A 72089-nucleotide genomic window follows, 5' to 3' on the forward strand; every position below is an offset into this window, starting at 1 on the left:
CATATAATAGTCCTTGAGCAACTGTAACCATATATGTTTCCTCAAATTGAGATCCTACTGATACAAAATGTGTTGAAGACTCCGGTGATTGTTAAACACCTCACAATGCACACCATAGAGATAATGCCTCAAAATCTTCAACGCAAAAACCATTGCTGCTAACTTCAAATTATGAGTGTGATAGTTTTTTTCGTGCACCTGCAATTGCCTCGAAGCATAGGCTATGACCTTCCCTTTCTGCATCAAAAGACACCCAAGTCTGATTCGTGAAGTATTATAATGTATGGTAAATCCCTCTCCCTCCACGGGTAAAGTCAAAATTGAGGCCATAGTCAACAAAGTCTTAAGCTTTTGAAAGCTCGCCTCGCACTCATCCTGCCATTGGAAAGCCACATTCTTTTAGGTCAATCTAGTCAAATGAGATGCAATAGATAAGAAACCCTCCACAAAACGCAGGTAATAACTAGCGAGGCCATTGAAACTCTGAATCTCAATGATCGAAGTAAGTCTAACCCAATCGCAAACCACCTAGATCTTCTTAGTATCTACCATGATACCATCCTTGGACACTACATGTCCTAAAAATGCCACAGAATTAAGCCAGAACTTACACTTCAAAAACTTAACGTAGAGTTGCTTCTCCTTCAAAATCCCAAGCACAATTCTCAAATGCTGCTCGTGCTTCTCTCTTCTATGAAAGTACATTAGAATATCACCAATGAAGACGATCACGAAAGAATCCAAATACGTCCTGAAAACACCATCCATCAAGTCCATAAGGCTGTTGGGGAATTGGTCAACCCAAAAAACATAACGAAAAACTCATAATGACCATAACAGATCCTGAAAGCTATCTAAGGGATATCCTCTACCCTAATCTTCAACTGGTGGTGACCGGACCTCAAATCGGTCTTAGAAAAGACCAAAACACCTAAAGCTGATCAAATAAGTCATTGATGCGAGGAATGAGATACTTGTTCTTAATGGTAACCTTGTTCAACTACCGATAGTTGATACACATACGCATGGTCTCATCCGTCTTCTTCACGAGTAAAATGGAGCACCCCAATGTGAAACACTGAGTCTAATAAACTCCTTACTCAACATATCTTGCAATTGTTCCTACAATTCTTTCAACCCCGATGGCGCCATCTAGCATGGCAGAATAGAAATGGGCTTGGCGCCCGGCTCTAAGTCATTGCAGAAATCGATATCATGATCTGATGGAACACCTGGTAAGTCTGTCAGAAAAAATCGAAAAACTCCTCACCATTGGCATTAACTCAAGTGGAGGAGTGTCTGAACTAATGTCTCGAACATAGGCTAGATAAGCCAACCACCCCTTCTTAACCATCCGTTGGGCTCAAATGAACGATATAACCCTCTTCGGCGCATGACTAATAGGAACCTTCCACTCCAACCTAGGAACTCTCTGCATGGCTAATGTAACTGTCTTGGTATGACAATCCAAGATCGCTTGATAAGGGGACAACCAATCCATGCCTAGAATAATGTCAAGATCTACCATGTCTAGAATCTTCAAATCAGCCCAAGTGGTGTATCCCGTCAAAGTAAACGCAAGATCGATACACTCAATCCACCACTACAGAATCCCCGACAAGTGTAAAAACAGTTAGGGAAATCAAAAGACTCACATAACATATCCAGACTCAAAGCAAAATAAGTAGACACATAAAAGTAGGTAGAGCCTAAATCAAATAATGTCACAGTTGACCAACGACAGACCGAAATAGTACATGTGATAACCGAATCAGAAGCCTCGACCTCTACCTACCAGGGAAAGCATAGAAATGACCTCGTCCGCCCTCGGACGGAGTACCTCCACGACAAGTACGGCTTGACTAAACTCCACCCCTAACCGTCTAAGAACTACCCCTAACAGACTGATGACCACCTCTGTCAGGCTGCGAACCCCCTAAACCAAAATATTCACATCCCCTAGCTGACTATGTTGGAAGCCTAAGCCCCTGCACTTGAGAGCCCTATTGGGATCCACCGTGTTTAAGTTTGAGAGACCACGAAATGCCCTGGGTCACCACACTCATAGCTAGTCCGTCCCGTCATGGGCTGATGAACTGATATCGAAGATCCAGAATGTCATCCACGGTCTGAGTGCCGGGAATAAGAACATCGAGATGTCTACCCGGAACGGTACTCACTGTGCCCGGACGAACCACAGCTGAAATATAAAGTGCAGACTGTATGGGGCGACTGTAATGGAAATGGTGGCTTCTACCATAATGTCACCCATTCCTAGAAGTGGAACCACTGAAACTGCCAAATCTGCGAGTCTTCTTGTCGTCACTCCTGTCCTGAGCCTGCCATCTTACTGACTCGAACTCCTTGGCATGATCCACCACTACCTGAAATGAAGCCCCAGAAGCTACTACCTGCAACGTCGCCAACCGAAGCGGAAGGGTCAATCCTTTTATAAATAGCCTCACTCTCTCTGCCTCAGTGGGGAGTCACAACCCAGCATAACGGGCCAAAGCATGAAATCTAGACTTGTACTCCGCAACCAATAACCCTCTCTGCTCCAAGGCAGAAAACTCAGCCTTCTCCTGTCTCTTAAGCTACATGGAACATACTTCTTCAGAAATACCTAATAAAATCGAGTCTATGTCAAAGGAGGCGACTCAACTAGTCGGCAATCATTAAAGGACCTCCACCACTGCTTGGTGTCCTCGATCATCAAAAAAGCAACATAATTCGCTCCGTGTGACTCCACTGAGCTCAGGCCTCTGATAACAGCTGACAATGAACTCATAAGCATCCTCCTCGGGGGTACCATAAAACTATGGAGGGTTTATCTTTGTGAATCTCTCAAACATCTTCTAATCCTCATTGCATGACCGTCCTAGTAACTAGTCGAGGAGGAAAATCAGGTTTTGAGAACTCATCAATGCAGGGAGCCACAACAACAGGCTGTGCCCCGGAGTACTAATTTGATCAGGAGTCTGACCTCTAACTTTGGTCTGGGACCCATCCGATATAGTGTGAAATGCGACGGCCTAGGTCAAACCCTCAAGAAGACTCAGAATGCGCACCATAGCATCTTGTAGCACTGGTGTAGCGATGATCTCAGGTGGTGCTAGGGCTGGTCCCAGCTCCTCCTCTTCAATAGGCTTGTCCTCATGCTCAACCTCTGGCTCAGGAGACACTGATCTACCACGAGCTTGACCCGCCACTGGTGTTCGACCTCTGGCAGGTGCTGCTCTACGAGGTCTACCCCTACCACGATCTCTACAACAGTCCCAGCCACGTGCCACAGCCTTAGTAGCAGGTGTCGGTGCCTCATCCCTAGCCTCATCGGCCCGTGTCCTTACCATCTGTGAGAGAATACAATATGAATTCAGATGTTAATTTGAACAAGTTAGCACGAAAGGAATGAAATGATGGAGTATTTAAAGTTGAAGTTAGAAATTGGTGTTTGAAAATTAAAATTATCTTAAACATGATTTTTACTTAAAAAGAAAAATTATGGGTTAAAATTATTACTCATTTGGTTTGAAATGATCCTCAATATTTCTCCAGTACATATTTCAAATATTGAAGTACTGCATTTGCAATTACTGATGATAAAAACGGTACACTATATGCAACTACTGAACTTCAGTGTTTACAAATACGAAAATGTCCGTATATATTTAAAACTGCTATAAAATAATATAAATTAAGAGTGAAACAGGAGAATTAGAAAGTAAGCTTGAGGAGAGATTTTATTGCCATAATTTTGATGGTGTTATTTGGGAGATAAAACCTTTCTATTTATAGGAAGAGAAGTTCTTGGTCACCAAGTAACTAGTTAGATTCTAACTAGATTAGTCCAATAGTAACTATAGTTATTACTTAGTGACATTGGTCTCCAACCAAACCTTGCTCTCCATGCATAAATAAATACATATTTTACAATACATGGACATTCACTTATAATATTATTTACAACACTGCCCCTTGAATGTCCATTAATAGATAATATGTTCTGTTAAAACCTTACTAGGAAAAACCTGTGGGAAAAAGTCCTAGTGAAGGAAAAAGAGTACACATATCTAATAATATGCCTTGATAGCTGACTCATTAAAAACCTTGCCAGGAAAACCCAATGGGACAAAACCTTAGCTAAGGGAAAAAGAGTACAGCACGTATTTCACTCCCCCTGATGAAAACATCACTTTATTTCTCGGAGACTGCGCATCCCAATCTTGTATACCATCTTCTTAAATGTTGAGGTCGATGATGCCATAGTTAATAAATCTGCTGACTTGTCACTTGAATTTCTTGAATATACTTTCACCGCTCTTTTGACAATCATGTGTGAAAATATTTTTCGGCGAGATATATTTCTCGCGTGTCACCTTCAATGTATCATTCTTTCAGTTGAATTATGTTCAAGCAACATTCTCTTCATATAATGTAGTGGAACTTCATTCTTCAAGGAGAATCCTTTGCATTTTTGAAGAGTTAGCAATAATCGATCGCTCCTTCGCATTTTTGAAGAGTTAGCAATAACTGACTGCCATATAGAACGAATGATATGACAACACCCATATATGCACACATATAATTTGTTTGAGCTCGGATTTTATAGAGATCATCTAAATGCCCTGCATTTCATAACCAACAAACCTTTGATAATATTAGATAGAATTAATAAATTTATATCACTATTTGGTTAATTATGATGCCTCCACGGGTAGAAGTAAGGTTATATCTTGCTTGCATATCAATAAAAGCATTATCTCATATATAATAATAGCGGGATAAATTAGTGCATCAATTGCACTAAGAGATGGTACTTTCTGACCATTTTCGTGAGATCCAAAATTGATCTTTCTTTATGTTAAGCGATTTTAATGCCATTGGGGTACTCAATGGAATCGCTTTAAGACCTTTTAAATCCTTTAAGAATTTTCATATAAACTTCACTGTCTAGCTAGACATGAAAATATTTCATTATACGCATTCAAGTCTTTTTTCATGCACAGCCATACTACATGATACCTCATTGCATCCACCACAGGAGAACACATCTCCATACAATAATGTCAGGACTTTCGCAAAAAATCTTTATACCACAAGGCACGAGACGTACTTTATATCTTGTGGATTTTATTTTTCTTCTCACTTTTCGCTCAAAAGTTTCTTTATACCCCACTGACATTATATCTTCCAATGTTTGGACTATAGATCTAAAATATTTCATATTTACCACGTGAAACCAAATATACTTGAATTGCGTATTTTCATTTGGCCAATCATCTATCTGTCCACATTTCTTGACAAATTTGAATTCAAGATCCTCGTCACTATTTAAATGTTGAGTGCTACATTTTATCAAAGATACCGTCAACAGTCATTTGAGATCGGTTCCAATGCGACATAACTTATTGAGATCTCTTTATTTTTTCATCATTTTCAGGTACCTGAACCTTCCCCAAAGTTTCATGAGGTGTTATGTCGTGGTGCTCTTTTAAAGCACTTGCCTCATTATTATGGCCATTTTGATCATTTGCTCCTCTCCTTCTTCAACGAGATTTACCTTTGGAACCGATTGGTCTATCACGCTTCAGGCGTGCCATAGACTCTATCCTTCGAGGACTTTAATTCTAGTAGGAGCATTTGCAGCTGGAATATGATTTTCACTTTGGTCAGCAAATGCGTCTGGCAGTTAACTTGAATTATATTTTAAACGAGGATCATACTAGTGATAATTCATTATATATAATTTATTTTTTTCCATCTGCTTATCATCTCTCCCCCTATGTTAGGAAATCTAACATTTACCCCCAACCTTATTTGGGGACCTATCTTTGTGCGTTATGGTAGAGCAATTGAATCATATACCGAACATTCACATTTTTAGATGGGAATTATTTGGTTCCTGACCTCGAACCAATTGTAATAGGGGAACCTTGTTGGCTTGATGCATAAAAGCTGCTACATATTAAATAACACATCTCATACCAAAACTTTGTTTGGGAGGTTTGTTCTCATAACCAATTTTTTAGCTATCATTAGAGGCATGCAATTTTCGCTAAACCAACTTGGATGTAAACTAGCATTATCAATATAATTTCATAATTTGGAACCATGCTCTTAATTTAACAATATGAGCAAACAACCTCGTAAAAATTAAATTGCAAGTTGATACCAAATGCACATGTGACCATAACATATATGCATCTATTAAAATCATATAATAGCAAACGGTCCACATGGCAGGTGAACGGGCCCATATCACCTTTTTATGTTCCAGAATTATTGAGGGATTCAATCCCAACTTTAGCTGGTATAATGTTCAATTTATCATGAGAACAAGTAGCACAAGAGAATTCTTGAAGAATATCTTTTATTTCTTCAATATATAATCACGTGAATTCTCAATTATTTTTGCATCACATTAAAACCGGAATGGCCAACCGGTCATGCCAACTGATATTTATTTCAATAAACTTCTAGTTTACTATCGCATGTGATTCCATCATCATGCTCATGTTTGTGTAGTACAAACATGAGGGAAGCAGGATAACCTTTCACATTTATACTTCTTACCCGCTATGACTGTAGTAATATGAAGATATTACATCTTTCCATCATTTGTAGTCTCAATATGAATGCCCATTTTGGCCAATACCTTTGAAACTGAATAAGTTTCTTTGAGACTTACTACAGTATAATATTTTCTTGATAATCAATTTAATTCCTCCAACGTAGTGATAAATAAGCTCTTCCAGAGCTCCCAATTAATTGTGTACTACCACATGTTTCAGAGCTAATACTCAAAATACCCCTCAACGTTTGACCAAAATCTCAACTACACACCTAACCTTTGCGTTGGTCCTATTACCCCCCTGGACAATTTTTTTCAATATTAAAATGCCCCTTTTTTGCTGATGTGGCAGTCCAATATGACAACCCCCAATTATTAACAGGTGCTTGTCCACACGCGCCTGGCCCACATGCCACATCTTTAATTTCCCCCCATTTTTTTTTTAATTTCCCTCCTTCCTCCATCCATCTACTCTTCTTCAAAAAAAAAAAATCTCTTAATTTTTCATACTCCATTTTCAGTATGAGGATCCAAAAACCCATACCCAATTCTCCTTCATCTTCATCAATATCATCATCATCATCATCTTCATTAGGAGTTGAAAAAAAAAAATCAAACCAACTTCCTCAAATTTGATCCAAAAAAACCCAAATGTGAAAGGAAGCTTCCGAACACCAAGTAGAACAAAGTTCATCCATTAATTTGATCAAACAATCCAGAATTTAAAGAAACCCACTTGGTGTTCTTCATAGCTTTCTCCAAATTCCTAGCAATGGAATTTAATTTTCTCCCCAAATCAACTCAAAGAATTAGTGCTTAAACAACTCCAACCAAGAAACAGGTAGCAACTCCAAACAAGCAACTTTCAATCAGATTTTCTTTAACAAGATTAGATTTTCAACCTTATTTTTTTTTTGATTTTCATTTTTTTCTTGATTTTTTTTTTTTTTTAATTTGATTTGGGAAAACAGTGATTATAAGAATAATCACTATCCTAACTCTAAATTTATAATGGGTATTATTTTGACAAAAAAAAATGGAGATGGGTGTTAAATAGGGTGAAGAAGAAGATGAAGCAGCCTAAAAATGGAGGGAATTTAAATTTATCTATGTGGCATCTATGTGGCGATCCGGTTGGCATTTTAAAACACGTCGGATATATTTTTTTAAAGGCTATAACGCGCCGCGCGAGCGGTGTAGTCACGCTCTTGTCCACATCGGCAAAAAAGGGCATTTTAATACTGAAAAAAATTGTCCAGGGGGGTAATAGGACCAACGCAAAGGTTAAGTGTGTAGTTGGAATTTTGGTCAAACGTTGGGGGGTATTTTGAGTATTAGCTCCATATTTCATAACACCATCCATATGGTGAACATATCCTTTAAAAGAGAGATTTATATCATTTTTTGTCAAATTATTATAAGCAAGACTCATTTCTCTTTAACCTTTTCTCCTCAATGATCATCATCGACAAGATGATCAATGATTACTTATACCACAATAATGATTTCTCTCAAACCTCCCCTAGAGGTGAGTTGTGGTATTAGCATAACCATACATAAGAGCGTCTTTATCCATATCTTTTATCACATCTTGCCACATTCACTTTCAAGAATGGGCCAGCATTCACGATGCTTATCATACGTCACATTCTCTTCAAGGAATGAACTATAATCATTTGTATGTGCTTCATAAATTTTCATTATAAGCTTATTGTTATGCCTGAGAATTTATCATATTTATATGACCCACCACAACATTGCTTTGAAGGTCAAGTGCGCCTCCATTTTGTATTTCTTTCTTTTCATGGAGGATTTATATAATTTATCAAATTAGGTCACACAACAATCGCGTTCTCACGACATTTCGTACGACATTGAGGCAAATATTACCTTCATCTTTAGAAGGATCATTTTGAGAACCCATAGTGTTCTTCCTTTTATGATTATCGCAATGATGCCGATTATTTTGTCCCTTGTCAGGTCCACGTTCATTTATACAAACACAATAATTATTTTGTCATCTTTCAGACTTATCATGTGCTGTACCACATTCTCTTCAGGGAATAGAGCATATCAAACCGGACGGGCTTCACAGCTTTTATTAAAAAATTCATTATTCGGCCTTATTCATCATTATATCACTAATATTGTGCATTGGGACTTAAACCCAATGTCTTACCCCATATGAAGGCGTTTTTAGGCCATAATGCGATGGACTTGAACCCAACATCTTATATTATCATCATAGTGCACGTAATTTTAACCCGAAGTCTTACCTTCTTGGTGTGAGAGAACTTGAATCCAACATCTTACTCTCAAGTAATGGCATAATAGGCCAAATTGCAATGAAAGTCACCTCAAGCGTTTGAGAATAATACCACTCCCGATAATCATAGGCTTTAAAATCATTCATAAAATGACGATCGAAATATTGCAAACTTTGCCTTTCATTTTGTGAGACTTGTACGGTTGTACCTAAATTTTAATCACAGAAGCTTTGCCTCTTTCTCAGGGGTAGGAGTGTATCCTACCCAAGTCATTTCGTCCCTTATATATCGTTGTGAGCTACAACTTCTACATAGTATAAGTAATTGTAAAAGCAATATAAAATCTATCTCACAAAAATATTTTACTCTTGAAAAAGCCCTATAAGGGAAAACTTTGTTCTGGATGACACAAAACAAGAGTGTCTAAAAGGTGAAACTTTCACTTCAATATTTCCATAGTATAATTAGAGGGAGGACTTGTAAATAATCCGTAAGGACAAGCAGATACTTTGAAGGTCGTACGAAAATTTGACCAAGTCTCAATACAGAGGAAATGAAGGCACTAGCCATATGTTTCTTCAAGGAAAAATTAAGAGCTTAAGAAATGTATAAGGCTATTAGTTTAAATCAAAATGGTGATAACTGTAAATTCATCTTTTGATATTATTTTAACGATAAAATATCATTTAACATCAAACAATCAAAATTGTCTGTTTATACTATCAAATATATTTAATATGATGATCCAAATTAGTAACCAATAATCATAAAATAATAAACTAGTAATTGAAAGTGTGTACCTAATCCAGAATTAACACCTAATACTTCAAATAGAGTACCACATAAAAATTTCATAGAGAACAAACTTTTAATAGTGAAGTTTCATAAGAGAACTTGCATACAGTCCCTTTTCATTAGGCAGCTGCTCTTTTGTTTTTCCAAGGTGCAATATTATTTCTGAAAAATTACCTTGTAATCTTGTATGCTTATCTATTTCGTTCTACCCGTGATCACTTTCTTTTTGCTTACCTTTCACCTCACCGAGAAGTTAAAAGATGTACTAACAATATATACTTGACCAGGAGATGCTTAGCAAATAAAGGGTGAAATGTCTTAAACACATACCATATAGATGTTAGCGGACATACCTTATACGAGTGATCTATCAAAAGTATTAACACCTCATATCTATTGCTTTATGAATTACACGTCATCTTACTTATCTCCATAAATTATTAAAAATTGAGTACCTGCTATAGTTAGGATAAAGGCTTCAAAGGAAACAGTTCATAGGAGCAGATTCCATAACTAATAGTTAGACCAACTTTGCTTCAACACACTAGATGGTCTGTTTATTAAATTAATGCAAAAGTTTATTTACCTGACGTGACGAAAGATCACCTATCCGTCTAGCTTAGATGGTCAAAGCCTTACGTGACGTGACGAAAGATCACCTATCCGTCTTGCTTAGATGGTCAGAGCCTCGTGTTGATAACGTATTATAAAATAATACAAATTGAGAGTGAAACAAGAGAATTAGAAAGGAAGCTTGAGGAGAGATTTTATTGCCATAATTTTGATGGTGTTATTTGGGAGATAAAACCTTCCTATTTATAGGAAGAGAAATTTTTGGTCACCAAGAATTAGATTCTAACTAGATTAGTCCAATAGGAACTATAGTTATTACTTAGTTACATTGGTCTCCAACCAAACCTTGCTCTCCAAGTATAAATAAATATATATTTTACAATACATGGACATTCACTTATAATATTATTTACAACAAAAACCATATTTACATTTTGCTTGGGTAAGATCCTTTAGGGGTCGTTTGGTAGATAGTCGAATTATTCCGGGATTATAATTTCGGGACTAATTTATCCCATCTATTGAGATTATTTTATACCATCTATTAGATGGTATAAAATAATCCCAGTATAAGTGGGATAAGAAGGTATAAGCTGGGATATCTCAGCACTAATTTTTGTATCATATTTGGTACAAGGTATAAATTTATCCCAGAATAAATTTATACCTTCTACTAAACATGATATAAAAATTAGTCTTTGAGATATTCCAGCTTATACCTTCTACCAAACGACTCCTTAGTGTATTATTTTAATTTTGGAAAGATGCTATTGTCTCAATCCCGCGAAAATATCCAAAAGCAACAAATACCATAAACCCCTCCTCGAAAGTTTGAACCTAATCAAATAGACCATATCTTATGAAAGGACAGACCAAAAAGTAATCTTGAAACTGATAATACATACCCTTTAAATCAAGATTTCAAACGAAGAAACAAAAGGGTCAAGCCCAAAAGAAGGCCTCTTGTCCTTGTGTCCCCTAAGCCTATTACACTGGGGTCCTTTGTGAGGGTGTAATAGATAAAGGGCAAAGGTGCAAAAATACTCTCGGGATTTAGTAGGCGTTTGGACATGCGATTTTAAATTGAGATAAAATTAGCTTTTGGACATGTATTTCATCTCATGATTTCAAAAATTTTAAATATAAAACTTGATCCATAAGTTTATATTTTAAAGACCCATAAATTAGTAGATATTTTTAATAATTACTCCCACCAATCATTTAACAACCTTTATTTATGTCTACCATATGGGGGGATTATATTAAAGAGTAGTTACATTACTATTTATGTTAAATTTTCTTTTTTATTGAACTGAAGTTTGATCAATTGATGTTGTATTTTTTAGAAAGGCCTTCTAGTAGCATATTAATTTTGTTACGAATTATGACTTGCTCATTTGGTAAGATTGTATAAGAATTGAGAATATTTTGATAGTTTTCACAACTTGTAAGGTTTTTATGTCTATAAGAAAATATAAGTCTACTAAAAAAGTAAGTCTACTCATATTTTTAGTAGACTTATTTTTTAAAGCCACGAGGAATTTTTTTTTTCTAGTGCGTTGTTTGGTTCGTTTAAAAAAAAAATATCGCATTGGATTCTAAAAAAAAAATAAGTCTACCCAATTTTTTAAAAAAAACCAGACTCAACCCACCAGAGAAAAAATTTACCACGTGGCTCTAATAATAGGTCTACTAAAAAAATGGGTAGACTTATTTTTTTTGAAGCCACATGGCATTTTTTCAACTAAAAACAAGCTAAATAATTTTTTTTTAAATATATCAGCGTTTCGCTATATTTGCACCATTTATATACCGGCAGGGATATATATGCACCATTTCTTTTAACGAGGGTATATCTGTTCTAAATCATAAAGTTAGGGTTATATTTGCACTTTTAATGTTGGTACTATTTCAGTACAATGTTTGGTTACAAATTTAAGTCTGGTATAACTAATATCAATATTACTTATACATCTTATTCAGTACTATTCTTATATATAGGAAACCATGACATTAACTATACCACTATTATTCTTATACTTATACACCATATTTAATACTATTTAAAAATTATGCAATGCATGATAGTTAATACAACAAATCAAACCGTCGATAAAAAATAATGTCATTAACTAATTTCAATATAACTAATATTAACATTACTAATACACCATATTCAATATTATTCTTATAAATCCTACCAAATGACCCTTAGATATTTATGGACATTCCTAGTGCTAATTCAATCGACCGAATCCTCCTATTCCTGTCTCCATTCATCGCCTCTGTAGTATTTAATTAACTCGGTGTTATTTTGTGACTTTAATTGTTTATTTAGATGGACACAAGGGACAAAAAGTACCCAGCTTATGCAGATATCCTTAGTAGAGTTCTTATCATCTGTTAAATAACCAGACGTGAAAGAACATTAAAATTATAAACACAATATGATGGAATTCAATAATTTATAAAGAACAATTAGAGCAAGTACAAAGTACAACACAAATCACTTCTTACTCTTCTTTTCTTTTCCATTAGCAAAGAAAGATCCCAAACCAAAGAGATTAGCAGTACCCTTTGGAATAAAAGTAGGTGGCACATTTAAAACAGGATTAATACTAACCCCATTACCATAATTAAGCCCTCCATGACCATAATTCTTTCTCAGTGGAGGCTTTTGTGATGATGGGAAATTCATATTCTTCATTTGCTTGAATTGTGCATTCTGTTTGTGACCTTCATTTGTTGAATTCTTTGGATTAGGCACTGAACCAGTAGAATTGCTTCTTGATAGTAAAGGTAAAGACCAAAAAGAGTTTTTCTTATTGCCATTGACACAATGTAGACTACTACTTCTTCTAGTAGTTGTAACAACATTTTGTTTCAAGATTTCATTTGGGGTTGGTTTATTTTGAGGAGAAGATAAAGTTTGAGTACTCTTGGATAAAGGAACTTGTTGATTTAACGTGACAAACTTTTCTTGTAGTTGAAGCGGGCGAATTAAGCCATCTAAAAAAAGCTCGTCTGCTGAAGAAGTTTCTGTATTAGTGTTGTTGTTAATACAGAAATCGAAATCAGAATTAGAATGATCTGATTGATGTTGGAAATCTTCAATGACTGCATTAGCATCTTTGTTGCAAAGATCGTCTGAAAATGAGATTCTTGGAATTGTAACAATGCTTGGAGCCTCTGAGATCATGTCAATTGCCATGTATTTTTTTTTTTTATTTGGTACTACAATTACTGAGAGTAAATTGGAAAGAAAAGACTAAATCTTTGGGATTGTTGCGGTGAGAAGACAAGATTCAAATGTGAAGTGGGGAAAAAAAAAAAAAAAAAAAAAAGAGAAGAAGAAAGGCTAGAAATATGGTCTGGTTTCTCGGGGGGCTTTAGTAGTAGTAGACAGGTGGAATAATGGCTTTAATGTCAAAAAGTAAAAAGAAAAAGAAAACTACTCGCTCCATTCCAATTTAAAGTTTCTTAATTTGACTGAACACGGAATTTAAAAAATAAAATAATATTTTTGAATCTCGTGGTTTTAAATTAATTATATGTGTAGACTTTTAAATTTTATGATCTTAAACTTATCATGTTGAATGTTAAAATTGAAAAATTTACTAAATATAGAAAGGTACTCTTTTTGAAACAGATTAAAAAAAATATATATAAGACACGTAAATTGAAACTGAAGGAGCAGTATGAATTTAAAGATGAAAGGCAAGTCCGGTCCCATGCAGAGGGAGTTAAGAAGCACAATAGCTCTATGAGAGTTAACTTCCTACAACGACCAAAAAAAAAACAATCTACTTTTACTTTTGAACAAGAAACTGAATTAACTTTATACCGTGAATATCATTCTTTACCATTATGCTTTACTGTCCAAATTTAGTAATTTATGTTGGTTTGCAAGAGTACCGAATCAAGATATGACAATTTTAAAACATCCTCAAATTATAATGGACTATACAACCAAGCATGCACATTTATGTTCCAAAGTCTTAAGGAAGTCTTTGTTTATGGTAGATTCTATCTTATCGTGTCACATTCTATTCTACGAGTTTAAAAAATTACCATCAGTAACTCAGTGTAGGACCGTAGGTCCAAGCTGATTCAAATGGGCAAAAGTTTTCTATGTGCTTGCAATGCAAAATTGCATTCAAGGTTAACGGGGGATGGTGTCACTAGAGCCTATTATTGTTCATGCTGCAATCAAATAATTAGGGAGACATCAATCTATGTTGCTCATACTTTTTAAAAATATTGTTGAATGTGTGTCAGACCCTTCCAAAAATAATATATTATTGAAGGATCCAACACAAGTACAAGAATATTTTAGAGACTTCGAACAACATAGCCATCAATACACACTAGCACATCAAGTGGTAGAACTTTAGTTCAAGTATTAGCATACAATGCACGCCTACATTATTTCTTGCTTTTGTCTTTTGTATTCTTGAAGTTGAGGAATACTTTGCCACTTACCAACTACTGGTTTATTGCCACTCAATTACGATAGAGATTGGACTTGAGCTTCTATCTTAAAGCATAATCAATCCTTTCTTGTAAATATTAGTAAGATTTATGCTGCATCTACAAGCATGATTTTACTTCTGGGTCTTTTTCTCCTAACCTTTCTCTTTTACTTTATATTACAAAAAATAACCCAAAATATACAAATATATACAGACGCATATAAACATATAGAGATATTTATACAAATATATATAAACATATACAAAGGGAGAGAGAGAGAGGGTGTGAGAGAGAGAAAAGTTTGGATATTTTTTGTAAGAATTAAAAAAAAAGATTCAATTTTGATAATATTATTGCCCCAATAATTTTCTCATTCTCCCCCCCCCCCCCCCCCCCCCCCGCCGCGCTTCTTTTATTGACTTTTATTAGGCATGCCATTAATTGCTAATCATTTAAACATATTGCGTTTGGATGGAACCAACGATACATTTTCTTCGCCGACATTATATCCCTAACTTTTAACCTTCTCTATGACGACCAAAATGACATGCCTAAATAAAATTAATCACAATTGCTATCAGGTAGAGGTGAATTTTATTATGAGTAGTATATTATACTTAAGTAAAACAACATTTAATTGTGATTACTTGCCAACATAACCCAAATCACCAATGTCAAAATACAATCTCATATTAAATACATAATCCCCCAAAAACAGCAACACAAAACCTTTGCTTCTGCTTTTAGAATTTGTCCTGTCTTGGATTAGCTTTAGCTTATAGAAACTGGCCGGTACGGATTGAAATGACTAAAATGCATTAGCAAATTTTAATTGGAATTATTAGTTGAGAGATTATGTCGAAAGTTTCATATATACTTGTCTCATTCTGCTACTGAAGACGTGTGGTCTATTTTCTTTTTAATAATATCACGAAAACGAATTTGAGTACAGAATATACGTATTAATATGATTTTGTCATTCGTTTCTTCATTAGTTTTTTTTTTTTTCCTCTAATATTTCTCACTTGCTCTCACGCTTCTCGCTTGAGTACTCACTTCTTACCGGAAAAAAAAAAGTGACTCATTTCTTACTTTCTTTAGCACCCACTTCTTATTTGAGCATACACACAACTCAAATGAACCACCTATTTGAGCACCCATACAACTTAAACGAATCACCTGTACTTATGGGTTGGTGATGGAAGGATCTAGTGAAAGATATTTACTACTCTATTCTAGAATATTCCTAGCTACTTTTTTCTAAAATCAGTCTAGAATTAGAATTCTAGAGTGCTCCTCCCAATTCCCTACTATTCTCTGACTATTCTAGATTAATTCTTAGTAAAATATCTTAAATATTAATTAAGTTAGTGATGAATTCTTAACAGTCACCGTATTCATTAACTTGAAATTTTAGGTCCGATGATCAAACCATTTAGCAGTTAATCATAAAGCATACAACACCTAAAATTTATCCATATTCAGCGTCTACATCAACTCAATGAATACATGACGCATGTCTTAAAATACACTTTTATTGCTAAACAATAGTTTATTAATATACATTATAACCTTAATTTTTTTATTAATCGTGACAAAATAATGCTCCCTCCCTTTCAAAATGTTTGTTTTACTTTTCTTTTTAGTCCGTTTTAAAAATAATTTTTTTTCTTTTTTTGACAACTCTTTAATTCTAACTTCCCACATGGCATGTTTAAGACCACAATATTAAAGGCATTTTGATACATTCTACATATCTTTGATTTAAGATCACAGGATTCAAAAAAATCTTTACTTTTTTAAACTCCGTGTTAAATCAAAACCAAACAAATATTTTAAAATGGGGGAGTATAAAATAAACATGAGTGTGGGTAATTTTTACCACTCGTAGCCCTCAATGCCAACTACCATAAAGGTACCATTATCATGTTCGAGAAGAGTCCATATATGTGTGAGAACCCACGTACCCCTGTCTAAATCAGTGTAAACAAAAGAAAACATGACCTATCAGACAACTATTTTCCAGTTTCTTTGGCATCTCATCAAAATGTGGATAAGCAGCTGTAATTCTAACTCTTTCATGAGTATAGTCTATTAGTCTGAATTGCTTGATTCCAATGCAGAGATCATGGTTCTCCCCATTCTGGCATCCCTTGCTCCAACCCCACCTACCCACCCTAACAAGTGGTCTGCTTCAAATATAAGAAAAATAAAAGAAAAAATACGGACCACTCAATTAATCATAAAGAAGATATTTTCGGACGTTTGATACGATGAAAGTCATTTCTTTTATGGAAAATACTTTCGGTAAAGAGAAAAATGTGTTCCCGCCTATATGGGCGGAAATCATTTTTGTGTGTTTGGTACAATAAACTTCATTTTTCATAGGAGAAAATGATCAAATGAGCCTCCAACGTTTTGATTGAAATCTCAACTACACATCATACCTTTGCGGGATCCTATTACTCTCTGATCATTTTAAAAGTGAAATATATTGCTCCATAAATTCTGAGATAACATAGAAAGTGTATTCCACTCTCTCTGAGAGAGTGAGCACCAAAAATAAACATTAAAATTTTATTTTTAATATTTCTTTTCATAAATATATGTATTTTTAATTATTTTGTTTTCTTATTTAGTTTTCTCTCATTCCTAATCTCCTTCCTTCTTCATGGAGATGCCTCCAATGCAGCCACCAAATTTCTCCACCACTCACCATCGTGAAGTGGCCGCCGCCGACGACAAAGCCAACACTTTCACTACCACCACAAGCTATATATAGCAAATGCCATAAACTATCACGTAATTATTTTACACCCAATTTCAAAATCAACAGTTAGCAACTACACCACCCTTACAGCACCGTCCAAATGTCATCGCTGGTGCTATTTGCTGGATCTTTTACCTTATATAGAGCCCCACCTTTTCTGAGTCTCCAATCAATTTTTTCTTCTAATCTCCATTGCGAAATTTGTTTATTTACAACCCTAAAGTGTTCAAGCATACCTTTTACTGAAAAATAATTTTAATAAGAGAACCTTGCTTCTCTGTTCAGTAACGGTGAAGTGGTCATTGAAAGCCCTCAAGTTCCATTTCGCCACTTTCTTCTCTGTTCAGTGATGGTGAAGCACCTTGCTTTTCTGTTCAGAACAGAACTCATCTTTCTAATTGAAAAACAGGAGAGTGGGGAAATCATTGACTGTTAATTGAAGAAGAATGATTTTGGGTGGAATCTGGGTAAAAGAAAGAAGACAAAGTAACTTGAGATGAAGCTTTGATTTTGATTGGATTTTATAACACACCCACAATAACAATTTAAGATTTGATAAATGAAAAACAAAAAGGAAAGAAGAAAGAATAAAAATATGATATGTGGGTGATGTTCTGGGAAGAAGGAAACAAGAGGAAGAGAAAGCCATAAGGAAAGAGAAAGAATAAAATAATAATAAATCAAAAGAAGGGCAAAGAACAATAAAAATTAGAAAAAAAATGTTTTAATAAAATTAGCACGTGTCAAACGTGTGCGATTCACCGGTCAACACATATGTGGTTGTGATTTTGTAAGGATGTAATAATTTCACTTTTAAAATGATTAGGAGGTAATAGGATCCACAAAAGTATGATTTGCAGTAGAGATTTCTATCAAAGCTTATTGGGCCAATTTCTCTTTTTGATAGAAAGCATTTTCCATCAAGAGGATAATAGCCTTTTTTAACTTATGGGATGAAGTCATCTCCCTTATAACTATTTCACCTTTTGATTTCATATTAATTTTTTCAACTAACACTTGGATATTATTATTAATCTCTGGTACTTAAAATTTTCATCAAACTTTTATTCAGTTTGCTAATATTATTATTAAATTTTGATACAATTTCACCATCCAAACACCGAAAGACGTTCTAGGAAAATATATTTTATTACAAGTCCCATCGACACACGCGCGTCGTCACTTCTTTCACTTGAGACTTAAGTCACTCGCTATTCCATTTAGACACGGGTGAGTCATTCCTATTAAAACAAACTTTTTTTTTTGCTGTTATCGGAAAGCAAACCAACACCAAAGGGCGCCACCTCATTACACGTCCAACCAGCTCAAAAGCCCCGATTTTTAATGGTCAAAACTCACGAATTTACAAATTAGTGAATTTACAATTAAAATGAGTTGGCACAATTTAATTGAGTTGGCACAATTTAAATAGTGCAAGCACAATTTAATTGGCCACTTAATCCACGTAGGAGACGGCTGGTGTTGATTTTGCTCTAATAACGGTGCAAAAAATGTCTAAGTGGAATAGGAAAACGGCCACACACCTGAAGTGTCTAAATGGAACAAGGACCACCTTAGGTCTTTCAGCGAAAAAATTAGACTGACGACCACAAATGTTTGTCGATGGGTTTGGCCTATATTTTCTATGAAAAACATATGGCAGACACATCCTAAAATACTCAAAAGTATAATCAGAATATCATCCTACTTGCTGATATTGTTATTTGTCTTTAATATATATATATTTGTTCCAAAAACTATTTTACCTCACCAACGAGACACCATGCTCTTCTAGTTAAATAATTTTCATAAAACACATTACTGAAATATGACTTCCTTTAAAAAAAAAAAAAAAAAAAAAAACACGTTCGGTTGGTGATATGGGATAGACAAGGATATGACATGGGATAATTTTATCCCATCTTCTATATGGGTTAACTTATCCCACTTTTATACTCCCTCCGTTTCAATTTATGTGAACCCATTTAACTGGACACGAAATTTTAAAAAAAAAAAGACTTTTAAACTTGTGATCCTAAATGAATCGCATATATTTTGTGTGGCTATAAATCATCGCATAAAGGTAAATTGTTTCCAAATATAGAAAAAGGTCATTCTTTTTGGCACAGACTAATAAAGAAATAGGTTCACATAAATTGAAACATAGGAAGTACTAAAAATGATGGGATAAAACAATCCTAGGACAAAATAATAGAGTCCGGAGCCTAAAGGGTATAAAAATACACGGTATTTACCAAAAGGGGTTGCCCAAAAATTTATATACCAAAAGGGGTATATCGTGGGCTGATCCACGATATACCCAAAGTTTTTTTAATTTGTCCGAGCCAATCAACGAAAAATTAAAAAAAAAAAAATTGAACGTATAACGTGGGTGATCCACGTTATACAATATATTTTGTATAACGTGGATCGAGTCCACGTTTTACAAATATATTTTGTAAAACGTGGTGATCACGTTTTACCTCTAAAGTTTTTTTTTTTTTTTTTTTTTTTTGCGCGAGCACTAAAAAAAAAAAATTGGTAAACTTTTTTTTTTTGCAACACTTAGTGTGTTTTTTCATACTTTGACCAATGATTAATCGTGTGTGAAGACTCCGAAACGTCAATATTTTGGACGAAGAAGAAGTATGATTCTTTTTCTCCTTTTTGATTTCTTCCTTTCTCTCTTTTGTTGCCTTTTTCAAAAATGGAATGGCCGATCATGAATTCTATGACGTTTTTAAGACCTCACTAATCAGCCAACCACTTTTCCATGAAGCGCCAGGGAACCATGCATTCCTTTCGTGGGCTCTCGCGTGTCGGGATCCGTCAGATCATATAGAACACGATATTTTTTTTTCGCGTACGATAATGTAGGCTCGATACATCAAGGATATGTAGACGTTCGGATCGTCATTTTAGGGGTTGAAAAGGTGCCGAAGTAAGTTTTGTTTGAAAAAACTTAGTGTTTGTTGTAAGGTTATTTTAGTCAACTTTATATGTCGAGAAAATTAATCAGCTTTATTTTCAAAAATTGAAACCGCAGAAGTGAAATTGACATTCACAGATACATTACCCTGCGATTTTTACGTTGAAATCTATTGCGTATCATCATCTTATAAGTAAATAAAGCGAAAATTTCGGGCCAATTTGGGGGAAAATTGAAATTGAATAGGATAAAAGGTGTTTTTTTAAAATCGGCTCGGCCAAACCGCCTTGTGCGGTTGTCCGCATAGATCTCGAAAAAATACGCAAGTTCAAAAAAAAAAAACGCGTAAAACGGACATCGAGCGCAAAGTTATGACCATCTAAAGTTTGACGACTTTCAACTAGTTTTTCTCCCTATATTTTTTAGAATTATATTTATATTCAAAATAAAGTTATGTCTTGATTAAAAAATAACACGCCTAAATCAAAACCTTAAAAAATAAAACACTTAAACCTTAAACAAAATTTACTTCGGCTACCTTTTCAACCCCTAAAACGACGATCCGAACGTTTACGTATCCTTGATGTATTGAGCCTACATTATAGTACATGAGAAAAAATATCAGGTTCTATATAAAATGTTGACGTTTTAGAGTCTTGACACACGACTAATCGTCGGTCAAAGTATGGAAAAAACACTAAGTTTTTTCAAACAAAACTTACTTCGGGCACCTTTTCAACCCCTAAAATGACGATCCGAACGTCTACGTATCCTTGATGTATTGAGCCTACATTATTGTGCCGAGAAAAAATATCAAGTTCTATATAAAATATTGACGTTTGGTCTTCACACACGACTAATCATTGGTCAAAGTATGAAAAAACACTAAATTTTTTCAAACAAAATTTACTTCTCGCTACCTTTTTCAACCCCTAAAATGACGCATCCGAACGTCTACGTATCCTTGATGTATTGAGCCTACATTATTGTACGAGAAAAAATATCGAGTTCTATATAAAATATTGACGTTTCGGAGTCTTCACACACGATTAATCATTGGTCAAAGTATGAAAAAATACACTAAGTGTTGCAAAAAAAAAAAAAAAGTTTACCAATTTTTTTTTTTTAGTGCTCGCGCAAAAAAAAAAAAAAAAAAAAAAACTTTAGAGGTAAAACGTGGACTGATCCACGTTATACAAAATATATCGGATCAGTCCACGTTATACGTTCAAATTTTTTTTTTTTTAAATTTTTCGTTGATTGGCTCTGACAGCCGAAAAAAAACTTTGGGGTATATCGTGGATCAGCCCACGATATACCCCTTTTGGTATATAAATTTTTGGGTAACCCCTTTTGGTAAATACCGTGTATTTTTATACCCTTTAGGCTCCGGACTCCAAAATAATACCCATTACTAAACACATGATAAAATAATCTCATCGTATATCCCGGTATTATTAACCTTATCCCATGAACCAAACGACCAGTTAAAGTGCGAGGCTAATAAAGCAGAACCAAAAATTCCAATATAGATTGACCCAAGTGCAAACAGCACTAGCAGATAGCTTGCAGCACTAAACTTAGTTTTAAGACCAAGAGGAGACAACCAAACAATTGAGCTGACACAGTCCAAAGAGCATAGCAAAGAAACTAAACTCAACAAACAAGCCAGTAATCTAGGAGAGCTAAGAGAAAACAGAGAGCAATTTCACATTGTTCCCTAGCATCTAGATAAAATAATATAAACACCAAAATTGCAAAAAGGAAGGTAATCTCTTCTCCAAAAGTAGGAAGACCAAGCATTTTGTATCCTAAGCCTCGGCATTTGGGTACTCAAACACAACATCTTTGCCCGATAGCTTCCTGTAAACAGCTGAAAAAGTCTCCAGCTTGTACTCGGTGTTGTTTCGTTCCTTTGGGTCCAAGAATATCTGGCCACATCACCACTAAAACTATAAATAACTGTGCCAAGTTCACATAAAAATAAAAAACAATCAACTAAATTGATCTTAACATGTTTCAGAAGCCATCATTTAAACTGTTCTTCGAAATAATAGTGAAAGTGGACAAACATCAAGTCATGAATTCTGGTTTTTACTTGTACAAGATTTTCCTATTAAGCATGAAACACAAAACATTAGTAGTATTATATGGTGTGGCATAAATTACCTTCATTATCTTGGATCCATCAACGCGATACCTAGTACGCTTTCCAACAACCTCAGCAGGTACAACCAAGTCCTCCAATATGGCATCATGAACAGAAGTAAGAGTTCTGCTACGGGGCCGTTGAGCAGCAGAGCCTCTCTTTGGAGGCCTTGTTATTCTCCGCGTAGCAATGAAGATTACATCCTAAAAGGAATAGCATTTCAGTAAATTTAAGAAAAATACCAGCAATATATATCTGTCATACCAAAAAAGGAAAAAGAGAAGACCTAATACAACTAGTGCAACTAAAACATAACCATATAAAAAAGGTGCAGTATTTATGTGTGTTATAATAACAGTCAAAGGAAAACAGCACAACTCTGTAGTGACCATATAGGATTAATTTCTCACACTGTAAGCAAATGGCCTCCATTTGTTAAAGCAGGCTAGATGCTTTGGGAATTCGGATAATATACAGAGAACACCTTGGAGTAATACGAGTTGAACTGTAAGCAAATGGCCTACTTCTATACTGCATTATAGAACATTTGCATGAAAGATTTGCATTTGCATGAAAGATGCAGTATAGAAGTAGGCCATTTAATGAACTTCCTTACCATAAGAAATGTCTCATTAAAGAGAGACACTTAAAGTGGTGTCCTAGTCGATCCACTTCATGATGCACTGAATGGGGTCAACAATTGAAAATCCATCACAACATCTTTCATACAATAAACATCCAACAAGAAACTGACTGAGAGAATGATTTCTATGGTGCCTAGAACATTTGCATGAAAGATGCAGTATAGAAGTAGGCCAAAATTACTGAAGATCTTCATTTCAGGAGAATGTTATCACAGACTGGGAATCCAACTTCAATACCTAGAAAGGTTTCTGTTCATAGGAATAGCAACAAGACCATGATTCGAACACTGGTGGAAATAAGTTGTCCAAGAATAAGTTAAACCCACTAGGCTCACAAAACTAATCTGTTCATGCATTTCTTAAAGCAAATCCCGAAGGTAATATCAAAATCTTTCCTCCTTGGCCCAACAAAAGAATAATTTACCAAAATCACAAAACGTGAATTCATGGTAAAATTTGAAGCAGTGCGTCAACACGAGAGGCTCAATGTTTGACGTTATTTCAATTATGCAGAACATTTAATTCCAAATGACCGTAATTGTCAATAACCATACGGAGAACAGAGGTATTATGTCCATTTCAGATAAAAAAGATTCTCAAAAAACTTAATGCTTGAATATATCCTCAAGGAACAAAGTTCAATAGCTACCTTCCCGCTGAACTTCTTCTCCAGTTCCCTAACAAGTCGGACATGGACCTTGCGGAAAGCTTTTCTAAGTCTGTAGGGGACATGGATAACAACAGCCTTCCTGTTTCCTGACACATCAATTTGTCTGCAGAAGGCAGTCCACAACCACCAATCATCATAATGAGATGTAAAATATAGGGATAATTACATTTTTGGACCGCTAACAAAAATGATAGCCATCAAATGTATAGGTTTTATATATTAAGTATAAATATACAGATAATATACATATTGAATACATGAACATACATAACATATACCGCTGATAACTAATGTCACCCAACAGGCCAAAAATGAAAAAAGTCCTAAAATATATTTATTGACAACAACAGTATGTAGTTTTTTTCAAGTCTTACAATGCGGCATTGATGTAAAGGTCCTTCAATTCGCTTTTCAGCTCTTGGTTGGTGTTTTCCATATCAAATAAAGCCTGCTCAGAAACAATTCGAACATTTTTCAGAAACTTTATATCAATGCAGATTAAGGTCTTAAATAACCAGAATAATAAGAAAAAGAACAAAAAAGTAACCTGTGCAACAGACTCCTCAAATTCAGTAGGTTCAGCATCCTTATCCTTGTGAATTTTCTGCCTGGACGTGTACATCTTCACAGGTCTGATGATCCAACAATTTAATCAAATTAAATTTCAATCATACAGTTATGATGAAGTGCCTGTTTGGCCATGGATATTTTCCACTTTTTCCCGGAATTTTATTCCGGAAAACTGTATGGACATAGAATTGTTACAATTTCCAGAATTCAATTTGAAGTTAAATTCTGGAATTCGAAACCTCCAAAAAGCTGTCCAATATCCAAATACCATTTCCAACTTGAAAACAAATAATGCATAGTAAAACTAGTCCACCAGCAAATAACAAAGAATCAATTCGTACTGGACAAATTAATCAACCCAGAAAAATTCTTTTGCATACAAGCTCTAGTAACATCAACTAAATGTGTTTGACATCATACAAACGATAACAACAAAAACAATGTATATTATTTCCTTCCAAACAATGAAATACTAGAATGAGCCTAAATAAGTAATAGGAATAAAACACAGTAAAAACTAGTCTACCAGCAGATAATAAGATACCAATTTTTACTGGACAAATTAATGAAAAATTCTTTTGCATACTGACACTAGCAATATCAACTACATTTGTTTGACGTCATACAAACCATAATTACAAAGCTGCTAAAATATATTATATTATTTCCGTCCAAACAATGGTTAACGACTAGAAAAATAAAATGCAGACCTGTGAGAAAGGTAATGATGGAACAGAACAGCACTTGTGGGAAACCCTAGTTATGTTCAGTTTGCAGAGATGAAGAGAAACCCCTAGGGTTTGGAGTGATGAATTGAGTGTTAAATGAAGAGGATGGATTTAATGGGCTTGAATTAGGTCCATTGAATTTGGGTTTAGTCGCCATCTTGTATTGGGTCAGAAGGCCCAAACATGGCAGAACCAGAATTTCCTATTATTATTATTAGGGAAATTTACATGGTGTGGGAAACTAGTAGTATGTAATTACATTGAGTAGCTATAGTTTGCATTAATTACTTTCAATAGCTAAAAGTTGTATGTTAATGGCACTTATTAGCTATTAAGGTAAAATACATAACTCTTTCCTCCTCCTCTTCTCTCTAACGTCTACAACACTCTCCTCCACTCTCACTCTCTCTAACGTTCTCTCTCTCTCTCTCTCTCTCTCTCTGTAACATTCCCACTGAAATCACTAAAACTCCAATTCATCAAATTCGAACCAAAAAACTCCAATTTATCAATAGATCTAATCTTAGAATGGAGAAAGCAACGGATCTGCAATAATTGTTCTCACTGTTCAGTGTATTAAGATATGAGAGTATGATCCATGAATTCGATCCATATTTCAATTACAGGACAACATTGTATCTGACAGAGAAAGGTTTTTATGAGTTTTGAAATTGGTTTGATTCAGAGAGTTGGTAAACACTTGTATCGCAGGAGATGAAGGTGACGATGAAGGATACAGCGACGTTTGTGGGTGACGATGAAGGATATAGTGGCGATTGTTGGTGACGGTGGTGTTTTCATACATCTGGTAGCGTCTGTGTCAGATCTAGACGAAAACAGTCAGATCTGACCGCATTTAGTGTATTTTGTATTTTTGAATACACTTTATTGTCCAGATCTGATCGGAATGAATACAGTGAATTCGAAGTGTATTTTATTTCATGTATCTTAGATTTGAGTGTATTCATTTTTTTTCTAGGGTAAAATACCACGTTTCTTTGTATTTTTTGCCTGTATTTCGAAGAAGATCTTTTTGTATATAAATGAATACAGTGAATTTGAAGGGTATATAAATGAATACAGTGAATTTTCTTTCTTGTATTTAGTATATGAGTGTATTCGTTAATATTTTTAGTGCAAAATTCAATATTTGGGGGTGTATTTTGAAGGATATTTTTTTGTATACAACCGATTTTAAATATATAAAAGTGAATACAGTGTAAAAGTAGCTACAAATGAATACGGTTGAGTTGAATACATATGACTTGAATACAACTTAGTTGAATATATCTGACTTGAATACATCGAAATCTGACTTGAATACAGCGAAATCTGAACTTGAATACAGCGAAATCTGACTCAGCTGAATTTTGAATACAATCCGAATTTGAATACAATCTACTGTAGCGTGTGAATACAATCTACTATAGCTTCAAAATGTAATTAGCTAAGTGTAGCTATGCCTAAAAAAAATAAAAAAAAATCAAAATGTAATCATTTATGTAAGTTCCCCTTATTATTAAGGTAAAACATGAAAAACACCTTGCAAGGATTTATAGCCTGTTTGGTCAACGTTTTTTTTTAAAAAAAATTTCAAGGAAATTCAATCCGTGAACACATTAGTTCAAACTACATATCATACTAAGAATTACAACTCCTGCATGTGCACCTAATTAACAGTGTATAGCAAATTATACTCCAACATAGATTTTAAGGTCGTTCCGATTTGTTTGGTCAAAGCTTCTAAGAAGCCAAGAGTAGGGCTGGGCATAAACACCGAAAATCGAAAAATCGGACCGGATCGAACCGAATTAATTCGATTTTTCGGTGTTTCGGTTCGATGTTCGGTTTCGGGTCAATGGTTCTTCGGTATTTCGGTTTAACCGAAGTGTTGTTCTTTTTTTTTTTTTTTTTTTTTTTTGAAAATTTACTACATGAATACAATTTTTTTTGCAACACTCAATTCACTCTCTCAAGCCCAAATTAATGTATACGATTAATAAACGAAGCTGCTAAATTCCAGAAGCCATCAAAGATTCAACTGGAAAATTTTCCATTCAAAAATCAAAAGGGCCTACAAGAACGGAACAAATTATTCAGAGATTATAATGCAAAATAGAAGACAATTGATAATAATCACAAAAAGATTTTGTTTATTGCCGGATGGTTGGTTCATCATATTAAAATTTGGACGTGAGATGTACTATTTAGAACATCTATAGGTTTAAATTGGATAAATAAATTTGTCTTCAATAATACTCGTGGCCTATATTAAATCATTTTTTCAATCTGGGATTGGTTTTTATTCCATCTTGATCAAAATAATTAGCTGAATGTATATAAATGATTATCAAACAAATAATACTTTTACGAGGAAGATAAAATAAAGCATACAAGAATATGGTCTACTAATTCGGTGCGGTGTTCGGTGTTGAAAAAAATCGAATTGGAAAAACCAAAACTGAAAAACCGAACCGAAGAACCGAACGCCCACCCCTAGCCAAAAGTGTTTTTTAAAAGAAAAAAGAAGTGTTTCTTGTAGAAAATTGAGGTGTTCGGGAAAAAATAGGAAAAAAATAAGTGTTTTTGAATAGTAACAGAAGCAATTTTTTAGAAGCTAGAAAAATAGATTTTTCTAGAAGCACTTTTAGAATATTGATCAAGCACAAAATACTACTCTAATATTGATAAAAATGATTTTTAAATTTATTAATCAAACACGAACTGTTATTCCCTAAAAATATTTTTTCTAAAAGTCCTTCCGACAAAAAGCTTTAAAATAAAAGTCTCCCCAAACAGGCTATACTTTAGATACCTTATTAATATATTATACTTTTACTAAAACGTGATATTTCATCACAAGGTTTCGAAATGTCACAATTACTTCATCTCACCCCCCCCCCCCGCCCTCTCCTCCCAAACAAAACTCCCCGCCCCCGCCCCGCGGGTCTCTCTCTTATTTTCTTTTTTGTTATTTTATTCACTTTGTTTTTTATTGTGCTAATTCCAGTAAAATTCTTTGTTATTGTTTTTATCATTTTCTTAATCTTTTTTTTTTTTGGTTCTTTCTAGTAAATCTCTCACTATTTTTAACTTTCCTTTTTTTCCCCCCTCTATTTTCTTCATTTATTTTTTTAATTTTTGTTCTTTCCGTATTTCTTAATAATTGTAATAATATATTAAATGTATTAATATATCATTAAATATACTAAGTATATCATGTATACTATAAGTACACGTATACACTAGTATTGTAAAAAATGGATTGAGAATTTGGATCTGATAGGTTTTGTTCAACACTAAACATGATATACCATAAGTATATTGCATATCATCGAATATTCCAGTAAAAACACTATATCATTATTCAACAGTGACCAGGTTATACTACATAATATACCTGATTTATTGTGAATATCATTTAATATATCCCGCCATTCCATAATTCAACAGTAACTATTGTACACTATTTAATATATTTGGTATACTATAAATATCATATAACATACAAATAATAACATTATACCATGATTCAATTATAATCATGTTATACTACACATATTTGATAAATTGTGAATATGGTTAAGGCTCAAATATGCCCCTAACCTTTGCGAAATTGTACACTTGTGAGTGCATTAAGTAAATTAAAGAGATACTAGCTGGTCTGAATTGTGCAGGATCGGGATTTTCAAGAACGAGAATCATATGATATGTTGAGAATCTCTTATGATAATTATCCACGCTTGAAACGTATCTTAATGCCTGAAAGTTGGATAGGATGGCCCTTACGTAAGGATTATATTGCCCCCAATTTTTATGAAATACAATTTGTCCGTCGTTAAAAGGTTGGTGCAAAGATGCCCCTAACGTTTTTTTTAGCCATATATGCCCTTGAGTTAACGGAAAATATTGGAGGGCATATTTGTTTAGTTTTGCAAACGTTAGGGGCATATTTGAGCCTTTGCCATTCCTGAATATTATGGCACAAAATATTATTGCATTCCAAAACATAAAAAAATATTTGTAATTACAATCCATCCACCATTGCATTACAGCAAAATTATACAACTAAAGGAGCAGATGCAATTACAACCATCTTTTAAAGATTGTTTTCACAAACAAGAGCACCATTTCCCCTTTTCAAAAGATTTTTTTTACTAATGATAATACCATTTTTATTTTTCAATTTGTTGATGATCTGGATAGTTCTTTCTAGATATTTCGTCTTCTCAGTCCCAATATCTACACGATAATGGATGCAACAATTGTCACAATAAAACATAAACATAAAAAAAGAGATAACTTACATCAGATTTATGACACATGAAAAAATGTCTCCCGCAGTGCTCAAAATTTTGATAATAATAATAATAATAGAACGAGTATCACATTTTAAGCATTTATACGGTTTCTTACATAACATTTAATGTGGTTTGGCCCTTTCGCGAATTTCACGCATGACCGAAATTTAGTAGAATTATTTGAAGTCTATAAGTGAGATGGAGTGCAGTAACTCCACGACCACAAACCCTTCCACAACTCCACATCCACAAACCCTTCCACAGCTATTTGAAGAACTCGAAGCTTCCGATATTTCATAAACAAGTGAAAGAATAAGAGAGAAAAGTGAGGGGTTGTACGATAAGTGTGAAGTTTCAAAATGCAGTTGCAATAAATCATTGGTTAGCATATAGTGAACTCCCCAAAAAAAATCTGAGAACTATTTGTGCCATAAGATTCAGAAACGGCAAAGGCTCAAATATGGCCCTAACGTTAGCGAAACTAAACAAATATGCCTCCAATATTTTCCGTTAACTCAAGGAAATATATGGCTTAAAAAAAATGTTAGGGGCATCTTTGCACCAACCTTTTAACGACGGGCAAATGTGTACAATTTCGCAAAGGTTAGGGGCATATTTGAGCCTTAACCGTTGTGAATATCATTCAACATAGCAGTGATCACAGTATACCATGATTCAACGGTAATCATGTTATATTTTATATTAAAATACAAATAATAACATTATACCATGATTCAATTATAATCATGTTATACTACACATATTTGATAAATTGTGAATATCATTCAACATAGCAGTGATCACAGTATACCATGATTCAACAGTAATATTTTATATAATGTACTATTAGTATATTGCGAATATTATTCACATACAAAATTGCTGTAAACCATGATTCAACAGTAATATACTACACAATACAGACTAATAGGTCGGTCATTGGTATATTGAGTATCATTTAACATACCTGTAATTACAAGGATCACAGTCTATTCAGTGGCAAAGCTAGGATTTTCACTAAGAGGGTTCAAAATATAAAAAAGTAAACACACGAAGAAGTCAAAGGGGGTTTTACGTTTACTACATATACATCAAAAATAATTTTAACCATATATAAACAGTGTAATTTTCCGCCAAAGGGGGTTTAGATGAACCCTCTTGGCCCTTCCTCCCTCCGCCCCTGAGTATACAACACAATTTCATTGAGTATATTTGTAGTACATTGGTTTTCTATACAATAACCAATACTAAGCAGTTCCAGCATGATATTCAGTACAACCCAAACTATCAAACAGATAGCTTATTTTCTTTCTCTATAAGCATATAAGTATGAATTTTCTTTAGAAATAGATAATGTTACAATTTCTCTACTAGTATATCTCATAATATCATGATCTGAGAGAATACAAATATCATAGAGGATATGATGAATTAATTAAGATTCATGTCTTTCCCACTTAGTTGCAAAATAAAAAGAGTAAGACATTAGTGGGGTTTTTGTTCTGCACCTTTCCAATACTTTACAAACTGAACAGAGTGGATTCTGAAAAACTATAAGGGAGAAAAAGGGGAAACGGAAAAAACAACCAGGATAACAATAACAACATTAAACCAAGTGTAATTCAAGAGTGGCGTCTTAAGGAGGGTAGTATGTACGCAAACCTTACCCCTACCCTGTGGAGGTAGAGAGACTGTTTCGAATAGACCTCTGGCTCAAATTAAGAAAAGAAAAAGAAACGAGAGAATGTTTCGGATGGACCGCTGGCTCAAATTAAGAAAAGAAAAAGAAACGAAAGGAAAAAATTCTATATATAATATAAAAATTTTGGCGTAGGCATTAATAATGCGCACCTCTCTATGGTCAAGGATTCTATTTATCTTTTTTCTCCTTTTTTTTGTCTTTTTTTTTCCTTTCATTTTGTTCATTAAACATATTTTAAAAACTCAAAAACTGCTTAGTAAATTTCTTTGAATGTCTTAATTGAGAGTGCAGACGTGCAGTAAGCATTCTGCCAATCATAAATTCTCTATTTATTTATCTTAAATGTAAGAAGAAATATTTCAATTCTAATTACTCCCATCTTTCCTAATCTTAATTGCGGTAAGCTTAACAATCTCTATTGTTATTACTTTATCCTTTGCCTTTCCCCTTCATTATATAAAACACGTAGTGTTTCCAATACACATTGTTGGTGAAATTATATGGGACATAGACGTTGTTCAAGGAACTCAATTGGACATGGCAAAAAGGAAAAATGGAGCTTTCATGTATGTCAACTCAAATGGTCTCCAAAAGGTTTTTACCTAATCTTTATTTATACATCTCTATCATGTAGTTTCTTTTATTCACCTCATCTTTATTATGTTGTTTACCTCAATCGTGTTTTTGAATCACTTAATTTCTCGTATTTTAATTTTTTTTTCCTTGAATTATGTTGAGAAGATTGTGCCTTTCTTTTTAAAGAAACGTTCGATAGGAGAGGGAATACTCATTTCATGTTTGCGATGTTACATTTCACTTTTTAGTACGGGCAAAAACATCTTAATCGGAAGTAGAAAAAACAATAACCGATAACATAGAAACTAAAAGGACAAACAAACAATTAAAAGATAAAGTGTAAAAGGAAATATTATTGTTAAACAATCACTTCTTAAATTATTTACGATGAGATTTTCCTCTCATCTTGACAAATGATTATCACTTGCAAACAACAAAATCTCAATCTAAAATTACATAAATCGGCTAATAATTTAAACTTGGCATGTAAGATATTGTTATTAGCATGTGACTTATCATTCAAGAAAATATTCGGTCCATGATTTTCATCATATATAAATGGCCTATTATTTATTTTTCTCAGTGTGTGGCCTTTTCCCTTTAGTTTCAATTTGTATTGTTTAAATTTTTTTTAACTTACAAATGAATTAAACATCTGCTATTAACTACTTTTACTATGCCTTGAGTCTTTTAGGTTACATTTTTATGGTACCTCGAGTCTCCCTGATATTCTATATGTGTTATTGGTATGTTAGTGTCACGATCCAAATTACCGATCGTGCGGGCACCTACCTTATTATTATCACTAGTAGGCGAACTTTTACCCGTTAACCCATTAATCACTAGCCAATTTCAACTTTTTTAATCATTTATACACTAACAATCAATAAATAAGTAAATGAATAAATAGTCTGACCAAGTCATAAATAATAATTAATATAAGTGCGGAAGCCTTAACTATTACACCCCCAAAATCTGAAAGTCATCGTACAAGGACTCTAACCAACAATGTCTAAAGAATGAAATATATGTCAAATATAATAATAAATAACATCTGGAACGAAAGTAGACATCTGGAAAGAGAGATCTTCAGGTGGCATGGCATGGGTAGAAGCTCACCCTCGGATCTGATCGAGCAAACTAGCTTCAAGCTAGAGATGTAGTCTGGATGAAATCTCTGGAACACAATCTGCACTAAAAAAGGATGCAGCAAGATAGTATCGGTACAAACACTATGTACCGGTAAGCATCATAGGCCGACTAAGATTAGTTCACGTATATAAGTATAAAATCAACAAGATAAACATATAGGCACTTAATACTCAAATCCAAGTCACAGAACATCCCATAACAGAGTCACAACCTAATATGAAGCTTCTAAACCACAAGTATGTCAAGTTTCAATAATCTCACCTGATAATCACAAGTCCAAGTCCAGTCCCTAGGTAGAGTCACTAATCCACAATTTAACTCAGTCAATGGTCATATTTATATCACAATAGGCTTTCAATATCCATACCAAAATCAGAAACAAATGAGCATATAATAATGCAGAATAAAATGTAATGATGTGCAATGAAAAATATGATGATGTGCAATACAATGCCATGCACTGGCCAATCACTCGAACTGTACACACTTGCTAACTGATGTCATTGCTCAGTAGTCATGACCTGTAGAGGACCCATGGTGTCCATGTACAACTCGTTCCGGATACTCATCGGACCCGAGCCATAAATCCTCCGCTCCGGAAAGAACCTCGGACGCGGATCCACATCATGCACCACTTATTTTCGGAATGAACCTCGGACCACGATCTCACAACTAGGTCTCACCCCCGGTCAAATGTGACTTTTCATATGTATAGTAACACTGTCACATCACTCTCAATGATCAATTCATCAAGTACCATGTATCAAATAGTATCACAAGTTCAATAAGAAGATTATATTAACTTCTTCACTAATTTCACATCACAATGTATGTCTCAATGTATTCCAGTTCATTAGTATGTATGAACTATGAACAATTAGCAATATCAATGTCAAACACAAGACATAATGCCACAAGTCATATCAAGAGCATCAACTCAGCCATGAAATGAATCATACAGACCCTCTCAACTAACATAATAGTCTATGTCCCTCTTTACTTCCACACATAGCAAGTACGTCTCACAACTAAGTCTTGTATCACCAAGAAGCTCCACTTTTCTATATATTATCATCAACAATAAATCATACATCAAGTTTTCATCTACGTACTGTCATAAGTTTATATCACAATTCAAGCCTAAACTCATTATCCTTCCTCTCTCCGATAATATGTGTCACAATAAGAGAGAACTGAGTACAACACGACAATTTAGGCAATAAGTCTAATCACAATAACAGGGCAACAAGCCACCATCAACAACAATCAACCTAATAGAATTCCATCCCGATTCGCCATAGTATGAATACAACTACACCTCATATTTCAGTACATAACGTAATGGCGACGAGACCACAAAATCAGAAGTCATACCAACCTAGCTAATATATATATATATATATATATATAAACATCATGTCCGAAGACCTAATCATGCTTTATCCCGTCAATTCTACACAATACATACATTTCGCTAATCAAAGTCTAAATAAAGTAAACCGTAACCTACCTCGAATACAGAATAGGAGCCACGAACTGCTCCACACGAGTCTTCTATTTTCGAAGCATCTCATGACGGTCAAAGTCTAACAATATGATGCTAAGTAAGCAACAAACCACGTATTTAAACAAGAACAACAATTTTGAGAAGAAAACCCACTTACTTCTACCCTTTTCAATGGATGAAACCATCCTTTAATGGTGAATTTATCATAACTTCTATCTCTACAATCATTAACCTTCAATTCTCGGGTTTCTAATCAATTTATCCTTTCAAACATATTTTAGGACAAAATTTCCATTTTTATTAGAACCCTAAGTATCAATATGAAATTTCAACCAATAGAAATCAAATTCCCTTCCTAGAAAGTGATAATCTATACTCCTAGATGATTAATCAACAACAAAATCAACAACCCACTAATTATTTAAGAGTTTACTAATTCTAGGATTCTAGAATTTTCACCCACCATTAATGGACCTTAAAATAATCATGGAACTTGAAGAAGAAAGGAAAAGAGACAAATAAAGGTGGGGACTTACCCTCAAAGATGCTTTCACCAAAGAATGAAATGAAGTTTGCCTATTTCTCTCTTGAAAACTGACTTTGGGGTCTTGGGGGTAATGGTTAGGAGTTGAACTATAAAAATAGGGCTTTTTGCCCCCCGTCGCCGTCGCGCGGAGTCGGTGGGTGTTGCAGTTGACCGCCTTATAGCGGCCATAGGTCCGCTGCCGGCGGGCCTGCTGATACCACTTCTGTCACGACCCGACTAGGGCCATAACGGGCACCCGGGGCTAACCACCGAGCACCACTTATTCTATTACTCATCTGCTTGCATTCATATCTCTATGCTCATAATCATAGAAAACTATTTCATTTGAAACATACTTACTTTATATACTTGAGCCCTTCGGCTATCAAAATAATACATATATATATATACAATGAGAGACTGTGAGATCATACTACCCACAACTGCGTATCTACGAGCCTCTACTAGAGTGCTAAATATAGGGTCGGGACAGGACCCCGTCGTGCTCAAAATATATACACATATATATCAAAAGAATAATCAATGGCACCTCCGAAAAAAGAAGGAGTGCTCTCAAATCAGCTAATGGCTCCTACGAGTCTAGATTACCTCCCTGTCTACCTGTGGGCATGAACACAGAGTCCAAAGAAAACGGACGTCAATAGGAATATTGTACTGAGTATGTAAGACATAAACAATAATGAAACATCAATGAAATGAAGAGGCATTAAATGAGGAGCAATCTGTATCTGACTGTGAATTATAAAAGAAATAATGCATGCTGGCGTACTTTCATAAACATCATCATATCATATATGCATAAATGTATAAGCCGCCCGAACATATAGGTACGGTGTGATAATCAATAACATTAGCTCGCGTCGAGCCTCCCGCGTCCGAGGGTACCATCTCATGCCGCCGCCCCGGTGGTGTACGCCCGCCATCGGCCATGGTGTATCTGCCGCCCGCCCTTAGCGGTGACTGCCCGGCCATATAGGCGCGGTGTAATATCATCATCATATGCTCATCATAATATGCTCATCATAATACATGCATGGAAACTCAAGGACGACCATACTTTATCGGGGTGACGTAAGGTCGTGAACCCCCGATTACCTTATGGAGCACTCATAAACATTCTGCCTCACCGTGAAAGAACTAGCATAAGGTGAGTGTATATAATAATCAACATCATTAGCTTTATAAAAACATCATATCAGGGACTCTAGAATCTTTAGACTTAAGCTTATCATCATCATTATCGTACTCATAACGTATCTCTTATCTCATATAGCTATTCATGAACAAGGACTCTTAGTTTTCTTGAAGATAAGAAATTCATGAAGGAGGAGGAAAATCGTGTCATAAGATTCATGCCTTAGAAAGAAAGGACTAGCCTCACATACCTTTGTCGTTTAACTAATCTATTGCTTGCTCGTTCTCCCTTAATGCACACATTCTACCTTCAAGAGAATTCGTATCGACATTAGCTAAACAATCATAAGAACGTGCTTACTAAAGCTAGAGAAAATTGGGCAGCATTTCCTTTGTTTATACGACTTCCTCCATATTCCATATCAACTCCCAAACATTTATAACAACCATCGCAATATCATAAACAGCAATCATCATTCAATTGCATTGCCCACATTTCACAATTCCACTTCAAATTCTCCATAATCAAGACCAAAGTTTACTATCGCGTTCTTTCTCATAAAATACTTATTCCATGTTCTAAATGTCATTTATAATGTATTCATAGTCACAACATATCAATATCCACAATTCAATCCAAGGTTCCATTCGAAAATGACACTATTCTTGCATTCATGACCCATTTCCTATTTCCTTCTATAATCCAAGTGTTTCAACTTTTCAATACTTCAAAACAACATGAGAAGGTCATGAAACTTACCTTAGATAGTGTAGAAACAAGCCTTGAGTGGAAGTATCCTTCTTGCACCAAAACCCTAGTTCACTCCCCTTGGATTTTCTTGGCTTGGATGACTTTAATGTGTTTCACACTCTTGATTTATGTTGGTTTGATGAAGTTGATCATCAATTTTCTTTGTGTTCTTGTGGATGAAGTATAGAGAATATTCTAGAGAGTTCTTGACTTGAGTGGAATGAAAAATGAAATGAAATAATAATGAGAGAGGGTCCTTATATCAACGTTTAATGTTCAGTCCCGACCAGAACATACGGACCAACATACTGTCCGTATATTTTCCCGCCGTATGTTTGGACCGTATGTTTGGTCCAGTGAAGTGTGCCATTCTGGGCTGAACCTACGGCTGGACATACGGTCCGTGAATTTTATACGGCCAGTATGTCTGGCCGTATAATGCCCAGCTTTCCGAGACTTGTTCTCGTCGACTCGTTTGATCTCCGATCCTTATGGAACCTTCTTAATACTTGTTTAACACCTCAATACCAATCTAAGGGATGTTATAACTCTTCCTCAAAGCATCATTAAAACATCATTAACTCGATACTCGTAAATCTTGCCCGACACACAACATATGACTTGCTTTCCTTAACAACTTTCTTCTCTTACCTCGAATGTCTTCGGAAATCTTAATTAGGACCATTAAAGGCTATTCCTCTCTTATCAAAACATCATACACATCATGCCCCTCGTTGGCCTTTTCACTGTACGTTAACGAAAAATTTTCTAAGGTGTAACACAACCCGAACGAAAAAGGGCATAGCTCCGTCATTCGGAGGCGAAACGCGACGATTCTTTTTGCTATAGCTTCATAATTATGATACAGATCTAATGGTTCAAACCTCATACTAAACAAATGTCGTTTGATCTATCTGGAGCCATTTCTATCCATAGACCTATGGCTAAAACATCGAAAACGAGCGCGACAAAACCCAAACCCATCTGAAACTCTTCGGAACCTCACCAAAACTTGTGGGCAAGTTCAAAATCATCATATTAACATGTTAGAACTTCCAAAATATTGACACGGGGTCATTCTAACCCGACGTTGACCGTAGTCAACTCTAACTCGCTAACTTAACTAGTTCCTCCACCAATAACTTAGATCACAGTTAAACCTTTCGGGAACCAAACCAATGACTTCACTAAGTCATAGATCGTACTAACGGGACTCTTGGGAAGTGTAAACAAGGATACATGGGTCAAAACCACTATAACGACCCAAAGGATCGTTACATTAGATACCAATTTACTAATCGTTCGTCTTCGAACGAAGAAGGGGAGTACAAAGGTTGGCGATAACCCAAGGACATGCATTTTAATCACACGAAAGCCTCCATGGCACCAAGTGCGCGCTAACTACTATATGTTCATCTACTGCATAGAAATGGGAGTGGGGTGGGACGAACACAGCTCTTAGGTGTTGTACTAAATTCAACGTGAATTGTACTTGGCTCATTTATCTAAATGACTCCATGGCTATTTGTCTATTATACCCTTGACCTAGACCAGTTAATTTGTAGGAGTTGTAAGTTTCTTTTTTGGGGTAAATTGGTAATTGGCTCCTTCATCCTCTTCCTTTCTTAACACGTATATTTTCCCCCATTAACCCATGCTGTTTCTCTCCACTCCAGTAGTACAAGCCAGAAACTTCTATAATCTTCTCCTTTTCTATGCTCCTCTCAGACTCAGAGACCTTGAAATCATTTTCTTTGAGAGATCTCCATTTAGTTCCAAGTCTATGCAAATTTCGTCATTTCTCAATAGTGAGTTTTGCATTATTTTCTATGTTTAATGTACTAGTTATTGATGATGGCACTTTAGTGAAAATCTTAGATCATCTGTTAGATGTTAGCTGTTAACAATAATTCCATGGTCTCAAGGCTGAAAGGAATTTTACTTTGAATTATTTTGTTTTCAAACTCTTTTGTGTTCCAGATTAACTTTACCGTTTCCACTTTCAGTTCATTGAATTTGTACCATTCTGGTTGAGGTTTTTACTTTGTATTTTTCTTCGTCTGTTCTTTTCTGTTTTGTTGTTTATCTTTTGTTTCTGGTGTTCAACTTTGTTTGTTTATGCTGTTTAATTATCCTCTGTTTTTATGTGTACATGCAGAATCATCTATGAATACACTGAGATACAACCAAAAGCTTGAAGGCGAAGGAAAGAGAATATTTGTGAGTTCCACTAAATTTTGCTTCTATTCTTTCTTGGTGAGCTTGTAAACCTTTGGTTCAATTTTTTATAGACTATTGATTTAGCACATTCATTTGCATATGAAGTTCCTTTTGCATTTTGATTTATTTTTCTTCTAAATTCAGTGTATTAAGGTTTTGCATTTTTCATTAACATGTAACTGATTTTCCTCTTTTCCGAATTTTTTAGGTGGTTTATGTACATGTATGTGGTTATTAATTTAAACCGTCTATGAAGATGTTCTGCTCAGATGCACAACGTGCAATAACACTAAGTACATTGAATTGCCACCCGAAAAAAAAAAAGGTAATGAAATGATGCAGCCAAGGTGTTTGAAGATACGCCTAAAACAGCCTAATAATTTTTTTTCTTTCTTTTTAAAGGTGATTTATAACATAAACATCTATTGTTCTGCAACCAGAACCTTTGATGATACAAATTGTGCACATATGAGAGATGAAGTGAAAATTATAGGCATGCCGTTGAAATGTACATATAATTCACTCGACTTTCATTTAATCGAGTGTTAAATCTGGCTGTGAAGGTGAATTTTTGAGTTTGAAGTTCATTTTGATAATGATTTGCTTTATATCATGTGTTTTCTTACATTTTTATATCTGTAGTATTTAATTAAATGCTAGGTATAGATAATAAATTTTATTGATTTCTTTTCATTTCATATATTGGTCAGTAGAAGTACATATGCGTACAATCTTTCTAATGGTCATATAAAAACAAGATGTGTTGTTGTCGTGGATGAAAATGACGACTATTTGGTTTGGACTGACCATAAAAAAGGCAAATTCAATGTAATCTTACTGCAACTTTGGTTTTGGCAGATGATATTTTTCCCTCTTGGCCTTGAAAGATTACCATGGGATGCATTGTACTATATGAAGTAGCATGCTTTTGTTGCGTACTGGCTGTTGATGGTTGTCTAACCCAAAATATATTTACAGAAAAGAGATACTAGATGGGCAGCAGGTGTATAAATCATTTCAGGTATTTTTAATTATATTGTTGGTACTCTTTGTTCTCTGAGAACTCCTTGGAGGAAGTTATACATAATTTTATATCATTTACTAAATCTTCATGAACTTTCGACATCTGCATGCCATAGATCTTGATGAAGCCTTGCCTTTGCTGTTGACATCCTAACTCAGCACTCATTTTGGGTCTTACCAAAAATCAAGTTAGTCTTTTAGTTAATCCTATACTTCGCTCTGAGGTGTTTAAGCTCTGGATTTTTTTATGTGATGGATGCCTAATACAAGCTAATATTCATATAATAGTGATATAAGCTACAAGAGAATACAAAAAAGGATGTACCCCCCCCCCCCCCCCCCCCCCCCCCCCCCTCCCCCACCACACACACACATGCACAGAGAACATTAGGCACTAGCTCGATAATTCATGAAGCGCTCCTGCCTGGACAAGTTTCGTGAAGAAGATCGATGAATTTAAGTATGTTGTAAATGTTTTTTCCATTCTCTATGTTTCAACATGATCATATGTGCTTTTATAACAATCTAAAAACTGAAATTTTGGGAGGTTAAGATGAGAAGTATAATTTAAAAATCAGAAATTGAAGTACAATTATATTGCCCATTATAGCTCAACAAATTGAAGGCTTCTTCTTCAGCATCAGTCAATTAACGTCCAAGACAATATCCTAATGAGCCACTTAAGATGTAGCTGGTTTTCTTTTTGTAACTAAAATAGAATAAAATAAAAGGTGAAAGGTTATGTTCCGTATTCTTCAATAAGAATAATAAGATAAGAGTTGTTAATCTCATATCTTTGATTATAAGATGTGATATAATTGGGTTTTAGAGAGTGAGTGATCAGGGAAAAAAGTAAATAAGGTAAAGGGGAAGTAGAGACACTAAGAGGAGCGGTTCAAATAATTTACCTTTGTTATAAAACATGTGAATTATTTATTTGTGTTAAGCATGATTTAACAGAGGATAATTCTGAAAAAGAGTTGGGGCTTCGAGTTGTTTATATGAAGAGGTTGAATTGCTAATTGTGAAAGTTGAGTTCTCGAAACTTTTATTGAGAATTGAGAGTCATTTGACATGTTCTTCACTATTGGAAACTAAAAAAAGTTGTGCCAGATGAAGCTAATTTTAGCACAGGTTATACTTTTAGCTCATCAGTTAAGGTTGTCCACCTAACAGATATAAGTTATTCACAGTTACATTTATTAACATGTTTCAGTTTGGAGTCATTTTTGTGCTTCTACTTTGTCTTCCGCTCTTTTCCAAACAATTGCATCTTTTGGTGTTTGAAGCTTACACTGAAACCTTGCAGGTTGCTAAAAGTTATTGTTTCATCGTCAAAAGTCTCCATCACATGTATCGGAGTCATCATATAGAAGATACAAGTGGGCTTGCATTAACTTTAGTAAATATATATTTATTTTCTACACGTGGAATTTGTAGTTGCCACTAGAGTAATAAAAATCTTTAATTTGTATATATTGTAGCGAATCAACATTCTCATGTCTTTATGATTCAACCAGTGATGGTTATGACTTGCAACTGAATGACGTTTTCATATGCTATTCAACAACCTTTACTAGAACTTTACCTAATAAGTTAACAAAATTGATCATGTTGGGCCCGTGTGTAGCACGGGCATCCTCGACTAGTTCTGAAATAAAGAACAATAACTAATTGGAAAGGATAACAGATAAGCAAAAACGTTGGGACGCTAGAAGGAGGGGTCGAACCTCCGACCTTATGGTTAACAGCTATACGCTCTAACCAACTGTACGCACGGGCATGCTCGACTAGTTCTGAAATAAAGAACAATAAGGGCCAGTTTGGAAAGCCACCCAGGTAATTGGAATTGGGTGTAATTACACAGTTTGGTCTATTTGTTTGACCAAGTAATTACACGCTAGTGGGAATTGGGTGTAATTGTCAGGGTGTAATTACACTCTCCAATTCTCAAGGGGGGGCTGAGAATTGGGTGTAATTACACCCTGTAATTACAGGGTTACTTTTTAGTTTGTTTATTTTTTTACTTTAATTTCTTTTTATTTTTAATTTATTTTTAATTTCTATTATTTTAGTTTTTTTGATTTTTAATATTTTTTTATTTCTATAATTTTAATTTCTTTTTTATTTTTACTTTTGAATTATTTTTATTTTTTAAAATGTATTTTTCTTTTTATGTTATTTATTTTTCATTTTCTTTCTTCCCATTCCCAACTTTTACTTCTTGTGGTTCCATGTAATTGCTCGTATTTTTTTATTTTTTTATTTTATTCATTTAGCATAACCTTGTTATTATTCTAATATTTGAAACTACACCTCTTAATATTGGAAAGAATGAGTCATCAACAAACTTAACATACAACGAGTGACATTATTAAAGTAGAATTTCATTGTGAATGAGGTTATAGACTTATATTTTTCCTTTCTTTTGAATTATTTACTTAAGTTACGTTGGAACTTACTTATGTAATGTTAGAATTTGACATAAGAGTATTATGTTGAATTTTATCTTTTGGATTTTGAATTTAGGTTATATTTCCAATTTTAAGTTATTTGCTTTCACATTGCATGTTGTTTATTTTTCACTTACATTGTTGAATTTTTTGTGTCAAACATTTGAATAATGTTATGGCATTATATTTATTAATATTTTTTTTTTTATCAAACATCTAATCCATGACGTTCTCACAAAAAAAAAGTCTTATTTTAAGTTTTATAATTAATTAAAATTAAATATTAATTTGAAAAATATATATCAATTATTTTGTTACAATATTAGTTACAAATATATGATTATTAATTAATATATTTTCAAGAAACAATGTGTTATTAAATAACTAATTTAATATCATTTATAAAGGCAATATTTTTTAAATATTAATTTTAATTTTTTTATAATTAAATTTTATTTTTAAATTAAACTGACTGTGTAATTACACTGGTGCAACCAAACAGCATACTTGTAATTACACTGTAATTACGTCATGACAAACAAACAGGTCGTTGTAATTACACTACTGTGTAATTACTAGGCTGTGTAATTACTACCCTAGTAATTACACCAATTCCAATTACCATGTGGCTTTCCAAACAGGCCCTAACTAATTGGAAAGGATAACAGATGAGCAAAAACGTTGGGACGCTAGAAGGAGGGGTCAAACCACCGACCTTATGGTTAACAGCCATACGCTCTAACCAAGTGAGCTATTCCAGCTTGCCTTGGCTATCACACATATATACTATTACATTCGGCAATTCAAACCGACAATTAATTATCAGCATATTAATGTTAAAGCAAACGGCATATAGTCATTTTATTTGATACAGTTCGTGGAGAAACTTTTACTCTATCAGGTCATCATAATTTATTATAGTAGATAACTCATTTTATTGTCAAAATTAAGAATCCAATCTTTTAGGAATAGTTATTTGTAGATACTTTTGAGTGACTCATAGTCAGGGGCGGAGTGAGTAAGGGGCAAGGGGGTTTGGACCTACGGAGAAAAATTACACTGTATGTATAAGGTTAAAATTAATTTTCTCTAAATATATTAGATGTTGAACTCCTTTGAATTATTCGTGTGTTTAATTTTTTATATTTTTGTGTGTTTACTTTTTTATATTTTTGAAATCCCTAGGTAAAAATCATGGCTATGCCACTACATAGTATAAATTTTTCTTTACATTGTAGTAGGTGTGTATAAAAAGAAAAGTGTATATGCAAATCAAGAATATTATGTAGGTGTTTTGTTTTTTGTTCCACCGGGTGTTTTATCTTATGTCAAATTAATTTTTCCGTATCCGTCATTTTTTTTAATGAAGGATTTATGCGGTTTTCCGTTTAACGTTTCTCAATTATTCACAAACTCTTAATATTAGGGGAAAAAAGTATGAATTGCTTCTTGCTCTCACAAAGTAATCAATTATAATGGTCTCACCTAACTCTGAATTGTTCCTAAATATTGAGGTAATCAAGAAGGAGCAACGAGATAGGGCCTTAATAAATGATTCTTCTTAATTCCAAGGGGGTGAATATCTCATCACCAAATCAACCACTAATTTGATTCTGATTATTTATAACCAAATGAAGTGCATGCAGATCATCTCAATCTCTTAATGGCTTATCTTTTACTTCCACTTTTAGGATTGTTAAATCCACTCATACCACACTAATTTTAATTGAAGTATAGAGACCAACTAACCAAACTGCAGCTACACATGCTAATCATTTGCACATAATTTCTTTCAAAAGGTGTCAACTGTGTCATATAGAAGCTTAAACATTTAGAAATGAAATATTTTTATCTAATTTCTTGCTTAAGATCGACTGCTTAATTTTTTTTTTTTCTGAACCAAGTACATAGAACTATTTGTTTGACGGCAAGTAGACCTTGATGGACCTTAAGGCTACATGGAGCTGCAGGAAGATTGACAAGATTTCTAATTAGAATTTCCTTTTTTAATTAAGATTTAAGTTTTATGCACGATAAAAGAATATTTATTTAATCAGACCACTTAAACAATAATTGCAGGTAATTCTAGTTAATAGCATTGATTAATATTTTAGAATAAAGAGTAAATAATATGTTATAACATGCAGTGGCGGAGCCAGAATTTCCGCCAAGGGGGTTCAAAATATAAAAAATTAAACATACGAAGAAGCTTAAGGGGGTTCAACATCTACTATATATATAAAAAAAATAATTTTAATCTTGTAAAAACAGTATTTTTCTCCGCCGAGGGGGTTCGGATGAACACTCTCGGCATAGTGTGGCTCCGCCACTGATAACATGATAGATTACACAAAGAGTATAAAATTCAACAAACTATAAATATATGTATAACTTAAATGATTTTATTATGATCTAACTATGGTAATTCAACTCGAGATCCAAAAGGCACAAATTCTAGTCTGATTTCAAAAGTAAAAGAAGAAACTAAACTAAGTTAATCTCACTGTCTGTAGAGTGGTAGTTTATGATATGAAATTCGAACCATACTTTTTCAGCTATCATATTAAAAAGTTAAATCTAATTCAATATCTTAGGTAATAAAAAGAGTGACTTTAATATCATTATTATACCTCATTTGATGCCCGTAAATGCCACTTAAACATTATATACCTCGGCAATTTCTTATGACCTTCAGTTTTTTTTTTCTTTTTCTTAATTTTTAAATGATATTTGCTCATTGAAAGCCAACTACTAATGGAGGGTCCATGAAATTGTTATATCTCCTGAATATGGTCCATATAGGCAACAAAACAACAGAAGCCCAAACTTCCAAGTGGCATCCTCAAAATACTTCACTATTCCATCCATTAATAAAAAAGAACATTGAGAAATTCACATAAGCCATGCTCAATTTTGCCCATGCTCTATATATATTTGTGAGTCACAACCTATCTTATCATCAGAAAACATACACTAAACATCCCTTGTGAGCAGCATTTTTATAATATACAAAAGTTGTCATGGCTCTTCATCATTTCAATCCAGATATGCAAATCATTAATCCACCATTCTCTGTATTCAACAGTGACTCAAGTTTGAATTTCCATAACCAGTTTCCTTTGCAAAACCTGAACCCCACTTCCTTGGAGATGTCAAACGTCAATTTTCAGAGCTTTCTTGGACATTCCCATGAACACATTTTCAACCAAGCCCCTGAATTTCAAGTATGTTTAACAGAAAACTTCCCTGGAAATTTTCAACAAGATGACAAGAATACTGTAGCTCTAGCTAGAGATGATATAAATGAAAGCAAGAAGAGGAAAACAATAGAGACCCCAGAAAGCAGCTCCGCATACTCGTCCCCTGCAGTTTCTTGGAGTGAGACCAAAAGAAAAACTGTAAGTTATTCTTGAATTCTTTGTACTCTGTATGTAGTAAGGGGTCCTTTGGTTTCTGGTTAGAAGGTGTGAATTATTCATGTATATTAAATTCAACATGACTAGTACCATGTTTGATAGCATTTTAATTCTACCTATAAAATTCAGTACACCAAATATGATGTTTGGCTACCAGTTTGTAATTCTATATAACTAATACATGTATAAGTTATGAGAAATCTATGTATTATTTATAGAATAACTAACTAATTACATGAATAACTAATTTCTGCATAATCAATTCATAACTAATCCATGCATTATTAATAGTTGTATAACTCTAACCAGCAACCAAACAAGCCAAAAAATTCAAACGAATACAAGAATGTAACAGCTGAGAATCGGACCTCCCACCTAAAGAAAATTTTTAGTCACATTTGCCGTTATACTAGAAGTTTTACTAGTATATATTTATTTTCACTAATATACATTTTTTTTTATTACTCTCTTTGGACCATATAGATTCTGCCAGAGTTAATAATGTATAAGTGGCACTGATACGCTCACTTTTCATATTCGTAAAGAGTGATGAAAAGGAAGAAGAGAAATTAAGGCAGGTGGTGCATGTAAGAGCCAAGAGAGGCCAAGCAACTGATAGTCACAGTTTAGCAGAAAGGGTAATTTCCTTTTTTTTTTTTTTTTTTTTTTTTTTTTCTGCTTCTCTCTCTCTTAGTAAATTCAGTTTTTCATTGTCTGTAATTTTTTTTTTTCCACATATGAACTTGTAATGACTGATGCATTCTTTTTCTGATTCAGGTTAGAAGAGGAAAAATTAATGAAAGACTTAGGTGTTTGCAAGACATTGTTCCAGGATGCTACAAGGTAATTTTTTTTTCTATATATACTTCCTCTGTCCCAATTTATGTGGCATTTTTCGCTTACTGAGATTGAAATTGCATAAACTTTGACCAACATTTTAAGATGTATTTTTTTTCACCAAATTGATATGAGAAGTTGCAACTTATAGTACTTCTCATGTAGTTTTCAAATATATAAATTTTAATGTTAAAATGTTGAGTTAATCTAATCCAATTTAACTTCAAAGTATAGTCAAATTGACTCTCGAAAAACGAAAAGTGCCATATAAATTGGGACGGAAGGACTATATTTTAACAATACAATGTCATTTTGTTGAACATTAGTATACTATTTCTCTTAGAAATAAACACACCGAATTTTAAAATTTTAACGAAATAACATTCCATTCTAATCAAATTGCAGTCTATGGGCATGACAGTAATGCTGGATGAAATAATTAACTATTTGCAATCCTTGCAAAATCAAGTTGAGGTGAGTTGAAATCAGTATAAGACATTTTCTGATTGACCCAAAAAAAAAAAAAAATGACTTGCAATTCTATTTGTTGGATTTAGTTCCTCTCCATGAAGCTTTCTGCGGCCAGCACATATTATGACGTCAACTCAGAGACAGAGATTTTGCAGACGATGCAGGTAGTCTTTATAGTTTCTTGTTTTTCACGTAGTTTTAGTTTTAAATACAGTTTTGTTATTACTCATGCGTATATTTTTCACTTGAGAAATTTCTAATATGCATTGGCCAAAGATTAATTAGGATTAAATTTAAGTTATATACACTGATAAAGTAAAAATAATTTACAGTATTAGTGTAATTTGACATGTGATAGCAACAATTTCCATTTTTAACATGTTAGGCTGTTGGTAATACTTGTGATAGAGATGAACTTGTAATTACCTTGTAAGTGATTTAATTGCAACAACAACAACAACAACATACTAAGTGAAATTTCACAAAGTGGGGTTGGAAAAGGGTAGGTTGTATACAAACCTTACCCCTATCTTGAGAGGTAGAGAAGCTATTTCCGGTAGACCCTTGGCATAAGGACAAATATAAGTGATTTATTGTATAAATATTTTTATGCCGTATGAAACTTTAAACTAATAGCTGAATTTTATGATGCAGAGAGCAAAGGCATATGAAGCACACATTATGCAGAAGCTAAAGAAGGAAGGATATGAAGGGGTGGCTTCTAATCAAGCTGGCCCCTTAATTGACCACAGTTTTGGCTGCTATCCCAAGTTGTCTTACAACACCTAAAGATTCATCCAGCAATTTTCCCTTTTCTGATCAATATATCCCACTTATGCATACCTTTGTAATTTTTGGACAAATGCATTGAGATATTGGACTCATATACTTTTATTAAGTCTCAGAATACAATTTTGTGTTTGGAATTTCACCAAAGACGTTATATATAGATAGACACTAAAAGTTAGCATCATCTTAATTATAGCAACAATCAAATAGACCTCTTCTTGGTAAAGACATGTCTCTACAAAATGTATATTTTCCACTTATTTGAGCACATGAACCGCTATTTTTTTTTTTAAATTTATAAAACCACCAAAATGGTGGCATTTTATTAGAAATCAAACAAACTGTACAAAAACTAACCAATTGGTTAGTATGAAAAAAGATAAAAAAAAAAGAAAAAGCAAGAGCATAAAAGTAAAACCATTACAACATCAAACATAAATAAAGCTGCTAGAGGTCCTATAGTCTTGACTTGCATCCATTTTTCACACCTCCAAGCTCTCACCAGGTGGTATGGACTTCAGTCAGGTGAATTTTCTTCAGACATCTAGGACAGTATCAGCTTACTATGCTATGTTTGCTCTAATGGTCACTGATCCAACCTGTTGCCATTTCCTAGAAAATGTTGAAGCTTTGTTGAACATGTTGAGACTTCCTGCATGGGAATGAGCATGCATGCACACTAATACCACCCATAACAAGATTCCTCACCAGTTCATCTCTATTTCAACACATGAAGTATATATGGCCTAGACATGCAACACAGTTATTTCATTCTCTTATCAGTATCAATAGCAATGTCTGATTCAAGTTATAGCTCCTGTAATCTGTTATCCTTCTCATGTCTGATCCTAAGATTAGGAATCTGAGCTTTGTCCATGTTGAGAAGTCTTTTAACCTTGATTGGAAGATCCTGAAAATTATGAAAGTGTTGTGTACCTGCAAAATAAAAAACATAGTTAGTTAAAAGGTCTGCCAGGCCATTTCTTTCTCTGTATATGTGCTCCACAATCACCATATTTCCCCTCCTTATTCTGTTAATCTCTTGAACCACCAAAGTAATGCTCCATGGAACCTCCCATGTTCCAGAAATGAACATCTTCATAGCTAATGAGTCAGTTTCCACAACTAGAGGAACAAGCTGATGAGAAATGTAGTAGTCAACTCCCTTCTTGATGGCCAAAGCTTCTGCTATGAGATTATTGCCAACTGCAATAGTTTGTCCTACTGCATATATGAGATTACCCTCCTCATTTCTAACACAAAAGGCAGTGGAACTAGGGCCGGATTTCCTCTAAAGCAAGACCATCCGTGTTACATTTGAACCAACCCTCTATCGGTAATTGCCATTTCACCACAAGTGTCCCGATAATGTGTCTAAATGATTCAAAATAGTCAATGATATCGTGCCATTTATGTGGTATATTCTGCATTGAAGGAAATCTTATCTCGCATGTTGTGATGAATATTTTGATTGATCTCATGCGTAACTTTATACATTGACATATTGCCCCCATGCGACCTTGTGTTTCTCCACTTCCGGATCGCTAAAGAATGATGCAGTCGCCTTTTGTATTGGTCTCAACTTATAATGACACTTTGCATTCCACCATGATTTCATCGCATGTTTCACGATGCAATAGCTCATCAATATTTCTTATTCAAAGACGCTAAACCAATTCCATAAAAATTGTAGCAAAATCTCCTTTTAGAAATGAGATGGTCTATCCATCTCCGTCTAGGTTCTTGCAACAACAACATCTAGAAACTATATTAATTCCAATAGTTGCTAGAACTTCATCCCATGTGTAACTTGAATTTCCATAACCTCCATAAGGAATGAGATCTTAAAAGGAAGACCTTTCACCATATGTTCTTATAGTCCTCGAAACATGACCTCTTTGTCTATGAGTCCCATGCACTAAATCGTGAATTTACTGCTAGTCATCATCCACCAAAGTTTATCCCACCGATCTCGAAATTTCTCTCGGCTCCAACTCCTCTAGAATATACTCTACTACATGTTATGGAAAAAGTCATTGTAATCGCTAACATTCCATTCATTACCTCCTATCAGGTCTTTAACATCTTCCATAGATTCATCAATTGGAATATCAGGTAATACATAATGTAGAGCACCTAATTTGGTCCAATAATCAAACCAAATATTTGCCGTTCCACTCTTTGTTTCCCACCAGATCACTTGTTCAATATTGTCCCTTGCCTCTAGGACCATTTTCCACACTTGTGTACCACCTTTCCATTGCACATATTGTGGATACTGCTTCTTGCAGTATTTATTCCACATGAAATTTGCCTATAATGTATTAGATGTTCTAAACCTCCACCATAATTTTGCATATAAAGCCTTAGACACATCAAATAAAAATCTGAAACCCAATCCACCTTCATCCTTAGGTAAACACATTTTCAACTAAGTAGCCCAATGCCTTGACTTAATGTCCTCTTTATTACACCAGATTTTTTTTGCAAAAATCTGATGAATCTCCTTAATAACACATTTAGGAGGCTTTATGGCTGATAACAAGTGTATTAGAATACTCTGTAGGACACTATTGATCAACACTACCTTGCCACCAGGAGATAACAATTTTCCCTTCCATGCTTGTAACTTGTCTTTGGCTTTCTTGATCAATTCTGAAAAATCAGATTCCCTCTTCCTTGCATGAGATATGGGACATCCAAGATACATGAAAGGAAAGGAACCTCTAGTGAAACCAGTGATAGCAGCAACTTGTTGAATAATATTGTTATCCACTTTAGAGAACATGTAAAATGAACTTTTTCTCTCATTGATCGGTCGACCGATATTTCTTCATATTCCTTTAGAGTCTTCATAACTAACTGTAAAGAGGTGGGATTTGCAGAAGCAAATATAATTGTATCATCTGCATAAGCCAGATGATTGAGATTGACACTCCATTTAGGCATCCCATAGCTCTTGAACTCATCTTTCGACAAAATAAAGCATTCAATGATGCGGGAAGTCATTCACTGCGTATAGAATGAACAATGCAGAGACAATGGGTCCCCTTGTTTAACACCCCTAGATGAGTGAAAAAAACCATGAGCCTGGACATTAATGAGTACTGAATACCAATTATTAGCTATCAACCTCCAGATCAAATCAATACATTGTTAAGCAAATCCCATTCTCCTTAGCACCCTGGTTAGAAATAACCATGATAGTTTATCATATGCTTTAGTCATATCAAGCTTAATGACTACATTTGCTGGTTTCCCTCTCAATCTAATGTCTGACACAATTTCTTGTGTCAATAAGACATTCTCAATAATGTTCCTTCCTTTGACAAATCCTGATTGATTAGCAGATGTTATACCTCGCATTTTGTGCGTATTCGGAAAATTGGAAATAATTCGGAATGGTAAGAAACAAGGCTTTAATTGGATCTTACTTAAGGTGCATGTGATGTTTAAGGAAATATTGACGCGGAAATATTAAGGAAGGTTAAGGGCAAAATTGGAATCTCGTAAATTAGTCCCGTGAATTTCCGAAAACGATCCATCACCAATTGGGCTTAAAAGAAATGATGAAAATTTGGCCCAAAAAGAATAGGGTGGCCGGCCATGGCTTGTCTTGGCCCAACCCATGAGGTGGTCATGTGACAAGCCATGTGACCACCTAGACAATTATAAAAGAGGCCAAGGTTCAAGAAAATTCAAGAAAACAAGAGAAGACAAGAGCAAAAAAAAAAGAAAGGAGAGAGGAGACTATTCGGCTGGCCATAGAAGAAATTCACCCCCAAAAATCTTGCTCCAAAAATTTATATCTTGTGATTTTCCTACTAAATTAAGCCTCCTTTACAACTTGGTGCAATTGGTTTGGAAGATTAAGCCTTGGTTTTGTTGCTTGGACAACTTAAGGAAGTGAAGAAGTTGGAAGTGTAAGGTAAGAATTCATCCTTTCTAATTGTGTTTTGAAGGTTTGTTTGTGTTGTAGTATGTGCAAATGAATTGAGAGCATAGAAACATGGAGGTTTGCATGGTGGAAGTGGATGCATGTTGGTGGCCGTGTGTATGTTTAACATGTAGCATGATTATGTTAAGTTTTATGTGGTACTATACTTGTAGACATTGTAGAATTTGCATTGGAAAGGAAAGATGGATAAAAACTTGTTGGAATGAGAATTTAGCCTATGGCCGTGTGATATGTGGAAGGAGAAATTATGTTGAATTTATTTTGTTTAATATGTTAGTTGCGTCGTCGCGATCGTTATAATGTAAATGGAAGTTTAACGGATTAAGCTTGGCATTAGAATTGCATATATGTGTTGTAGGAAAGTATATGAGTTTTTACATAGTTGATATGGAAATATGGAAATGCAGCGTTTAAGTGTTAGTTATGATGGTTGTTAATAAATTCGAGAAATGATAATGTGTTATGAACATGTTGATTGAAGAATGGAAGTTTTGGACGAGTTATGGCTTCGGTGGAATTTATATATTTTGCGAATGATATGTAAAATCATATGAAATGCTTCTAAATGATGTTGGGATGATGTTGGTGGGTAAGTGAGTATGAAAATATGGATATTGAATTATAAACGCAAAGTTAGTTTGGAAGTTGTCACTTTATGTAAAAGGAAGACTATTCGTGTTAGTTTGCGATTCTTGTTGTGGACTAATGTTATTGGTTTGGTTGTTGTTGGTATTTGAGCCGAGCTAAATTCTCGGGGGGCGTCATAATTATAAAGGAGGTGCTTTTGCCGAAATTTTGTTAGACAAGAATTAGTTTAAATTGAATGCCTAAAGCCTTATGGTTAACTTATGGTAAACTTGACCATTTATAGGTTTTGGACGAAAAGAGAATTGAGTTTTGGAGAGCGTAAAAGGCGTAAAAGGTATGTAAAGCTTTCCTATTTCTTTCTTGGCATGATCTAAGTGTACTAGGATCGGATTTGCGCCTTGGGAAGTGTTCTATTTCTTCGGAATCCGCATTTGAAAATGCCCCTTTTTCGTTCTCAGAATTGAATCCTTTAAGTATGTTTTGATTGAGAAATTTATGCAAATGTTCAGGGATCGCCTAGAAAGTAATGGAACGTCCCTCAGATCCATATGGATGATTCCATAGGCCTAATATACATGATTCAAGCCCATCGCCTCGGTTGTCCCGAGGTGGACCCACTAATTCCGATTTTCTTTTTTATGTCTATGATTGGTCTTCGAGCGGTTTTTAAGGAAACGTTTTAACTACTATTTTAACTACTATTTTAACTACTAAATGAAAAATTATTTTAAATATTTCCTTAAGTCTTATAAACTATTTTTGGAATATGAAAATGATCGTAGAAAGGTTAAGTCTCCGTAATTCATTATGATATCCGAAACTCGCTTAATATGATTCCGTCCGATCTCATTCCTCTGATTTGTCATTCGCTATGCCTCATTGAGTCTCTGGAAATCTGTACGGTATTTTTATTGCATTTAGTTTCTCACTACTCCATTCGTGGATGCCTCAATGTTTCCCTCACTGAGCCCGGGCCAGGATATGTTCTCAAGCGTATTTCTCTGCATTGTTCGCCGTGCTCCGGTGTGAGGGGTGTATTATACGTACATGGGTTGTGGTGTATGATGTGCCATGTACGCCTATGCCGACATTTGATGATTATGCTTCATATGGCCATACGATCGATATGCTCTGTTATGATTGTGGCGCCAGTGTCGGGGGCGACCACGTTCTGATCGCCGAGTCCCTAACGGGGCCAGTTTTAGCATATATTTTCCGTCTGCATTAATTATGATTACTGATATACATATTGATTAGCTATGCACTTCATTCGTTTTCGCACACTCTGTCCTGATTCTGATATTATTTATTACAGTCTCTGCTTTACATATTCAGTACATTTTCCGTACTGACCCCCTTTCTTCGGGGGCTGTGTTTCATGCCCACAGGTACAGATACGCGCTTTGCAGATCCGCCCGCTTAGGTCATCTATCAGCTACTACAGCGCTCCTTTTTCGGGAGCTTATATTTTGGTACGACTTTTTCTGATATGTATGTACATTCGGATTTCAGGGGTACGACGGGGCCCTGTCCCGTCATATGTTTATGTTTTCAGTCTGTAGACATGTATAGTGGGTTCTGTATATGTTCTGTGCGTTTGTGTGCGTTGGGGATTGTATATATATACTTTGTGACGGCCTGATCGGCCTTCGTGCGTCATACTCACCGCGCGTCGTCTGATAATATCTTTAATTATTATACATGTTTATTTTGCTATTAAGCTTATGTGGGATGAGGGTACGTATGAGTGTCCAATTCGGGCACAAGTCACGACCTACGGGGTTGGGTCGTGACAGCAGATATCAATCTAGGCAGTACCTTCTCCAACTTATTATGAATCGCCCTAGATATGACTTTGTTGATAAAATTGCTAAGACTGATAGGTCTCATATCTGAGAAGGTCTCAATTACATTCTTCTTAGGCAACAACACTAGATTAGTGTGTGTTATGGATTTAGGAAGAGTGTGACCTTCATAGAAAGTTGTTACCACTTTAAAGACATCTGAGCCTACAGTTTCCCAACAGGATTGGTAGAAAGCACCTGTCAATCCATCAGGACCACTTGCACTGTCACTTGCCAATTCAAAAACTGCTTGTTTCACCTCCTCTATGGATGGCATGCTACAAATAAGATCATTATCCTCCTGCATAACCATATTAGGACTATGATTCAAAAGGGCAAAATCAACACCTCCATTCTCCCGTGCTTCGCTTAATAAAAAGAAATTGCTTGACAGATAATGTTATCGTACCTCAATCCAATTTCCATACGCATTCCGAATTCTACCAAGCTGTGTTCTCTTCCTCCTACCATTCACAATATTGTGGAAAAATCTAGTATTCCTATCACCTTCTGAGAAACAGTCAAAACCGGATTTTTGTCTCCAAAATTCTTCTTCATAATGCAGGTACTTTTTCAATTCAGCTTGTGCTCTTTGCAAGACCATTCTATTTACTTCTGAAGGATCTTCTTCAAATAATTGCTCCTTAACTCTAACAATATCTTCCCTAATACATAGTTGCTTGAAAATATCCCCAAAAGCCTGCTTACTCCAAAGAGATAAAGCTGTTTTAACCTTTTTCATTTCTTGCTTAAAGGACAGAAAAACATCTAAAGTACCATATGATTGCCAATGTTGATTCACTATATCTTGAAACTCCTCATGTGTGGTCCAAAATTTTAAAAATATAAAAGGTTTGACAAATTGCTGCACTTGATCACCACATGATAACAACATAGGGGCATGGTCTGATCTAGTTCTGGAAAAGTGATCAACCTCTAAATGTCCATACTAGTTCTGAAACCATTCATTTGATAACATCCTATCCAATATTTTAAAAATGCAATCTCTATCTGTTCTACCATTCCACCAAGTAAAAGGACAACCCTCAGAATCGACTTCGAGACAATTCACAAGAGTTAATGCAAAATGCAAAATCTTCATATTCCTGAGGATATACTGGCAGTCCTCCAATTTTTTCTTCCTCATTTAATATAACATTAATCTCCACCAATCAGCTAAGGAAGAGTCATATTGGCAGCCTGACAATATAGACTATCCCACAAATTTAACCTCTCTCCACTGTCACACTTAGCATAGACCATAGTGACAATCAAAATTTTATTCTTGGATAGAAAATTCAAATTAATGGTAATCACTGTCGTTGTTCTCAATAATATCCACATCAATATTATCATTCACAAAAAACCAAATTCTACCATTACAGTTGAAGTTGGCATATGGCATTCCTAGTCTTCTCCTATACTGATGAATCTGTCTAACATGTTGGAAAGGTTGCATTAATGCTATCAAAAAGAATTTGTGATGCCTATGAAGAATTTGAACTCTATGGAAAGCTTTTTGAGTTCTCACAGATCTTATATTCCAAAAGAGTGATTTCATCATGATTTAACATTTTTCTTAGCACCCCTCTTTAACAGTACCCTTAATGGTAATGCTTCTTGATTCCCTTGCTTCTTTGACTTTCTTGAACTCTTCACCTATGCAACAGGTGATAAACCAGCCTCCTTTGTTACTTGTTGTAAAACTGTGTTTACAACATCAGCTTCACAACAATCATCTATAGTTTCCTTACATTCTGAGCCTGATTTAAAAACTTCCTCAATGTTATGAGAAACCAAATCATGCAAATCCCTCATAGGAGAATTTCCCCTCAATTTTGTAACCTGCTGATCTTGTGGAATAATCATCAAAGCTTGTTCATCTCTGTTACCACTTCTACACTCCTCCATATCAAAGTGATCTCCTGTTTTTTCCTCACTTAGTATTGAAGACTTCATCTGTAATTTCTCCATCAACTCAGTCTCTACTCCTGGTAGTACTTCATCATGTATTTGCAGTTGATCATCTCATTGTCTTTCCTCCACAGGAGGCATGTTCCCATCATCCTTCATAGATGTAATTACATCAGTCTCCACCATATCATCATTATTCCCCAGCAAATTTGCAGGAGCCACATCTTCTTGCAAGACAGTTGCCTCTTCTTCTTGTTCAGTATTCACATTCATATCATCAGTCTCTCCCCTTGTCAAACACTTATTTGTTTAGCCATCAGAAATATGAGACACCAAAGTTGTATTATCCTCCAAAGCAACCACCCCTTTCTCTACATTTTCCTGATCAACAGAACTCTTTTCAGTCCCACCAAGAAGTACTTCTGCTGTATCCCTTTCCACTATATTATCCTATTTTTCACCAGCCTTTTCATTGTTGACCTGAATGGTCTGATCTTCAATCTGCAAAGCATCAAATTTGTTGTGGATTATCACTTCAGTTGTGTGTTGTTGTTTGTGCTGATTCTCCTTTGTGTTCTGCTCCCTATCATTTGATGAGGTCATCTCCTTACTTCTATTGTCCTTAATAATATTCCAATTTCTAGGATCTCCAAGCACCCTTCCACTAGCTAATACTCTAGCATTGAATCTTCTCTTATTGTAATGACTATTCTTCCTTCTTTGTAATTGGTTAACTTCTTGTGTGACCTCATTTGTCATGATTTGTTTGCCTTTATCAACATGAGAAGATTTTTATTTGACAATAACTTCCTGATCTACCCCTTTCTCTTCATTTCGTTCATCCTGAACTTCCACATTAATAACCTCTTCCTCATGATAAGCTAATTTTGGATGTAAGTTCCAGCAATCTTCTTCATTATGTCCTTGTAATCTGCACTCACAACAATACTTAGGCAAGTTATCATATTTGATCTTCACCTTGTCCACCCTAATCTCCTGAGTTTCATCATCTTCTATCTCCATATTCACAAAGGATGGGAGATCTGCTAATAGATCCACCAGAACCTTAACTCGAGCACAACTAGGTCTGGTTCTATTTTCAGTTGCCTTATCTACATGCAAAGGTATGCCCACTGCAGAAGCAAGGGAAAAAAGAGACTATTTTCCAAAGAAAGTTGGCATCAAATCTGGAAAAGATATCCAAGTAATCACTGTAGAGGTTTCTTCGTCTATCTTAAACTTTGTATCATAGATTAGTGGTCTCATTTGATAAGCAAAACCATCCCTCAACTGAATATAATAAACTCCTTTAGAACACAGATTTATGAAATACTCCAAACGTGATAATCTGATCAAAACATATCTATGTCGAAATAAAACAATCTCACATTGACCTTTAATCCCACATTGCATTGGAATTATAGTTCTTAGTTCCTTCATTGCAGGCCATCCATACAAAAACTTACCAATGACTTCATATTGTAATTTTTGCATGATTTCCATCTGCTCCACCTCCTTCTGCTTCCAACGCAATACTGGAATTCCATTGCAATATGTGACAGCTTTCAAAGTTAAGTTGGACGTAGGGTTAGGGTTTTGCATGGGACTTATGGTCGTAGGTTTAAAGAAATCATTGTACTTTGGCTTTGGTTGTTCAAGAATAGTGTTAGCAGTCTCCATTTGTGACTCTCGTGTGTTAGGTTACTGGCCAGTCGCCTGGGACGATTGACCAGTGGCCAGAATGGCTATATCTCCGATGACGGCTAGGGTTTTAAAATTAGGGTTTGCATGAAAGTTAGGAGAGAGAAGAGAGTTTTTTTGGTTATCCCGAAATTCGAACCGCTAAAAATTATGCATCTTTTTTTGTGTTTTTCAATGTGGATCATACTTTTCTCCCCCTTACTCCTACTTTAATTCTTCCACCACACTTCGGCCACCACCCCAACCCAATTCACAGCCTCACTACCAACGTTCAACCACCTCTAACATAAAACAGATCACTGCCTCCATCTTCTCACTATTCCACCATGAAATAGCCACCTACCTATCCACCACTTCTTTTGACCACCTAACAACACCCAAAAAACCCTGTGAACCTCCATTCTCAATTGACCACAAATAATTGAGTACCACCATTCCTCTCTGATCTTCTTTTCACTAGTCCACTTTACCTCCTCTGTCATTAGGTTCTCCATCCCAAAAACATATTAACCACATCTTCAACCTTTTAGAACCACCTCTTCCATCTTGTTATAACTATACTCCATCTTCATCAAACATTACTCTTCCATCCTACAACAACTAGAAAATGATTTTTCAATGCCCTCTCGACCACCATAGCCGAAAAGTCATCTTTATCATTTTTATTTAGGCCTAACTGTAGTGTTCACCTCTAAAAGTCCTCCTCCAGAAAACTCAAATCTCCACTTCTCTACCTTTAACCCGCCCTAGCCTTTCACAAAGAGCCACCCAAAGAACTATTCCCAAAAATCATAAAACCCCATTTTCATTTTCATCCAACAATCATCATTGTTGTGATGCCTTTGTATATGTCTATTTTTTCGCAATTAACTACTGGCTGGTGGGTGAAAGGTCTAAAAGAAGGAGAAAAAGGGAGGATGTAGCAACCCAACCCTTAATTTTAAGTTTTAACGCTCTATTTTTGTCACGACCCAACCCCGTAGGCCGCGACTAGCGCCCGAACTGGGCACCCGTACGTACCGAAAGTCAAAAATAGTAACTCAAATACTAAAAAAAAATTGGGCAGAGTTTCCTCTGTTTTTTCTTACTAGCCAAAATTTTCCTGCACACAGAAAATACCAGCAAAGGCCACACAGGGCCAACATATCCATATACACATATATAGGCGAGCCGAGACAAGGGCCGCCGCGGTGAATAAACCGCTCAAACATACAATACGTGCATACGGTACAGTACGTATATAGCCACACCTACGTACATGTCTACGTGCCTCACACGAGTAACAAAGTCATATGACGGGACGGGGCCCCGCCGTACCTCGAATAAATGTACATGAATGTAACAAAGACCGTACCAAAAACGGGCTCCGGACAAGGGAGCTCTTCAAGATAGCTGAACAGGGACCCTAAGCTGGCGGCTCACTCAAACGAGTACCTGTACCTGCGCGGCATGGAACGCAGCCCCCGAAGGAAGGGGGTCAGTACGGAATATGTACTGAGTATGTAAGGCAGGAAATACGTAAACGGAATCAAAATCGGAATAAGGGTTAAGGAAATAAATACAGAAGCTGAAAAAAAAAATCATAATTATCCTTTTTAATCGTTTGCCCTGCATAAACATACGTCAATAGCCAAACCGTGTCATAATCAGGTCATCGTATCATCACACATACATTATATGCATATAACTTACCGGAAGTCATATATGAAATTCGGGAAATAAACATAATGATCAGAATATCAGCATGCTTATTTTACAAACATAAATCATGAATATCAAAAACATATGTCATATATGGTCCATGGTAGGACCCGGCGGACGGAACGTGGTCGCCCCTCCTGCCTTGGGCGCCACAACTCATCATACTTCGGAAGTTTTATATGTTCTCCGGACGTCTCCTCCAAATCGCATCATAACGCAGAGTTATATCGCATCTCAGAACCAGGTCACATTTCAGAACTCATCATACCTCATATCATTGTATATATCAGAATCAGATCATATTTCAGGCGCTCATCATACTTCGGAATCTCATCATACTTCAAATTGTGCGCACGAACATAACCGGCCCGGGACTCGGCGAAGGAGGTAACAATAATATGCACGAGCAGAATCGTAGGAAATCATGTACAATGTACAAATCTCATAAATCATATGCAGCATAACCATTCACCAAAATTTAGTAAATTAGTCGAACAAACTATTATTTACGATTAGGGTCATAGTCTAATCAAACTTCCTTTTGAATGCCTTTCGGGGACATATCAACGAACCTTGGAAATCACACTTACCTATCAAGGTCATATGCGTAACAATCCGTATATAAAATGCATACAAATCATAATTCTAACTTACTAAATAAGTAGGGAATCCATGCTCGGAGATCAAGGTGAAAATAATACTAAATTTTTCTTAAAGGTCATTAGGGGAAATCATAAAGAGCTGCGGGCCCCACGGACGGATGCCGACCCCCATCCGAGCCCGACTACGAGGGTTAGGGGAGAGTTAGGCCTTATAAGCTTACATATTATGTTTTGGGGCGTTCCGAGCTCGTATGTAGAAGTTACGGACGTTTGAAGTTCGGGACCTCTTTGTAGTCACAATTTTCATAAGTCTTTGAAAACTCATTTATTTGAAAGCTTAATAAATTTACATTGAACACATTAAAGGATATATCTTTAGGATCAAACAAGTACGTTTCTAAGCTCGGATTTAAGAGTGGAATAACCCGAGACGCGAGTCATAGCCTAATAGCACTAAGGCATGCCAAAGGAAAGAAAGCGACGCCTTACATACCTTGTCCGCTCGCAGCCTAAGTCAAGCCTCGACTCTCGGATACGCCAAGATCTACATAACGCCAAATATATTAACATTAGCCATAAGCCTTTAGGCATTCCATTTCAAATGAACATTAATTCTACCGAAATTTCATAAAGCACTTCCCCCTGTAGATACACCAACCCCGAGATTCAACTCGGCTAGTTTCAACAACAACCAAACCAGCGACCAAACTACAACATCAATAATCAATTCGCAATGCTTCCAAACATTATTAGCTCTTTCTACACAACTTTAGTAATATACATAATACTCCAACGACATTCAAAGTATACCCATTTCAACCGCTTACGTTCAAACTAATATCAACGTTTATACATTCGACTACTAGTCCAAAGCCATTCAAACCATGTGCAATAACACTTTAAGCAATTCATACAATTTTTCCGACAATCCAAATATTGTTCCCTTGTACCCGAATTGGTCCCCAAACCCGAGAACAACATCAAATACATTCTTATCTTCCAAATTCATGATTTATACCATTAAACCTCACACTAACAATGCAATATTCGTAAATGCGAAAATCACTTAAAATTTGCATAAACTCCCAAATCATCTCTTAATCAACATAACATTATTCTAAGTCGTTAAACTTGCATTTCTCATTATAAAATCCATAACGACAACAATTAAAACGCTAACGACGATTTGTTAATTCACAATTACACTAAGGGGACCATACGGCCAACACCACTTCCACTCACAAAAATTATTTTCATTCTTTTCTTCACTCTACAACCATCAAGACATGCTAATTAAAATTTATTCATCACCTTTGACACCATATACATGCACACGGCCAAACCCATATATACAACCTTAACTCCAACTTGATTTCTATCATGATTTTCCTCCTTTTTAACACACTACGTCACATATAAACCATGCATAACACATAAAACAAGATTGAAACTCACCTTTCTTCTTCAACTTTACAACTTGCTCAAGTTGGTGAATGATGAAAACGAATAATCTATCGCTCCAAATAACACTTCCACGTTAATAAGCACCCTTGAATTAGTAGGTTTGCATGAAGAAACAATTTTTCTCTTGGCTTAATCTTGGTCTCTCTTCCTCTCCCTCTTGGCCGAATGGTTAAGCTAGTTCTTGTTCTTCTCCTTTATTTTTCTTGCTCTTCTCTTTCTATATTTCTCTTGAAACTTCTATTAATCCACATATTAGTCACATGGAAAATTAATTAAATCCCATGGACTTGGGCCTTGACATGGCCGGCCACCTCACTTTTTTTTGGGCCTTGTTTTCATGTTTTTTTTTTAGCCCAATTTGCTTTGGTTCATATTTCGCAATTTACGAAACTAATTTCCGAGATTCCAATTTTGCCCTTGGCCTTCTCCGATGTCTTTGCCCCAATATGTCTCCATGAACAACATAGATATATTAATTAAGATCAAGATATTGACTTATGACATACAAGTCACAATTATTTCAAAATTTCCGAATAGGCGAAAACACGGGATATAACATCCTCCCCCCCTTTAAGAACATTCGTCCTCGAATGTTAAATTAACCTCGGGTATATCACAATAATTCGGGGAGGTCCTTTGGCCAACTACATACCCGTATTTACTCAGATCGCTTATGAGGGCATTCACCTTCCCGATTCTTGCTTTTTCTACCCCGGCGTATCTCTTGTTTGCCGGAATACGTACACCCGCTAATATAGGGGTATCACCCGCTTTCCTGTACATATATGTACTTGTCAACATTCCACTCTCAAAAGATTCCTAAACACTACTCAAATCCACCTAATCCCAATCGTGACACCTCTTCTTTCTTTTCCCTGGTCTAGTCCCTTCCAGCCTACGCGACCTCTTAAAATTTTGTCTACTCAATATATTCTAAATCCCTTTAGACTACTCTAGCTCCCCATTTACTTTTCCGACTGCAATTGTAAGACTTTCAGAAACTTCCCAGGGGGTCACCCATCCTGGAATTTTCCTCACTTTAGCACGCTTAACTTCGGACCTTCGATGAAATACGGGGCTCTAGCGCCGGTATAATCGCGTTCTCTTCGCCGCATGACCTTCGTCGCGTAACTTGGAGTAAAGTAAAGTCTTGACAGGTTTCCGGACGCCCTCGTGACACAATTACCATTTTGCCCATCACTCGATTCTTCCTATTTACTATCACTTATAGGTAAAACCATTTTTCGCTTTAGTCTCCCGGGCTCCCAATAGCGACGGACACACCTTGACCGCCGTTATTTATACATACCTAGTTATCGGCTTTTGAATTTCTACTTATCACTGTTTAATAACATTCACACAGTAATTGCACATACACGAAAATATCATAATAAAAGCTCATATACCTGTATCCATATCTGGTGCTGCCTCCTGGTCCTGCCGGCTGGTTAGAGCATATATGCGGTTCGAGGGACCGCTGGAACTGGAGGCTCTGCCACGACCTCTGCCGCGGCCCGCCGGGTGCCGCATATCCCGCCCCCGTGGGGCGCGTCGCTACGAAGGAAGGATGGTCCGGCAATCGATCTCGTAAGTCGAGCCGCACCACCCGACCACCTCCGTACGGACAATCTCTTATGACATGGCCCCTCGACGGCCACAAGCAAAAACAGCACCGGTAGCACGGTAACACTCTCCCCGGTGGTATCCCCCGCAAAGGAGAACACCGAGGTATGGTGGCCTCGACCGGCCGAACCTCTCGTCCCTCTCGCGACCTCGAAGCTCTGGAGCCCTGACCAGCTCCCGAATACCCTGTACTAGCCGGCCTCCTATCCCCGAACCGTGGGGGCGTACTCCGGGCTGGCTGGGAGGAATATCTGCTGCGCTGGTGCTGAGACTGCCCGTCTCGAAAATCTCCAGAATATCCGGCTGACCTAGCCCCTTCGGGCCGCCCCGTCATACTCTGTCGGCCGGCGCCCTCGGTGTCGATCCTCCACGCCCGGGCATATGCCCGTACCCGTGCAATATCCATGCGGCCGGGCGGCCATCGCCATACAACCTGTCTATCGTATAATCATCCTAGCCCCCATTACAAACCGGTGCACCCCCGTCCGTCATGTCGCCCACAATGCGAGGCGCGTACCTAGCCAGAGAATCAAACTCAAGGCTGTATTCCCGAACACTCCTACCGTCCTGCCTCAAATGTATAAACCTGTGAACCCTGGCGCGTCTGGTCTCTGGAGGTAGAAAATGGGCAAGGAACGCCTCCACAAACTCATCCCATACAGTGGGGAGCCCTCACCTCGGGATGCCTCCCATGACTCATACCGGTTGGGCGCTATGTCGTGCACCGATACGATGCAAACTCGACAGACTCAGTCTCGGAGGCCCTGACAAGCCGCAGCGTACGCCGCATCTCTCTGATGAACTCCTGCGGGTCCTCCTCGGGCTTGGACCCGAAGAACTCTGGCGGATTGCAGGTCAGGAAATAACGGGCCCTCTCACTGTCACGTCTATCCGCACGGTCATCCCCTGCTCCGTGCCTCTGGACCTGCCCCTCGCCGGTCCGGTTGGTCAATAACTGAACGGCGTCCCTCATAGCCCTGTCCTCCGCCCTAGCTGAGGAGCTGGAGGCTCGGGCACTCGAACCTCAGGGGCGGGCGGTGGGGCCGCCTCCTGCCCTGCGGGCCGGCCGCTCATGCCCCTCCTCGATGGTGATGGGGTGGCGAACCCGGCCGACGGGGCGCAATCTCCGGCCGAACCGAGCACGGGCCCTAGTAACTCTCTCGGGCCCGACTAGTCTCTCCCACGGCAGGAGACTTGCCCTTCGGGCGGCCGTCATCTTTCTCGGAGGCATCGCCGAAAACATAGCGATTCGTTAGAGGAGTCATCCCGATAATACCGCTCTATCGCACGATCTAAGATCGAAGGAAGGGATAATATCCTAAATGTCTCGTAGCCTCCGTTTATAGATGTGGTGCACAACACACCGATAAACAGACTCTACTAGACACGGCCTGTAGACATTCCGAGGACTAACCGCTCTGATACCACTTTTGTCACGACCCAACCCCGTAGGCCGCGACTAGCGCCCGAACTGGGCACCCGTACGTACCGAAGGTCAAAAATAGTAACTCAAATACTAAAAAAAATTGGGCAGAGTTTCCTCTGTTTTTTCTTACTAGCCAAAATTTTCCTGCACACAGAAAATACCAACAAGGCCACACAGGGCCAACATATCCATATACACATATATAGGCGAGCCGACAAGGCTGCCGCGGTGAATAAACCGCTCAAACATACAATACGTGCATACAGGCGTACGAGATATAGCCACACCCACAGACATGTCTACAGGCCTCTACACAGAGTAACAAAGTCATATGACGGGACAGGGCCCCGCCGTACCCTGAATAAATGTACATGAATGTAACAAAAGACTGTACCAAAATCTGGGCTCCGAACAAGGGAGCTCTTCAAGATAGCTGAACAGGGACCCTAAGCTGGCGGCTCACTCAAACGAGTACCGTCGCGCGGCATGGAACGCAGCCCCCGAAGGAAGGGGGTCAGTACGGAATATGTACTGAGTATGTAAGGCAGGAAATACGTAAACGGAATCAAAATCGGAATAAGGGTTAAGGAAATAAATACAGAATTCGGAAAAAAAAATCATAATTATCCTTTTTAATCGTTTGCCCTGCATAAACATACGTCAATAGCCAAACCGTGTCATAATCGATCATCGTATCATCACACATACATTATATGCATATAACTTACCGGAAGTCATATATGAAATTCGGGAAATAAACATAATGATCAGAATATCAGCATGCTTATTTTACAAACATAAATCATGAATATAAAAAACATATGTCATATATGGTCCATGGTAGGACCCGGCGGACGGAACGTGGTCGCCCCTCCTGCCTTGGGCGCCACAACTCATCATACTTCGGAAGTTTTATATGTTCTCCGACGTCCTCCTCCAAATCGCATCATAATCAGTTATATCGCATCTCGAACCAGGTCACATTTCGAACTCATCATACCTCATATCATTGTATATATCGAATCGGATCATATTTCGTGCGCTCATCATACTTGAATCTCATCATACTTCAAATTGTGCGCACGAACATAACCGGCCCGGACTCGGCGAAGGAGGTAACAATAATATGCACGAGCGTTGAATCGTAGGAAATCATGTACAATGTACAAATCTCATAAATCATATGCAGATAACCATTCACCAAAATTTAGTAAATTAGTCAGAACAAACTATTATTTACAGATTAGGGTCATAGTCTAATCAAACTTCCTTTTGAATGCCTTTCGGGGACATATCAACGAACCTTGGAAATCACACTTACCTATCAAGGTCATATGCGTAACAATCCGTATATAAAATGCATACAAATCATAATTCTAACTTACTAAATAAGTAGGGAATCCATGCTCGGAGATCAAGGTGAAAATAATACTAAATTTTTCTTAAAGGTCATTAGGGGAAATCATAAAGAGTGGGCCCCACGGACGGATGCCGACCCCCATCCGAGCCCAACTACGAGGGTTAGGGGAGAGTTAGGCCTTATAAGCTTACATATTATGTTTTGGGGCGTTCCGAGCTCGTATGTAGAAGTTACGGACGTTTGAAGTTCGGGACCTCTTTGTAGTCACAATTTTCATAAGTCTTTGAAAACTCATTTATTTGAAAGCTTAATAAATTTACATTGAACACATTAAAGGATATATCTTTAGGATCAAACAAGTACGTTTCTAAGCTCGGATTTAAGAGTGGAATAACCCCGAGACGCGAGTCATAGCCTAATAGCACTAAGGCATGCCAAAGGAAAGAAAGCGACGCCTTACATACCTTGTCCGCTCGCAGCTAAGTCAAGCCTCGACTCTCGGATACGCCAAGATCTACATAACGCCAAATATATTAACATTAGCCATAAGCCTTTAGGCATTCCATTTCAAATGAACATTAATTCTACCGAAATTTCGGCAGCACTTCCCCTGTAGATACACCAACCCCGAGATTCAACTCGGCTAGTTTCAACAACAACCAAACCAGCGACCAAACTACAACATCAATAATCAATTCGCAATGCTTCCAAACATTATTAGCTCTTTCTACACAACTTTAGTAATATACATAATACTCCAACGACATTCAAAGTATACCCATTTCAACCGCTTACGTTCAAACTAATATCAACGTTTATACATTCGACTACTAGTCCAAAGCCATTCAAACCATGTGCAATAACACTTTAAGCAATTCATACAATTTTTCCGACAATCCAAATATTGTTCCCTTGTACCCGAATTGGTCCCCAAACCCGAGAACAACATCAAATACATTCTTATCTTCCAAATTCATGATTTATACCATTAAACCTCACACTAACAATGCAATATTCGTAAATGCGAAAATCACTTAAAATTTGCATAAACTCCCAAATCATCTCTTAATCAACATAACATTATTCTAAGTCGTTAAACTTGCATTTCTCATTATAAAATCCATAACGACAACAATTAAAACGCTAACGACGATTTGTTAATTCACAATTACACTAAGGGGACCATACGGCCAACACCACTTCCACTCACAAAAATTATTTTCATTCTTTTCTTCACTCTACAACCATCAAGACATGCTAATTAAAATTTATTCATCACCTTTGACACCATATACATACACACACGGCCAAACCCATATATACAACCTTAACTCCAACTTGATTTCTATCATGATTTTCCTCCTTTTTAACACACTACGTCACATATAAACCATGCATAACACATAAAACAAGATTGAAACTCACCTTTCTTCTTCAACTTTACAACTTGCTCAAGTTGGTGAATGATGAAAACGAATAATCTATCGCTCCAAATAACACTTCCACGTTAATAAGCACCCTTGAATTAGTAGGTTTGCATGAAGAAACAATTTTTCTCTTGGCTTAATCTTGGTCTCTCTTCCTCTCCCTCTTGGCCGAATGGTTAAGCTAGTTCTTGTTCTTCTCCTTTATTTTTCTTGCTCTTCTCTTTCTATATTTCTCTTGAAACTTCTATTAATCCACATATTAGTCACATGGAAAATTAATTAAATCCCATGGATTTGGGCCTTGACATGGCCGGCCACCTCACTTTTTTTGGGCCTTGTTTTCATGTTTTTTTTTTTAGCCCAATTTGCTTTGGTTCATATTTCGCAATTTACGAAACTAATTTCCGAAATTCCAATTTTGCCCTTGGCCTTCTCCGATGTCTTTGCGCCAATATGTCTCCATGAACAACATAGATATATTAATTAAGATCAAGATATTGACTCATGACATACAAGTCACAATTATTTCAAAATTTCCGAATAGGCGAAAACACGGGATATAACAATTTTAGTATTTGAGACTTTGTACAAGTTAATACAATCATTTGGGACTTATTTGAGTGGTTCAACTTGGAACACTATGGCTTTGGCACCAAAAGCACCCATTTGGATAGTGCATGAATTTTATTTTTTCTAGTGCAACACGAGTGCTTCGTGATCGTGAAGCACTAGTCGCGATTGCACAAGAGGGAAGGACTGGTCATTGCATTTGTGAAAACTGCTCTTTATTGTCGTGAAGCTTTCTGTCGCGATCACGAAGGGAACCTGGCAAGCATATAAAAATTGAGTTTCAAGGTTTTATTTTATTCCAATACCTTTTTAGGAATTTTGAGCTCGACCAAGTGCGATATTCGGGGAAAAATTTATAATTTGAATTGAGGTAAGCAATCTAAACACAATTTTAGTTATATATCATGATTACCTATCGAATTTGAGCTTTAAATTATGGATTTTAAAGTCTAAAATTGGGGATTTTCCCATAAGTTCAAGGACATATATTTTTAGATTTTGAAGGTCAATTTGAATTCGAAATGAGAATCTAAACATAGATTTTGAAGATGAAACTTATTTCGAGGTTTGATCACGGAGCTCAGAGTCGGCTTTTGTTGATTTTGACCAAGACGGTGTATTAATATAGGAATTGTTTCTTAGGTTCGTTGACATTATTGAATATACATTTGGCTAGTGTTGAGCCATTTGGACGCGTTTGGGCATGGAAATCCAGTCGTGAGAGGTTAAAACTCACTTGATTTGAAGTAAGTTAAGACTTTTACCTCAACAGGTGAATTTCACCAAACTTTATGCATTGAACGTGCTTTGTAATGTGAGGGATAGTGTATATATGGTGTGGCAAGAATATATGCAACTATCGTGTCACACCCCGACCTTACTGGGGTGTGATGGGCACCCGACCCCATATCTGGAGCCGAGCGAACCCGCTGACTCCTATTACGTACTTAACTTTCTTAGACTCTTACAGTAATAAGAAATGAAAACGTAGTAAAATCTTCAGATTTTTTTTTTTTGTACTTAATTCATACAAAATTTGCAATCATATGAAGATTATATCATAATACAAATTGACACTTTCGATAGAGCCGCTGACAGACTGATTCCCAATACCCACGACTCTGTCTGCAAAGTCTCTAACATCGACTCGGAAACCTTAGCACGCAAGCTCTGACTCGGCTACACTCCAGAGCAAATAGAGCTCGCCAACTCCGCTGGAACATCTTCTATAATAACTTCAACTCATCTGGGTGTACCTGCGCGGCATGAAACGCAGCCCCCGAAGAAAAGGGGTCAGTACGAACAATGTACTGAGTATGTAAGGCAAGAGTAACAACATAAGATCATGATATAAAGCTTAGAGCACAATATAGAGTAAGAAAATAACCTGTACCTCTGTTTGCCTCTTTAGGTAGATATCATGTAAGCCAACTTTATCTTTTGAAACGACACATGGGTATTTACAAGTAAACTGCCCGACCATATAGGTACGGTGTAATGCTGCCCGTCCATGTAGGTACGGTGTAACACTATCTGAGCATATCATGGGGTAAAGAAGTAATCTGTACATCTGAGTGACCCTTAGGGAGAATACCATCCATGCTAACTTTCTTTAAAAAAAAACATACAAATATCTGTAAGTAAACTGCCCGACCACATAGGATCGGTGTGTAAACTGCCCGTCCATATAGGAACGGTGTATAAGCCCGCGTCCAGGCCTCCCGCGTCCGGGGTATAATCGCCCACTATAGTGGTGTGTACGCCCGGCCGCCCATTGGACGGCGCGTGTGTATATTGCCCGGCCATGTAGGCACGGTGTTATAAAAACATACTTAATTATAAAGCATGCATGAGAGCCCAAGTGAAAGCTACAACTCTATCGGAGTGACGTAAGGTCGGTAACCTCCGATTGCATTATGGAATAATCATGGTCATCATGCCTCACCTTGAAGGAACTAGTATTATAAGGCGAGACTGTCAACGAAGAATAACGTTAAGAGAAAACATAGAATGAAACCATAAACCCTGTAACACGTCAACTCATATACTTTGGAGTCTTTAGAAAATAAGGTCATAACCAAGGAATAGAATTAAGGATCAAGATCTAGTTTGATACTTTCATACTCATATTGAATCCTTAACTTGAGACTCTTAGTCATGGAATCATTCTTGTCATACTCATCATAGACATATTCTCTTCCTTGACGTCATTGTTACCAATATTATCATAGAAATACTCTCGTTAGAATAGTTGCAACACTTATCGTTTAATAAACGGAACAATGGGCCCACCTCGGGTCTAATGAGGCGGCGTACACAATTTACGTACGTTACATTTTATGACGTCACTTGTGAGAGTTTAAGGTAGTCGGGTCTCATTTGTGCAATTTCTAGATATTTAGGTAATTCTTCCAACTATTCATGAAACATCTAATTCAATTCTACTGAATGGAAAAGGGGCAAATTTGGGCGCGGATTTCGGAGAATAGGGTTGCTCTCGAGGCTCGTATCCAATCCTATTATGTCTAAGACATGCCAAAGAAGGAAGGGCAAGGCCTTACATACCTTTTCCGCTTCTTACGCTACTCTAAATTCAAATCCCAAACTCTCCAAAATCTACAAATGGTCACATTTACCAAATATTGATTAGTGCTTTTAAGAATTCAATCTTGAATAAACATTTGTTTACAGAAATTTCGGCAGCATTTTCCCTGTAAATGCGCCATCCCCGAGATTCTAACTCGGCCAATTTCAACAACAAACCCGAGAATGGAACTCGCCCAACATTATTAGCAACAATTCCAACAATTATTCCAACAATGCTTACAATGTTTACAATGATTCAATGGTACCCGAAATCTTCAACAAAGAAGTACTCACACATTTTTCTTGTTCTAGATTCATAAACCATATCAATAACCACTCATTATCAACATCATTCATGCAATGTAAGAATTCAAACTAATGTCGCATTAACTTTTTCAACATTCCGATAACGATTACAACTTCATTCCCAACCACCAAACCTACATTTTTCACCATAGAATCCACAATAACAATACTAAAATATCAAATAGAATTAAGTCACCATACTTGCCAATCCATACCTCATTCGGCCACACTAGCAACATTTATTTTTTTGTAAATTTTTCATCCATTTCTATACGTTACAACAACAACCAACATGCTACCTAAAATTAATTCATTCTTCCTACACAACATTGCATACACACGGCCCACCTTGCACACACGGCCAACACCAACAACAATCCTATTTCATGACTTCCATTGGTTTCTACATACTTCAACATGCATGAATAATCTATAATACAATTAAAAGAGATTGAATGCATACCTTTTATACTTGGTTTTCCAACTTTGGCTAGGCTTATGATATATTCCAAAAGGACATTTTATTTGCTCCAACGCTCATACCACGTAGTAGAGAACCTTCAAATTAGTGGGAATACTTGAAGAAAATTATTTTTGATCCAATACTTCAAGGCTTCTTCTCTTTTTTTCTTTTTTTTCTTTTCTCCTCTCTTTGGCCGTCCCCTCTCCTCTCTTTCTTTCTTCCTTTTTTCTTTTTTCTTGAACTAAAATGAAGACTCTATATATATATATATATATATATATATATATATATATATATATATATATATATATATATATATATATATATATATATATATGTATATCTCTTCCAAGTCATGTGAGGGGCACATGCCCTCCTCTACACTTTTCTAGATTTTTCTTTTCTTTTTCTTGAATTTTTCCCCAAAATAAAAGATGACTTATTTTGTCATCCTTTCCCCTTATTTTTCTTCACATGGCCAATATGGCCCTTTTGGAACCTTCATGAACTCCTTTTGTAAAATTCCCGTTTTGCCCCT

General features: G+C 36.0%; 3 protein-coding genes and 1 non-coding gene across 4 annotated transcripts; 1 reads left to right on the forward strand and 3 right to left on the reverse strand.

Annotated features, from left to right (window-relative positions):
* Positions 1-12654: 12654 nt before the first annotated feature.
* On the reverse strand, positions 12655-13603 carry LOC132040175 (uncharacterized). Its single transcript, XM_059430797.1, has one exon. The coding sequence runs from the start codon at positions 13415-13417 to the stop codon at positions 12713-12715; it is 705 nt and encodes a 234-aa protein (XP_059286780.1). The 5' UTR covers positions 13418-13603; the 3' UTR covers positions 12655-12712.
* An 8279-nt stretch (positions 13604-21882) lies between these two features.
* LOC132040280 (small ribosomal subunit protein eS7-like) lies at positions 21883-25279 on the reverse strand. The gene is made up of 6 exons (XM_059430910.1): positions 25122-25279; positions 24389-24473; positions 24216-24289; positions 23821-23944; positions 22548-22730; positions 21883-22309 (listed from the first exon to the last, which is right to left on the reverse strand). Exons 2-6 carry the CDS (start codon positions 24461-24463, stop codon positions 22190-22192), a joined length of 576 nt encoding a protein of 191 aa, XP_059286893.1. The 5' UTR covers positions 24464-24473; positions 25122-25279; the 3' UTR covers positions 21883-22189.
* Positions 25280-38375: 13096 nt separating this feature from the next.
* LOC132040252 (transcription factor BEE 3-like) lies at positions 38376-48202 on the forward strand. The gene is made up of 9 exons (XM_059430878.1): positions 38376-38617; positions 38968-39029; positions 39888-40050; positions 45308-45907; positions 46432-46559; positions 46699-46764; positions 47164-47232; positions 47316-47393; positions 47884-48202. Exons 4-9 carry the CDS (start codon positions 45526-45528, stop codon positions 48016-48018), a joined length of 858 nt encoding a protein of 285 aa, XP_059286861.1. The 5' UTR covers positions 38376-38617; positions 38968-39029; positions 39888-40050; positions 45308-45525; the 3' UTR covers positions 48019-48202.
* Positions 43193-43266, reverse strand: TRNAN-GUU (transfer RNA asparagine (anticodon GUU)). The gene has a single exon. It is a non-coding gene; the product is annotated as a tRNA-Asn (tRNA).
* Positions 48203-72089: the final 23887 nt, after the last annotated feature.

This window comes from Lycium ferocissimum, chromosome 12 (assembly GCF_029784015.1).
Source record: "Lycium ferocissimum isolate CSIRO_LF1 chromosome 12, AGI_CSIRO_Lferr_CH_V1, whole genome shotgun sequence".
In the NCBI taxonomy this organism is placed as follows: domain Eukaryota; kingdom Viridiplantae; phylum Streptophyta; class Magnoliopsida; order Solanales; family Solanaceae; genus Lycium; species Lycium ferocissimum.

Excerpts from the sequence above, each read along its gene's own strand:
- LOC132040175 (XM_059430797.1), bottom strand. The coding sequence starts at position 13,417 with ATGGCAATTGACATGATCTCAGAGGCTCCAAGCATTGTTACAATTCCA.
- LOC132040280 (XM_059430910.1), bottom strand. The coding sequence starts at position 24,463 with ATGTACACGTCCAGGCAGAAAATTCACAAGGATAAGGATGCTGAACCT. Across the intron at positions 24,290-24,388 it reads TTGAGGAGTCTGTTGCACAG|GCTTTATTTGATATGGAAAA; the intron begins GTTACTTTTTTG and ends GTTTCTGAGCAG. Across the intron at positions 23,945-24,215 it reads CTTTACATCAATGCCGCATT|ACAAATTGATGTGTCAGGAA; the intron begins GTAAGACTTGAA and ends TGCCTTCTGCAG.
- LOC132040252 (XM_059430878.1), top strand. The coding sequence starts at position 45,526 with ATGGCTCTTCATCATTTCAATCCAGATATGCAAATCATTAATCCACCA. Across the intron at positions 45,908-46,431 it reads GACCAAAAGAAAAACTGTAA|TGGCACTGATACGCTCACTT; the intron begins GTTATTCTTGAA and ends ATAATGTATAAG. Across the intron at positions 47,394-47,883 it reads AGATTTTGCAGACGATGCAG|AGAGCAAAGGCATATGAAGC; the intron begins GTAGTCTTTATA and ends TTTATGATGCAG.